This window comes from Triticum aestivum, chromosome 5A (genome assembly GCF_018294505.1).
Source record: "Triticum aestivum cultivar Chinese Spring chromosome 5A, IWGSC CS RefSeq v2.1, whole genome shotgun sequence".
Classification (NCBI taxonomy): Eukaryota; Viridiplantae; Streptophyta; class Magnoliopsida; order Poales; family Poaceae; genus Triticum; species Triticum aestivum.
Genome location: NC_057806.1, coordinates 620,105,302 through 620,177,390, shown reverse-complemented (window position 1 = coordinate 620,177,390; position 72,089 = coordinate 620,105,302). Strand labels below are relative to the sequence as shown.

Below are 72,089 nucleotides of genomic sequence, written 5' to 3'. Positions count from 1 at the left end.
TTATTTCAGATTTTGCGATTTCACGTTTCACTTAATTTGCATCAAAATTTCGGGGTTAAAGATATTTCGCAGCCCACTAAAATATGTGAAATTTCGGAATGGCCCTTACCACCGTTCGGGTAATATCTCACGTCCCAGTCGTGGCCTCCAACATTGAAAGGGGTTGAGATCGTGGGCTCCCCGTTATTGAGTAGTGCCTTGGCTCTTGAGTGTCCATCTACCTTGAGCACATACGACCGTTGCTCAGCTACCATGGCAGCAGAGATCTTGCAGTGCTCTGCCATTGTTGAATAGCTAGCTTGCGAAATAGAGGCCACAATCTGACCTTCCTGATATCTCGCACTAATAAAGAATGACAATAATACAAGGTACATATATATACAAACAAATGCCTACGATCCTAACCATGATAATGGCATGATTGTGTTAACACGAAAGACGTAAATATGGGAAGGAATAACTGAATATGCGAGATATTCGGTCTGCCTAACGCTCCCCTACAGACACAACGGAAGATTATCAAAGGAGATCTTGGGTCAAGTTCACGGATGGGGAGAAATCACTAGTATATATAGACATTTTTTGTGAACAAAATCTACAATAAATAACTTTTTTTAAGTACATCTACAGAAAATATACTCCAATAGAATGCACAGATCACGTGTTGTAGGAAAAATGGGTATTAATTCAGAAGCATCTTGACCATTTGGAACACTAATGGCTGTGTAAATCCAGCTGAATGTAGCGACCACAACACCAATGATAGAGATTTTGGAGAATGTTTCTTTTGGTGTTCAAGCTCATCTATAACGATTTGGGAAAACCATGATGATGGGCTTGATCATGGTGTAAATCATGAGGATGACTTACTTGATAGCGATACAAACAAGACAACAGAAATAATTCGGAAATGATAAATCCCGAACATTCGGATTTAAGCATGGCAATCCGAACGTTCTTTTAGGGCAACTTTAGTTCAGGTGAGGTTGGCAAAAATGGCAATTTTCTGTCAAAAAACGAACTGGGAAAAGTTCCCACATTTTATCAACTAAAGTTGTCATAAAAAAACATTTGGGGTGACATGCTTAAAATCCAAACGTTTAGGATTTATAGGGGTCCAAATATTTTGACGCCAAAAGTGTTATATCCTCATTGGCAAATCAAACGGGTATGTTCCTATGGAGACCACCAACCGGGGCACTCAATTGCTCCTGTACATGCCAATGCCACCCTTCGGTTTTCCTCCTAAGGATTAAGAGAATTTCTAACCAATCCCCTGTAAAGCTATAACTCTATATTTTTCATCCTCTCACTGCACCTAACCGATGTCTCAACTGTTAGTAAATTTTACTAGGAGGCCTCAAAAGTGAGCCCAACTCTCTCAAATATACTCGTCACCTCCCAGAGCAAAAGTTTCAGCACCCTCTCTTCCCGCCCAAAAGCAGCCACCACTTGTAGCCATCATTGACCATTCTCGGTGCTGCCACCGCCGATGCCCCCGATTCCAGCCAGGATGGAGAGGCAAGATCCTTCTGCCACCTCGCTGGCCACTGCTGCCGGAAACGACCCCTGCACTGCCGCCTGCACCGAGGAAGAGGTAGGGCACCAAGAACCTACTTGGGCCACCGCACCGACAACCAACTCCAGCAACAAGGTCGGTGGCAAGGCTGCGGCGTCTCCTACGATGGTAGGTCGCCTCCCACGACTCCAGCAACGCAATAAGAAGTATGAATGGTGGTGATGATGGAGGTGGTCATGATTACTTTGGTGATTATAGTGTTTGAGCTCCTGTTGCATGCCTTCTATTGGGCTCGATCCGCAACATAAGACATGTTGTGTTTTGGTGATTTTGGATCAAACTTGATTGATGTGGTGCCTCTTAGATGAGCTGTATGCATGTTTTAATTTGATTTGCTTGATCGATACAGCTATATGTGTGTTCATGATTTTTTTTGTTGTGCATGTTGAATTTGAATCATTCAAATGATTGAATCTCATTCTTCTTTACCTAATAATAAAGAAAATTGGATTTCTTTCGTCCGTCAATGGCATTTTTCAGAAAAGTCCCTCTATTTCAAAGAATTCAACCGGCAGTTCTGTTTTAAGTTAAAACGAATCGTTATTTTCGTATTTTACACAAAAGTCTCTGTCTTTTCTTGAAATCAACCCGCCTTCTGGATTTAAGTCACACCCGAACCGTTATTTTATATTTTTCGAAAACCCCCTAATGTTTTAGGTAATTCATCCGCGGATCATATTTAAGTCAAACAAATGCTTTTTAAAATCATCCATATCTTTTAAACCGTAAGTCTGATTTAAACATGTTATATATGAAGTTTGATTAGAAAAATATGTAGAATATGAATATGAGATTATTTTACCTGTTAAGTATTTTTAAATATTATTTTGGAATATATTTAAGTCAAACCAAATGACTTTCTAAATTATCTGTATCTTTTAAACCGTAACTTCGATTTTAACATATTATATATGAAATTTTATTAGAAAAATATGTGGAATCTAAATATGATGTTAATTTTACCTGTTAAATATTTTTTAAATATTGTTATGGAAGCAAACTTATAATATATAGCGCAAGATTTGTTTTTTTCATACCAGCGGCGATCCGGACTGCAAATAAACACCCCACTATAACTGTCGTGGAATTGTCACGGCAGATGTCCTTTTGCAAGGACTTAATCGTGGAGCCATCGCAACTAGGAAGCTTAAAGGGGTTAATCGGGACAAGGACACGCGAGGTTTATACTAGTTCAGCCCCTTACGGTAAAGGAAGGCCTACGTCTAGTTGGGTTGGAATTGCTTGAGGTTTCGATGACCAGGGAGCGAGATACGCTATGCCTGGCTCTCGATTAGTTGTTTTCCCACCTAAGCCGCTGGCGGGTCGTCCCCTTATATACACGGGTTGACGCCCTGCGGCCTGAAGAGTCCCGGCTGGCTCATAAACAGTGTCCGGCTCGGCGACTAGTTACTTCTACCTTACAGTACAAGTTATACCATCATGGCGGTTTATCTTTACGGGCCTCAGAGTCGCCTGTGGGCCTTTAAGCCTTTTAGTGAACCGCCATCTTCATGCCTTGGTCTTGGGCTTCTGATGAACCTCTATTTGCGTAACCCGGCCCCTCCTGGACGGCTTACACAAATAGTCATATCCCCAACATTAGGCCCCAGATTGATTTGAACCCGGTTCATGTCAATCTTTGAAAACCTTATGAACTGGCCTTTGGTCTTCTGTCTTGCGTGAAAAATTGTAACCCGCCGTGACGTCATCCTCTGGCTCCAGGTTAAATCATCGTGACGTCATCTTCAATAAAACTTATATTTTAATTCATCATATCTTCAACGGATCTTTCCCTTTACTGACCCTCCCGAAAATCGAGGCGTCGGGGCCGCTGGATAATGATGTCTTGGTCTCCTCGTTTCTCGCGCCGTCTCAGTTGGTCCTCCTTATAAATAGGCGCGACCTAGATCTTTTTCATTTCCTCCGGTCGTCTTCTTCCTCGCACTCCCTCTTCTGCCGCTCGAGCTCCGCCGCCGCCACCATCGGAAACCTCGTCTTCACCGACTCAGGCCGCTGCATCACCCTGTTTTTTGACTAGAGAACAACGGCAACCCTCCGCAGTTCTTCCACATCGGTGAGTTCTCTTTCCCCCTTTCTCAGATTTGTATTAGTACTGCCTTGAGTTCGTCGACATTCATCGTCGCCCGACGTAACCTCCATTAGTCCTTACCTCTAATACCTTGTTCAGATCGTAAAAACCACATAGAACTGCTGCGGAGGATGTTGTGTGCTTATTCTGTATGAAAACGGATCTCATTTCCTTGTTTTGGAAGCCCTCCTTGAGTATATGAACTTCCCTGTATTGTTTTTAGGTCTAGAAATTTTTCCTTTCTAGAGCATCGTTTGATCCAAAATAATATTTGCAATTTGTGAAACCTATTTGCTCCACACTTAGCCAAAAACTGTGTCTGTTGACTCTGTTTCAGCCATAGTAGTCCGTGTAACCGGTTTAAGATAATACCGACTGTCAGCACCGCTTGCCTCTCACGACTTAAGAAAACCTTAATCATCTTTAATACCTGCAGCTGTTAAACATTATCAGATAGTTACCTGTATGTCATTAGGTCCCTTCTTAAGCCGCCATCTTAAATAACCCAATAATGTTTATTGTCCGGGTTATAATAAACCGGAAAATTTCCTTTATCTTGTTGTAGGCTTCAATTTACCCAATGGCACCCAAAGCTGTTAAACTTCCGGTTACCTGCAACTGGGTCCCATCCATTGTTACAGAGAGCAAACTGTCCGAGTTTGTAAAGTCTGGCCATCTACCCAAGAAGGATGTCATGTCTTATCGTGCTCCTGACCCGTTTGAAGAGAAACCTCAACCCAAGGAAGGGGAGGTGATCATTTTTACCGATCACATGAGCCGGGGATTTGCTCCTCCCGGTTCAAAATTCTTTAGAGACGTTTTGCACTTCTTTGACTTAAGACCTCAAGACATCGGGCCCAATTCTGTGTCAAATATCTGCAACTTCCAAGTTTTCTGTGAGGTCTACCTTGGAGAAGAACCTAGCCTACTTTTGTTCAGGGAATTGTTCTATTTGAACCGGCAGAATGAGCGGGCCAACGGGCCCAGTCTGGAGCTTGGTGGCATATCGATTCAAAGGCGGAGAGACTGCCTGTTCCCTTATGCTGAATTGCCGAGTCATCCAAAGGACTGGAACCAGACATGGTTCTACTGCCAAGATACTTCTCCGGCTGGTGAAAACCCGCTGCTTGGCTTCCGTGCATTGCGCCTTGAACCTACTCACCCGCTGCCAGATAAGTTGACTGCTATTGAACATCTGCCACTCACCCCCAAGATCAAGAAGATTAAAGCTCTTTTAGGGAACGGCTTAGATGGCATTGACCTGGTCCGAGTCTGGGTTGCTTGTTGAATAATTCCGTTAAGCCGCCGCCCCGGCTTAATGTGTAATTATTCAAGCGAGAAAGATGACCCTCAGCGTCATAGTCCTGACGACTTACCAGATGACGTAGTGGAAGCTACAACTCAGTCTTTGTTGAAAGAGGGCACCGTGAATAGTAACGCTTTCGGCTTACTACCTTTTTGCAAGAAGAACCCGGCCCCTGCAGTAAGTTTCCAGCCGTCGGGTTATTTTTATCATGTTATACTATATTCTTACGCATAACCCTTTATAATCTTTTACAGGCAAATGATAACTTCTGGAAAATCCAATATGATCATGAGGCGGCCAAGAAAGCCAGGGCGGCCAAGAGAGCCGAAAGGAAAACCGCCAAGCCCACCACCTCAAGGAAAAGGAAGCCTAGCGCTTCTGAGTTGTTTCAGCTTGATGATTCTGATGATAATGAGGAAGAGGTAACTTTTTAGTTTCCCTTTCTCCTTTATCACTACCTTACTGATATTAACCTTCTTTCAGGAAGACACGGGCAACAGCCAACCCGTCGAGGAAGAGGTAACTATGATCTCCTCCGACTCCGAGCTTCGGCCGCGTCAGAAAATTCGAAGAGTAACCCGGAAAGTAAGATTTTCACACCCTTTGGCTTACCAAGATCCTGACTTTCTTTTGAAGCAACAGCAATTTGAAAACCGGAGGCAGACCCGGACCAACAAGGATGCAGATCTATCCTCCGGCTTGCCTGACACAACCCGGAAGCGTCGGACTGAGGTTATCTCCAACTTATACCCTTTTTACCTTTGGCGGGTCTAATCCGTCAACCTCTCAATTCCTCTGACTCCAATTACCAGGATACCTCTCCTTCATCCGGCGAGTCCATGCAATCAAACATGCCGGCTTTTAAGACTGCCCCTAGATAATATCAATTTATTCACCTTATGTTTTTCTTTCTTCATGTTTCTTTACTTATTTCTCTGCTTTACCCACAGCGTGCAGGTTAAGCCCAGGAAGAAAACCAAGAGGGATAAACCGGCCCAAACCCCTGTGGTGACTGAACCGGAACAGGGTATAGCTGCTCCCGACTCTTCCACACATCAACCGCCGCCTGAGCCGGCTCAAGACATTGCAGCACCAACTTTTGACCCGCCTGCTGAAGATATTCTTGATGGTTCTATTAACCCGGAGGCACCTAGCCCAGTCAAAACGGCTGACCTAGAAGTGGAATTTCTCAAGGCTCAATTCGTTGAGCCGACCAGGCCCACCGTCCTTGCCAAATGCTCGGCTAAAGAGGAGTTGCTAGAACGCCGTAAGGCCAAGATAGATATCACCGACTATACTCATTTGAGTATTGGAGAGATCGTCTCGGGCTATATCAACCAGGTGCAAAGTAGCCGTGACCTGGAAATTGACATGGTGAAGCAAATACAGCAAAAATCCGAGGTATGACTTATGCTTCCTTACTTTCAATTATACTTACTGTACCAGCCCCCAAGTCTATTGCTTATGAATAAATATGCTGTAGACTTAGAAAAATTGTTAGAGCTGCTTGCCTGGCTTAAAGAAAAATATTTAAACCGGATGTAACACAATACCTTTAACTTGCGATACACATTAGCCCCCAAGTGCTAAGTATCTTTGCTTGCAAAGTATTTGGGACTTAATATCCAGGACCGGCTTAATAATTTAGAAAGCTTCGGTATACATTAGCACCCAAGTGTCAAGTATCTTTGCTTGCAAAGTGCTTGGGACTTAATATTATTTACCGTAATCTTGACTACTATCCGGTGCAATGCAGGCCACCATAAGTCAATTTGAATCGGAGATTGCTGACCTGAAGAACTGCCTGGCAGCCCAGGAGATTGAAATTCAAAAGGCTAACTCCAAATTTGAATTCAGCGTCTCTGAACAAGAGAAGCTGAAGAAAAATTTTGAGTCGGAGAAGAAAATTTGGACTGACGAAAAGGCCGGACTGGTGACCCGGGCCGAGACAGCAGAGGCGTCGCTGGCAAATGCAACAGCCGAACTGACCGGCTTACAACGCCAGATATCTCGGATGGTCTCAGCGAACTTTGGTAAGTTATCTTAAGCAAGCATTAAATATTGTAAATATTCCTTCAATTGTTACTTGAGGTTTACCTTATACTTACTAATACAGGCCCCAGGAGCACAAACCTCAAGCAGAATACGCTGATCAAATTGAAGGCGGTGTATACTCTAGTAGAGCAACTTTACATCGGGTCACAACGTGCCTTGGCCATCGTAGCCTTATCAAATGATGTGCCCCACCTCTTGCAAGATGTGTTAAACGGCTTGCTGTACATCCTCAGCGGATTCAAGAGTTGACACGGGCCCAAGCAAGAGCCAGAGCAATAGCCGCTTTGAGTCGGGCCAAAGCCTGGTTACCAGAGCTAGACCCGGCCGACATCGCTCTTGAGTATCCAAGTTTAAAGGAGGATGGCACTCCATTTGATGAAAAGGATTTCACCACCTGCGTGAGGGATATACGCCCTGTGGCCACTCAAATTGGAAACGACACTGACCTCACCAAGTATCAGCTGGGTTATGACAAGGAGAATCGGAGAATCCCCACGCCGCATTATGACGATGTCAGCTTGATCCCTCCAATCCGTAAGCACACCTTTGCCCCTGAAGTCGACCCAACCGGTTTAATAGATGATGAAGCTGAGTTTGAGGCCTTGAGTGGCATTGACTGGGCCTCATCATCCTTCCAGGACAAAGCAGCCGGCGGAGAGGTGGAGAAGGATAACCCGGAGGCTTCAAGTCAACCCCAAGAGTAGATTGCCAGGCGCCACCTGCTTATGTCATTGTAGAAAAACAATGCCGCATCATTCAGACTCGGGGAGTCTTGTAACAGAGTAGAAAATACTTTGAGTTTTGCTATGCCTTTGCGCATGCTTATGGCCCTTAATACTTGCATAAGCTGTCGTCACTATGCACTTGTAGTTTATATGAATCTGTTATGTCCTTTGCAGAAATGTCTTGCACTGCCCTGTGATGCTTACGGCTGCTTTTCCGGCTTATATAAGCCAACCCCTGAGGGTAAGTTTAACTCCTGAAAATTGGCACATAAAAGTTCACCTGGTACTTAACAACCTGATGTAACCAATTTTAATCCTGGAGGATTGCAATGTACTCCATTGTATTTTCAAGAGGGTCGCAAGATATCCAATGTTGATACTTGTAAAATATGATGAACAAAAGGGTTTCTGATTCGAATACGATAAGTGAACCGTTCCAAAGGGGTTGAGCTAAGATTCGGATACGATCTGTTAGCCCCTAGTGGCTATGGCGATGCCGATCAAGTGGGTATCGACAGCTATGTTCTCTTTGGTTCGAATACGACCTATGTTTGAACAGGAAGCCCCCAAGTGACCATAAGAGTTGTTTAATGACGCTGATTCGAATACGATCCACGTCAGACCCAAAGGGGTTAAGCTATGATTCAAATATGATCAAGAAGCCCCCAAGTGGGTTTGGCAGTATGCCGATCAAGTGGGTATCGACAGCTATGTTCTCTTTGGTTCGAATACGACCTATGTTTGAACAGGAAGCCCCCAAGTGATCACGGCTAGATTCAGATATGATCATAAGCCGGACCAAAGGAAAGCCGGATTCAGATATGATCCGCTTCTCCTTAGTTATCTCCACCACCTGACAAAGAAAACACATAAACCTTTTTTGGGAGTGGAAAAAAGGACAGAGGTCCTGCTTTATTGCTTTATGTAATATACATAGTATAAATATATACACATTAGAGCCGATGGCTCAAGTATAATAAGGCCGAAGATGAGCGATATTCCACGGCCGACGGGTCTCCTCCTCCGACTTACGTGAGTCTTTGTGCTCCCGAACGTCGATAAGGTAGTATGATCCGTTGTTCAGATTCTTGCTGACCACAAAGGGTCCTTCCCAAGGAGGGGATAGCTTGTGCATGTCAGATTGATCCTGGATGAGTCGGAGCACTAAGTCGCCTTCCTGAAAGGTTCTGGACCTAACCCGGCGGCTGTGGTAGCGGCGCAGGTCTTGCTGGTAAATCGCCGAGCGGGCTATTGCCAAGTCTCGCTCTTCATCCAACAGGTCAAGTGCGTCTTGCCGAGCTTTTTCGTTGTCTTCCTCAACATAAGCCGCCACACGGGGTGAGTCATGACGGATGTCACTTGGCAGGACCGCCTCTGCTCCATACACCATAAAGAAAGGCGTGTAACCCGTAGATCTGTTAGGTGTAGTATTGATGCTCCAAAGTACAGAAGGTAACTCCTCCACCCAACAACCCGGCGTCCGCTGCAAGGGGACCAAGAGCCGGGGCTTGATACCCCTCAAGATTTCTTGATTAGCTCGTTCTGCTTGACCATTGGATTGAGGGTGAGCCACAGCTGAAACGTCAAGCCGGATATGCTCTCGTTGACAGAACTCTTCCATAGCTCCTTTGGAGAGGTTAGTGCCATTATCAGTTATGATGCTGTGTGGAAAACCAAAGCGAAAAATCACCTTTTTCATAAACTGGACCGCCGTGGCTGCATCACACTTACTGACTGGCTCCGCCTCCACCCACTTTGTGAACTTGTCAACCGCCACCAAGAGGTGCGTCTTTTTATCCTTAGACCTTTTGAAAGGCCCGACCATATCAAGCCCCCAGACTGCAAACGGCCAAGTAATTGGAATCATCCTCAATTCTTGAGCCGGCACATGGGCTCGTCGTGAGAATTTCTGACATCCGTCACATTTACTGACCAGGTCTTCTGCATCAGCATGAGCCGTCAGCCAATAAAACCCATGACGGAAAGCTTTGGCCACAAGAGATTTTGAGCCGGCGTGATGACCACAATCGCCTTCATGAATCTCACGAAGGATCTCCTGACCCTCTGTAGGTGACACGCAATGTTGAAACGCTCTAGTGACGCTGCAATGATGTAACTCACCATTGACAATTGTCATGGATTTGGACCACCGGGCGATTTGTCTTGCCAAGGTCTCATCTTCAGGCAACTCTCCCCGGGTCATGTAAGCCAAATAAGGCACTGTCCAATCCGGGATAACGTGGAGAGCCGCCACCAGCTGTGCCTCTGAGTCTGGTATTGCCAGATCTTCCTCTGTAGGTAACTTAACAGAAGGATTATTCAAAACATCAAGAAAGGTGTTAGGCGGCACCGGCTTACGCTGAGATCCCAGCCGGCTTAAGGCATCAGCCGCCTCATTCTTCCTTCGATCAATGTGTTCCACCACATAACCCTTGAAATGTCCAGCCACAGCATCGACTTCACGATGGTAAGCCGCCATAAGGGGATCTTTAGAGTCCCACTTGCCTGACACCTGTTGAGCCACAAGGTCTGAGTCTCCCAAGCATCTTACCCGGCTCAAGTTCATCTCTTTGGCCATCCGGAGACCATGGAGTAGGGCCTCGTACTCAGCTGCATTGTTAGTACAAGGAAACATAAGCCGGAGCACATAACAAAATTTGTCACCTCGAGGGGAAGTTAACACGACTCCAGCCCCCGAGCCTTCCAACTGTCTGGACCCATCAAAGTGAATAGTCCAATAAGTGTTATCGGGCTTCTCCTCAGGTGCCTGTAGCTCTGTCCAGTCGTTGATGAAATCCACCAAAGCTTGAGACTTAATGGCAGTGCGTGGTACGTACTTCAGACCATGAGGCCCGAGCTCGATGGCCCACTTGGCGACTCGTCCTGTAGCCTCTCTGTTCTGAATAATGTCTCCCAAGGGGGCAGAACTTACCACAGTGATAGGGTGACCTTGGAAGTATTGCTTCAGCTTCCGGCTTGCCATGAACACCCCGTAAACAAGTTTCTGCCAATGAGGATATCTTTGTTTTGACTCGATGAGTACCTCACTGACATAATAAACCGGCCGTTGAACCGGATGTTCCTTACCAGCCTCCTTGCGCTCTACCACAATTGCCACACTGACGGCTCGTGAATTAGCAGCCACATATAACAGCAAAGGCTCTTTGTCAATGGGAGCTGCAAGAACTGGCGGCTCAGATAACTGCCTCTTCAAATCCTCAAAAGCAGCATTAGCAGCATTACTCCAGACAAAGGTGTCTGCCTTCTTCATCAGTTGGTACAGCGGTAGGGCCTTCTCACCTAACCGGCTTATGAACCGGCTTAAAGCGGCAACACGACCCGCCAGTCGCTGAACATCATTGATACATGCCGGTTTAGCCAAAGAAGTGATTGCCTTAATCTTCTCCGGATTAGCCTCGATGCCCCTGTTTGAGACCAAGAATCCCAAAAGCTTGCCTGCAGGCACACCAAATACACACTTCTCCGGGTTAAGCATCATTTTGTAAACCCGGAGATTGTCAAAGGTTTCTCTGAGATCAGATATCAAGGTTTCCACCTCTCTGGATTTCACCACTATGTCATCCACATAAGCATGAACATTGCGCCCAATCTGATTGTGGAGACAATTCTGTACACACCGTTGATAAGTCGCCTGGGCACTCTTGAGCCCAAAAGGCATAGACATATAGCAGAAGGCTCCAAACGGAGTGATGAAAGCCGTCTTCTCCTGGTCCTTAACTGCCATCTTGATCTGATGATAATCATAGTAAGCATCCAAAAAGCTCAAACGCGCACAACCCGCCGTAGCATCGATGATTTGATCAATACGGGGGAGAGCGAAAGGATCAGCTGGACAAGCCTTATTTAAGTCCGTGTAATCCACACACATCCGCCAGGTGCCGTTTTTCTTGAGCATGAGCACCGGGTTAGCCAACCACTCTGGGTGAAACACTTCGACAATGAACCCACCCGCCAAGAGCTGGGTGACCTCTTCTCCTATAGCTTTTCGTCGTTCCTCATTGAATCGCCGCAGAAACTGCCTGACCGGCTTATACTTCGGATCAATATTAAGAGTGTGCTCAGCGAGTCCTCTCGGTACACCCGGCATGTCAGAAGGCTTCCATGCAAAGATGTCCCGGTTTCTCACGGATGAACTCGATGAGCGCGCTTTCCTATTTAGGATCCAAGTTGGCACTGATGCTGAATTGCTCAGATGAATCGCCCGGAGTAAAATCAACAAGCTTAGTCTCTACAGCCGATTTAAACTTCATGGCCGGGTCATACTCCGTAGTCGGCTTCTTGAGGGAGGTCATATCCGTCGGGTCAACGTTATCTTGATAAAATTTGAGCTCCTCTGCTGCACAGACAGACTCGGCATAAGCCGCATCGCCTTCTTCGCATTCCAGGGCCACCTTTCGGCTTCCATGCACAGTGATGGTACCCTTGTAACCCGGCATCTTGAGCTGTAAATAAACATAACACGGCCGCGCCATGAACTTGGCATAAGCCGGCCGCCCGAACAAAGCGTGATATGGACTCTTGATTTTTACCACTTCAAAAGTTAACTTTTCCGCCCTAGAATCATGCTCGTCTCCAAAGGCCACCTCTAGCTCAATCTTACCCACAGGATACGCCGACTTACAAGGCACCACTCCATGGAAGACGGTGTTGGAAGTCTTTAAATTCTTGTCAGTTAAGCCCATGCGCCGAAAGGTCTCGTAATAGAGGATGTTGATGCTGCTACCTCCATCCATGAGCACCTTAGTAAATTTATAACCACCAACCTGCGGTGCCACTACCAGGGCCAGTTGACCCGGATTATCAACCCGGGGAGGGTGATCCTCCCTGCTCCAGACAATAGGCTGTTCCGACCACCTCAAGTAACGAGGGACTGCCGGCTCAACAGAATTCACCGCCCTCCTATGAACTTTCTGATCACGTTTACACAAACTTGTGGTGAACACGTGATACTGCCCACTGTTTAGCTGTTTTGGATGGCTCTGATAACCCGACTGCTGCTGCTGACCTCCTTGACCAGACTGCTGTTGATTATAACCACCCTGGCTTCCCTGAAAACCGGATCCTGAACCGCCGCCCGGGCCATGAAAGCCGCCAGCTCCTGAGCCGCCGCCTGGGCCTTGATTGCCATCAAATGTATTAGAATTCTTGAAAGCCTTCATGATTGCGCAATCCTTCCATAAATGAGTCGCTGGTCATTCCCGGGTGCCGTGTTTCGGGCAGGGCTCATTGAGTAGTTGCTCAAGAGATGGACCTGACCCGCCAAACCGAGGGGGTGGCTTTCCTTTGCGCTTCTGATTGTTACCCTATGCATTGGCCACAAATTCCGGGTACCGTCCGCCTTACGCTTATTGCCTCCTTGACTCGCCGGGTTATGCTGCTGACCCTTTCCATTACCGTTCTTCTTTCCCTTCCCTGTCTTTTCCTCATCAGACGCGGGATCCTTGGTACTATCAGAATTGGCATACTTGACTAAAGCCGCCATCAGCGTCCCCATATCGTTGCAATCACGCTTAAGGCACCCCAGTTTCTGTCTCAGAGGCTCAAAGCGGCAATTCTTCTCCAGCATGAGAACTGCTGAGCCGGCATCCATCTTGTCAGACGAATGTATTATATCTTTGACCCGGCGCACCCAATGAGTCGTAGATTCACCTTCCTCCTGCTTACAATTTGTCAGGTCCACAATCGACATAGACTGCTTGCAAGTGTCCTTGAAGTTCTGGATGAAACGGGCCTTTAGCTCCGCCCATGAACTAATGGAATTGGGTGGCAAACCCTTTAACCAAGAACGGGCCGTTCCGTCCAACATCATGGTGAAGTATTTAGCCATCGCTTCATCACTAACCTCCAGCAGCTCCATGGCCATCTCGTAACTTTCAATCCACGCCCCAGGCTGTAAATCGGCCGTATAATTCGGCACCTTTCGAGGTCCCTTGAAATCCTTGGGCAGACGTACATTACGTAGAGCCGGTACCAGACAAGGAACTCCTCCGGTTCTAGTAGCAACACCCGCCTCAACGGAAGTCGTCGGGTAAGCCGGTGAGTCCTGTTGGGCTGCTAGCTGAGCCGCTAGCTGAGCCGCCCGCTCGTCCTCCTGACGTATCCGATCCTGAACCGGGTTATACCCGCCGGGCTGGTTCCGGCGCTGAGCGCTACTTGACAAGGCCTCTGACTCCATGTGTCTACTGTAACTCGGGCTCCGGTTTTGATGAGGCGGAGCTAACCAGGGCGGAGGAGTTGAGTGAATCCTGTCCCGGCTGTAGGAGTAGGTCTCTTGCTGAGCCAGGGCTGTTTGGACAAGTTCCCTGATCCTCCGGGTTTCCACCGCTGTCGGATCATCACCATCTACTGGGAGAGCCGCCAAACGTGCTGATGCTGCGATTAAGTTCTCCATGGGGTTGGAGAAGTGACCCTGTGGTATTGGTACGTAATGGGGCGGTGCCATATTGCCGTGAAGAGGCGCCGTCACCGGAGGCTGGACTGGGCCTCCCGCTCCGGATGTCATAAACTGATTTGCACCTGGCGGGTTACTTGGGCCGGCCCCGGGTGTAGCAAAGAGATTCCGAGGATCATAAATCTGAGGTAAACGGGACTGAGTTTTCTGATGTCTCCTCCTCATTACCTCATTAGATGCGTTCAAGCTCAACGTGAGCTGAAAGGCCTCTGCCTGAAGTTGCTGCGCCCGTACGTCCAAAGCCGCCCGCTCTGTGGCTAATCTAGTATCTTCAGCTGCTAAGGTTTCCTTGGCCCGGGCGATCTCATCGCGAACCTGTGCCACCTCTGCCTCATGCTCAGATTGGTTCGCAGGGACGACTGTAGCAGTTAACAAGGCCGTAAGTTTATCCATGAGATCCATCAGCACCTGAGCCGGTGAGCGCACAGGGCCTCCTGCCCCGGCTGCTCCTAACCCGGACGTTATCGCCGCTGAGGCCGTAGAATTTTGGCCGGGTTGAGTACCAGCCATGAAGACTCCTGCCCAGTTTGGCGACTCTGAGGGGTCCGAATAGTGCTGCCATCGGAACAGCCCCCAAGCACACCATCTTGAACTTGATACAGCGAATCTGTTGAGCCGGCGGACGAATCACCGTCAGAGAGGACGGCCGGCTCACCATCACCTTCAGATCCTTCAGAAAGTTCACCTCCGTGGATGCAACCCACAAAGGCACGCTTCACGACGGGTTGAGCTCGGGCGGGTTTCGCACGCTGAGCCGTCTCGACGAGGTCGGTGCAGCTGTTCGGCTCAGGGCCCGGCTCACCAATTCGGCCGATGAAGACGTGAATTCCGCCAAAGGGGACCCGGTACCCGTACTCAATTGAGCCGGCGTCGGGGCCCCAGCCTTCATCGTCGATGTAGATCTTACCGCGACGACTCTTGGTCATCCGGCCAACTGCGTATCCCTTGAGCCCTTCGAAGCTGCCCTTCAAGAACTCAAATCCACCGTGCGCTGGCCCCACGGTGGGCGCCAACTGTCGTGGAATTGTCACAGCAGATGTCCTTCTGCAAGGACTTAATCGTGGAGCCATCGCAGCTAGGAAGCTTAAAGAGGTTAATCGGGACAAGGACACGCGAGGTTTATACTAGTTCAGCCCCTTACGGTGAAGGAAGGCCTACGTCTAGTTGGGTTGGAATTGCTTGAGGTTTCGATGACCAGGGAGCGAGATACGCTATGCCTGGCTCTCGATTAGTTGTTTTCCCACCTAAGCCGCTGGCGGGTCGTCCCCTTATATACACGGGTTGACGCCCTGCGGCCTCAGAGTCCTGGCCGGCTCATAAATAGTATCCGGCTCGGCGACTAGTTACTTCTACCTTACAGTACAAGTTATACCATCATGGCGGTTTATCTTTACGGGCCTCAGAGTCGCCTGTGGGCCTTTAAGCCTTTTAGTGAACCACCATCTTCATGCCTTGGTCTTGAACTTCTGATGAACCTCTATTTGCGTAACCCGACCCCTCCTGGACGGCTTACACAAATAGTTATATCCCCAACAATAACCATATACGGAAAAGAACACATCGACAACTACACATGCATACCTCTGAAAAATGTCGCAAGGAGAGAGAGAGAGGGAGAGGGAGGAGAGAGAGGGGGAGAGAGAGAGACGCCTTAGGATTCACCATATTCAACACACGTTTTTTGTGAACGCCGAGGCCATCGTCGGCGAGGGTGAGAAGGAGGACAAGCGGCAACACAAATATGACGCCTCACAAAAAATAAAGGAGATGGACCTATTGTGGTCTTGAGTAATGATTGTTGAGTTAAGAGCGTGTGTTATGTTTTCTCTCCCGTTGCAACGCACGGGCTCTTTTGCTATTATAACAAAGTGTGTACATTGTTAAATTTTTCCAACACTTTTTCAAAATAGTGATTCTTTAAAAAAATATGAAATTTGAACATTCTTAAATATTTGGGAACATGTTTTTACTTATGCGAACAATTTTTCAAAAGTTTTAACACTTATTATAGTTCGCGATTTTTTTCAAAAATGTGAACAACAACTGAAAATGCAAAAAAAAACATTTTGAGAACATTTTTTCAAAACATGTTTTTTCTTAAAATGGCAACCTTTTTTTAACAAATTTAAGAGAAATTTCAAAACACACAAAAATTTAGACAGGGACATTTTTCAAAGGTTTGTGAATAATTTTCTAAAGAAATTGAAGAACTGAACATTTTTTCAAGCAAATTCTTTCAACTGCTGAATATTGTTTGAAAACAAAAAAAATCGAACATTTTTCAAATTTGCGAATATTTTTAGAAATGTGAACATCTCGGTTCCCAAAACTGGGTTTTATAGTATAGTCTCTATCTACAAATGGGTCGACACATCTCGATTCGGTCTGTCGGTCGGCTATGCAAAATAGCTACTGTAGAATCTGACATCTACATTTGTTAAGCTGACCGGCAAAAATTAAGCGCACGCATGACATAAGTCTGACCTCAGCTCGGCTCATTCATAAAACACGACGCGACTTCCTACCACCTGGTCATGTTACCCACATGGGCCTTTAGAGATTTTCTGAAATTTTTATATGGGGCCTATAGCCCATACTACATTTCAACAGGGAGGTGATCTTGACTTGTTCTCGAATGGACGATTGGGGTTTTTCACGAAAAGTTGGAAGGGACACAACTTTAGTTAGTCGATCCCCACGGACGATGCCAATGTTTTTGCAGTAGAAAACAACATAGAGAACGGGGCGGGCGTTCTTCAGTGATCAGATTGACATGCTACGATGCTAACGAGGGTCTCAATTGGCAACAACGCAAGGGATCACATACGACGGCCGTTCGACGGGTCAATATATACTTGGGAGTGGGACAAGTGTTTATAACCAGGTTTGACAACACTCTTCTGAGTGAAGCATAACCCCGTTGAGGGACCTCAAGTATTGATGAACACTCAACCAAATGCCAATCCATCGTCGACACGGGGCAAGCTTTCCTTGGGATGTTTCCTTTACGAGCCTGCACCCCGGAGGGAAATTCACTAGGCCTGCAGGATCGTCTCAAAGGGAGTCTAGGTCTCACATTGAGTGAGAGCTCCATTATCCTAACATGAGAGATGGATTACCTGTGACCCACGGGGTACCTTTTATAGGCCTAGGACCTTGTACAAATAACCACCAACACTTAACCCATGGGAAAAGCAAGGGGAAAAGAGTAAACTCTTGGAAAGTCTAAATTACCCTTAAAATTAAAGGAAAGTAAGGCTATTCTAGTCTTCTTGTGTCTACGCACTTGGTTCATGGAGGTGTTGATGTCTGGTCCATGATGGATAGCATGAGTGGGCTTCATCTCTCCTTGGGCCTCTGACTATTGGGTTGTCCCCCTAAAAACTGACTATTGGGTTGCATCTTTTTCAAAAAAGAGCGCTTTATTACTTAAAAGATTTAAGCATTACACCCAGCCTCTGCATAGTTAAGATGCACACAGCCAAACAATATCCTCTCATTCGAAAAAAAGGCAAAATACAAGGAAAACATGTAGTATCCGTATAACACCTAAAGCGGAGGGAGGCCAATCCTAAGATCATGCTGCCACCCATGTTGGGTAAAAGTATCCCTCGCCATAGCCTTCAATCGTGTACACACCTCCATAAACAGGTCTTGATTCTCCACACGTTGTAGAGAGGACCATAAACAAAGAGTCCCGATACATCTGTAGATAACCCGCATAAGAGAAGTACTTTTATCGTTAAAAACCTTATCATTTCTACAGAGCCAAAACGACCAAATAACGGTAAGCGCTCCCACTCTGAGAAGGGTTCTAAACCTGTGATCAATCCAGTTGCCAAATACATTAGCAACACTACAAGGATTTTTCATTTTTATCCTTCGTATTTATTTATTTATTCATCAGGTGTCGTTGCTTGTGTGACCAATGAAAATGGAGCCCTTAGGAGAGAATTCTTGGCCCAAAAAACATTTGATTTTTTTTCATTATGTTGTTCTACAGTTTCCAGCTCAAAAAACAATCAACAACATAATGAGTGGGAACAGCGCATGGTGAGAAATCGTGGTGCACAAATGTACAGGGAAGTTCCTTCGCGCACCCTATGTGGAAATTATTATGAAGACTCAAATTACCTACGAAAGCGAAGATCTTTATCTGGCGCTGCCTACATGGAACAATTCCATGTTTTGCATGCTCACGAACAGGCATATGATGAACTCTGCGTTATGTCATGTCTGCAGAAAGGATGCTGAAGATATTTGACATGTACATTTTACGTGTGGAAGGGCAAACTGTGTTTGGACTTTGCAAGGAACTTGGCATCGAAAAGATGATAAATGGTACCCCTGGGTGACTGGGTCCAGTGTACTTGAATTTCTCCTCTGATCCAAAATGGCAGGAGCAGTACATAGTTACTGTACATTTCAGGATTTTGTCACTACAGCCTGTTGGTGCATATGGTGGGAGAGGTGGCAGAAAAGGAATGGCGAGCGTGTGCAGAACCCTTCCAAATCGATGGTGGCCATCAACACCTTGGCAACAAACCAACACCTCCGAGGCGTAGTGGTCAGAGGAAACCACCCCATGGTATGCTTTTACTGAATGTTTATGCTGGTTACTCCCATGCAGACAGTTCAGGAATAATAAGGATCATGCGGTGCCATCGTCCATGATTTTGGTGCTGCTTCGGTGTCAAGTCCTCTAGCTACTCTGAATATATCAGAGATGATGATGAACGATGAGTGTGGGATTGTTGGACCCAATCCACTGTGGTGTGCGGACTGTGTGCGATGAATGGGTCCAGTGCTTAAACCTGGTGTATACTGCTTGGTTGTTGTTTATCGAAGAAGAATAAAAATGTCTGCATCTCCCTCTCTGTTTCTCTGTCCGCTCTTCTCCTTTCTCTGTTCTTCCTCAATTGAGTTAATTGCACAGAAGTACCACAATTCGGGCATCACATGCAGATTGGTACCACGATTTCTAATTTTTGCGTGTTAGTACCAACATTCGTCCAAATTTTTGCAAATCAGGCTAAAACGCGTATTTATACGTATTGACAGTGTATTTGACAGTTGGGGCCCGTCTCTCAGGTGCCGACGTGGCATATTTTTTGCAAAAAACCCCTTTGCTTTATCGAAGAAGAATAAAAATGTCTGCATCTCCCTCTCTGTTTCTCTGTCCGCTCTTCTCCTTTCTCTGTTCTTCCTCAATTGAGTTAATTGCACAGAAGTACCACAATTCGGGCATCACATGTAGATTGGTACCACGATTCCTAATTTTTGCGTGTCAATATCAACATTCGTCCAAATTTTTGCAAATCAGGCTAAAACGCGTATTTATACGTATTGACAGTGTATCTGACAGTTGGGGCCCGTCTCTCAGGTGCCGACGTGGCATATTTTTTGCAAAAAACCCCTTTGCTTTATACGTAATCACATAAATACCCGTTATTTTTGCGGGAAAAATGTTAACGTGAGAGAATTTTTTTTTGCTCGGACTTGTTCGAAAGTTTCCAACGAACTGGACAAATAGATAAAGTGAACCGAAAAATCGCACGCGCCAGGTTTCGAACCTGCGACCTACGGCACGCGGGCGGAGCGCGCTAGCCACCAGGCCACAGCGACGCTTATGTTAAGTTACAGGCGGGTCCTCCTTTATATTATAGTGAGGAAAGTATCGTTTTCCCCCCGAAATCCTCTCTGATGGATCAATTTCCCCCCAAAGTCTAAAACCGGATCAATCAGCCCCTAAACTCTCCAAAACCGGATCAATTCTCCCCCATGGTGGTTTTGCACCAGATTTAGGTGGTTTTGACTAGTCTCCTTGCTGACTGGACATTGCTGACTTGGCAGATGCAACTTTCCCCAATTTATAATTGCAAGCCGCTCCCTCGCCGCGAAGCACTCTGTCGCCCCCTCGCCGCCCCATCGCCGTCCCCTCGCCGCCCCATCGCCGTTCCCTCGCCGCCCCCTCGCCGTCCCCTCGCCGCCCCATCGCCGTCCCCTCGCCGCCCCCTCGCCGTCCCCTCGCCACCCCATCGCCGTCCCCCATCGCCCGTCCCTCGCCGCCCCTCGCCGCCCCATCGCCGTCCCCTCGCCGTCCCTGCTCGCCGCAGTCCATGGCGTCTGCTAGCTCGTCAAGCAGTCATCGGTCGCCGCGGTCCATGGCCTTCTCAGGGCAGTCGCCGGTGCCATATCGGGAGCCACCGATGGCGTACTCGCCTGAGAAGGTGTGCCACTGCAAAGTCAAGGCTCCGAGGTGGATTTCGTGGAGCATTGCCAACCCCGGTCGTCGATACTACAACTGCAGCCAGTCTCTGGTAAGCAAAACTGCAGCCACTGCAAAGTCAAGGATCTGTGCCCGCCGTTTCTGTTTGTTGTTTCGTTGAGCAGCAAGTCTTTGCGTGATTCTTTTGACAAAATTGCACAATTTTTTGAATAGGGATATGACTGTGGCTACTTCAAGTGGCATGATGATCCCCTGGATAAGTTTGTCAGTACGCTACTAGGTGACCTGCGAGATGTTGTGAATCGGCTGAAGACAGAGGTTAGGAAGCTCAAGACCGAGAAATCACAGCTGGAGCATGCTCTCATGGATGCCAAGTGCAGCATTGGTGATGCTGATGTTTATGTGCTGGATTTGAAAGCGCAGCATGCTCAACAAATGGATGTTCTTGCCAAGGAATTTCAGAGAAGCAAAAAGATGTACAAATTTGCCATCTTTTTCTGCATTGTGTCTGCTGTTATCATGGCTTTGAAGATGTGATGTAGTATCTTAGTGAACCACCTATGTAAGCTCGAGTGAACAAATGTACTTGAGTTTAAAATTTCAAAAGTCTGAACTTGTGTCTGAAGATAACTGAACTTTTGGTTGTCTGAATTTTTCTGAAGCGTTGTCTGAAGTTAACTGAACCCACCGCTTTGACAGCCACCCATTTAAGGCCACGCTCGCCCAGACAGCACTAGCCCACCCACTCTCATCCACTCGCCGTTCCCCATTCTCATCCACTCCCTTCGCCTCTCGCCCACCCACTCCCATCGCTTCTCGATGCCGGCGATGGCGCCCAAGAAGAAGACTGCAAGAGATGTTCGCCGTGCTCAAGATCGGTGGGAGGAAACTGTGAGCAGGTTCTGCAAGGGGGATTCAGAGAAAAGGGCCGATGTGGAGGAGATCTGCAACAGATTTTCGAGCTTGCAGATGTGCGTGGACCACGCTAGGGGCCTCATCGTTGTGGCAACTGATGATGAGAAGAAGACAATGTTCCCCGACGGCCGTCCCATTCCAGCTATCTCTGTTTTCCTTTGGGCTATGAATGAGGCGGAGAAGTCACCAGATCCGCGTCAGCGTGCCAGGTGGTACGAGTACCGCTCCCGTCGTCGCCCCCCTCCACCTCCAGTTGAAGGTCTCGTCGGCGTCGTGGTCGCTGTACCAGCTGCAGTGAAGCAGGTTATTGTGCACTCTGACAGCGACGGAGAGTGCAGTGAAGATGTGTTGGAGGACAGCGAGCAGGAGCAGGATGTGGAGGACAGCGAGAAGGAGCAGGTGGTGGTGGATGTGGAGGACGACAGCGAGGGGGAGGTGGCGCCTGCCGACGACGACGTGTACGTGGTGGCGCCGGTGATCCCGCAGCTCGGCGACAGGAGCATGCCAATCGAGGCGGAGACTTACATCCGCGTCGGCATTCGCCACTCCGACCGCATCAAGAAGATGAAGGACATGCAGAAGTGAAGATAGAGAAGTTAAGTTTCTAGTTCAGTGTCTAGTTCATTATGCACTGAGAAATGCAGTTAAGTTTCTATGTTAAGTTTGTATGTTAGGTACTGGACAAATGCAGTTATGTATGCACTGTCAGAGTTTCTAGTTAAGTACTGAACAAATGCAGTGATCAAATGTACTGAAGATGTTCAAGCATAAATGTTTTCAACTCTGTTGTCCTCTTTGTTTTAATCCAAAAAATTATAGTAGCAGAAATTGTGCCTCAAATTAACAGAAGCAGAAATTTAGGACAAGTGTGGCACAAATTTAGCACAGTATCACAAATTTTGTAATCAAATGGATGGCCCTTTCTTAGCATTTAGTGCCTCCTTGTATGCAGCAAGGTTGAACACACAATGTTGTGGAACTCTAGGTTGAGAGCTTGGTTGTGAGCTCTGTTGAGAGCTTGGCTGTGAGCTTTGTTGAGATGTAGGTTCATTGATCCTTAGGGTTCCTGGTTTTCTTCTAACTTCCAACTTCTTTGGCCTAGGTTGCACAGCCATTGCCTTGCCTTTTATATCAGCAGCCTGCAAACAAGTTTTTTATTAGTATAAACAAAAAAGCAACCAAGTTTTCATTAGTAGAAACAAAAAGCAACCAATTTTTCATTAGTACTAACAAGTGTCATCTTAACCTGCTTTTCAAGCACAGCTTTCTGTGTCTGAAGAGCATCAAAAGCCTCTTTGTCTTGCTTCTTTTGTTTTGCAGCTTCTCTGACCAAATGAGCATTTCCATGATGTTTAGCTCCATCATTGTTCTTACAGCTTGATCTATTATGTCCTTGCCTTTTGCAAGAACTACAAGTGATCTTGCCACCTACTTTGCTCATCTTAGTACCCTTAGGTTTTTCTCCTTCCTCTCTCCTTCTTTCTGTTTTAGGCCTTCCAGGCAAGCTAATGTGACCAGGTGGTTGTGGCTTTGGATTTGTTGAAATAGGCCAACTCTCCTCTCCCTCCAAAGGTTGTAAGCAATGATCATATATCTTGTTGTACACTTCTATGGAGTAGCAAGGAGCAATATAATCATCAATTTTCTGTCCTGTTTTATAGATAGCACTAATGGCATGGCAGCAGGGTAAACCTGACAGCTGCCAATATCTACACGAGCAAGTCCAGAGCTGCAAGTTAACAGTAAATTTGAATTTCTCATGCTCTTGCACTTCAAATCCATCTTTCCCATTCCACAGCACATGGCAGAAACCTGATCTCCTTATGTTTTGCTTCAGTTTTTTGAAAATGTTGGGACATATAGTTCCTTTCCAGTTAACTGACTTCCCTCTATTTTCTTGTACCCTCACCATAATTTTGCACCTGATCCACTCAAGCATTGAGACAATAGCAAGGTACCTAGCTAACAGGATGTAGTTGTTGAAAGATTCACACATGTTGTTATCAACTGAATCACAATTAGACCCCAGCTTCATGTAGGCCCTACTCCAATGTACTGGATCAGTGTTCATCATATCTTTTGCACCCTCAACAGTAAATTGTGCTAGCCTGGCCCTGTTGTAGTTGAAAATCACTTTGTTTGGTGATTTTGCACATCTCCAAAACCTTTTCTGAAGATCATGGTCTGGGTGTTTTTTCTTCCAATTAGCATATATGTGTCTTGCACACATTCTATGCTCAGCTTTAGGAAAAATGTCCTCCATTGCCCCTATAAGTCCCTTTTGTTGATCTGACATAAATACATATCCATCTCCTTGATTGCTTATTTTCAAGTCCTGGTTTATCTTGGCAAGAAACCAGAACCATGACTCATAATTTTCTTTCTCCACAACAGCCCAAGCAATAGGATACATCTGGTTATTTGCATCTCTTCCTATAGCACACAACATCTGTCCATAGCAAGCACCTTTGAAAAAACAACCATCAAGGCCAATAACTTTTCTACAACCTGCCAAGAAACCTTTCTTCAAGGCATCAAAACACATGTAAAACCTTTGAAATACATATGACCCATCCTTTTCATTATGGTCCAACTTCACTGCAACTGTGCTTCCAGGATTAGTTCTCAGCAGCTCTAACTGATAATTAAATAATTTTGAGTACTCTCCTTCAGTGGAATGCAATAGTTTCTGCATGACCATTCTCTTTGCCTTCTTGCACTGTGCAACTGTCACATCAGCAAATAAGTCCTCAAGTACAGTTTTCCTCAAATCTTCTAACTTCCAATTTGGATTTGCTCTTATAAGCCTGCCATATTTTGTAGCAATAACAGTTGATGTGACCAGTTTGTTATCTCTTCTTGGAATGCAATGGTGCTCATCTACAAAGGTAGACACCTGTAGCCACTTATTTCTAGTAGTTTTAGAAGCATAGATCATCCAGTTGCAGCCAGGCCAAGTACACTTTGCACCTACTTTATGATTTTCATCCTTTGTGAAAGCAATATGCACATGTTTCTTAATGCCATATTTTATTAGAGCTTTCTTCATCTGATGTCTTCCTCTAAAAACCATTCCTATCTCAAATGTAGGAATTTCTGATTTGCTGTCATATTTTCTCCATTCACTTTTCCTTCTCACTAGCTGTGTGGCCCCCTCACCATCACTTTCCTCATCAAAAGAGCAGTCATCATCTGATGACACAACATCATCTTCTATGCCATCCAGCTTCTCATCACCAGACAAACCTTCAATCACATTATTATCTTTGATGACAGGCCCCACAGCATCCCCTAATTTCTTTGCTCTCTTCTGCCTCCTAATTTCCCTTGCTAATTTCCTTAATTTCTCTGCCTCTGATTCTTCAGCAGAACTGTGCTCTGACAAAGGCTGGTAGTCAATGTCACTTTCATCATCACCTTCTTCTCCTTCTTTTACATTTTCATGTAATACTTCATTAGCACTTGTTCCATTTTCAACATGATCTGTAGATGTATACTCAAATTCAGAAGTAGCTGCTGGGTTCTGTCCTTGAGTAAATTGTGGCATTATTCCTCTCTGTGGTGTACCTGCTACTGCTTTGGTCTTTGCAGATTTTGCTTTATTTCCTACTGGAGCTGAAGAAGATGCACCTGGACATGAATAAGATGCACCTTGGGCTGCACCTGGAGTTGGAGGAGGAGCACATGCACCTTGAGCTGCACCTGAAGATGTAGTTGCTGAAACTGGAGCTGCAAGAGGTACTTTTCTTCTTTTAACTGCAACTCTACTTGCTCTACTTTTCTTAATCTTCACTGGACTCTCAAATGTAGTAAGAAAGTCATTAGCCTCACTTATTATCCTCAAATTTTCTTCCTCAGCAGCTGTCCTTTTCACACCTACAACAACTTCTGGCTCTGCTCTGTGTTCTGCTGAAGCTGCTACATTTGATAAAAACATCTCATCGACCATGTTTGTCTCCACAGCATCCACATTTACCAATGCAAATCTGCTACCTTTATGCTTGGAATATGTTTCTGAAACTACCACAGGCACATCATCTACCACAGGCACATCATCTACTCTGTTTTGCAACTGCTTTACTGCTTCTTCACACAACTGCACTTCCTCCACATAGATCTCTGCACATGACCCAATAGGTGTTGCATTCCCCATCTTCTCCACACTTGAATCATCAAAAATAAATTGCAAACCCTCACTCAGTTTTTTCCCTGGAACAAGCCAGTGCATCTTGTAACTATAATCCCCCCTACAATGTCCTCTTTCTACATGATACATGTCCTCAGCATAAGACAACAAAAGCTCAAACTTTAGGCTTTTCCTATTGAACGGAAAAGTAATCATCAGACCTCCGTTGTATACAAGCAATCCATCCACTGTCTCAAATTTGCCAAAATAATGTAGTGACACAAAACTTATTTCTTCTTCATCTGCTGCCTCATCGACAAGACCTGCCCAAAAAAACAATCTTTACCTCATTACGTAGCTCAGGACCTACCCATAAAAACAATCTTCCTATGATCTACCCTACACCTCCACCATCTGCCTGCCATGGCAGCAAAATTGGGTGCAGTAGATGACTTCTAAGCGCAGCTCTGATTTCTCCTAAACTAAGATCATGCAGTAGATGACTTCGACGGGAAAGAAAGGGGGGCGGTTGACTCACCATCGGGCGGCGTGGAGGCCGGCTGCAGGGCGGACGCCATGGCGGCGTCGGCGGACGCCGCCGGCGTGCTTGACGCCGTCGCCGCAAGGTTGGGCGTGCTTGACGCCGTCGCGGCACAGGGAGGTTGGACCGAAATCACCTGAATTGGGGGCTGATTGGTCGACCGGCTCCCCCAATCGATGAAAACACCTGAAATCTGCCAAGTCAGCAATGTCCAGTCAGCAAGGAGACTAGTCAAAACCACCTAAATCTGGTGCAAAACCACCATGGGGGAGAATTGATCCGGTTTTGGAGAGTTTAGGGGCTGATTGATCCGGTTTTAGACTTTGGGGGGAAATCGGTCCATCAGACAGGATTTGAGGGGGAAAACGATACTTTCCTCTATTATAGTAGCCACGCTGGGCCGGCCGCCGAGCCCAGCACTGCGATTACATATTTTTTAATCATAATATTTTTCGTGCCGCCGGGTGGCTAGCGCGCTACGCCCCGCGTGCCGCAGGTCGCAGGTTCGAAACCTGGCGCGCGCGATTTTTCGTTTACTTTATTTATTTGTCCAGCTCGTTGAAAACTTTCGAACAAGTCCGAGCAAAAAAAATTCTCTCACGTTAACATTTTTCCCGCAAAAATAACGGGTATTTATGTGATTACGTATAAAGCAAGGGGTTTTTTTGCAAAAAAAAATGCCACGTCGGCACCTGACAGACGGGCCCCAACTGTTAGGTACACTGTCAATACGTATAAATACGTGTTTTAGCCTAATTTGCAAAAATTTGGACGAATGTTGGTACTGACACGCAAAAATTAGGAATTGTGGTACCAATCTGCATGTGATGCCTGAATTGTGGTATTTCTGTGCAATTAACTCTCCTCAATTTCCCCAATCCTACCTCAGTTCTCCTGTGCAACCTATCAGGGGCCTCACATTCTAATTGCCCCCTGAATCAGGTTCTTGATGCCAATACAGCTGAAGCTATCACACTCCGTCAGTCTGCCTTGGAGTGGTTCAGGAGCTGACAATCAATGAAAAGCCATGCAACCACTGCAGCAACTATTCTCTGCTAATATCCGGACAGAATGAAGCAACACAAGCATCTAATGTTATAATGTATCAAGGACATGTGCAAACTACCGTTGTAGTCGGTCGATACAAAACAGGGCGGCGCCGTGGCGGTGACGATACAAAGCAAGAACGGCATGCATGAAGTAATCGACTCATCAATAAGTAAACTAATACACAATGTGTAAAATTGGCAGAAGCGTCTCGCCATCGTACAGGGCCACATGATTGTAGTTATATTGCGGGGCTTATCCCGGCTGCATACATTGGGGTTGTTACAAAAGATCACTTGCACGAGAAGAATAGAGGAAGATAACAGCAATCAGACTTAATGATTAAATAAATACACAATGGATAAGTCTCAATAATGCTTTCTTTTATCTAGCAAGAAAGGAAAATGATAGCCATTCTACTCACATGAGTAGATTGAATACGATTGATAAGTAGCATTTTTGTTTCGAAACATACATGCAGCCATACATGGAGTACTACTAAAATTAGGATGTCTACATGATGATAGTACTGTAGGCATTACCTCCACATTGCCATGATGATATCCTTTGCCGCTTTCAGTTCAGCCGGCAGGATTCTTGCTATGGGCTCCTTGAGAACAGACGGGCAGCTGGACTTAAGATGCTCGTAACCCTCACTTGCAATCATTGCCTCCAAATTGGATGGGGAGGCAAGGAATTGCAAACAAGCTTCTTTGAGATGACAGAAACCATGCTGCTCTGCTAGAGCCAAATTAGTTGCCACCATGTTGGAATCAATGTGATTGCACAGTTTCTCCTCGCATATCTGCTTTAGCCTGACAATATTGTACCTGTCGGCCGCCACTAGAAGATGGCCAGCCATCACCACATCAAGCATCGGAGGGACTGAATCGGTGTATATGTAGTGGAGCAAGGAATTGAATACATCTGGTTCCATGTCACAGATTTCAATAGGAGTAGCTGTAGAACTCTCCTTCATGGCACCGAGGAGCTCCGCTCTGAAGACGGATGAGCGAGCAGCGAGGACACACCTGTGAGCAGAGAATGTCTGTCCGTTGACTTGAAAGATGAGGTCCGCTGCATCCTTGTTCTTGAGCAGATCGCCGAGATGCCAGTGCAGGTCGCTTGGAGGAACCCTTGTCTCTTTGTCATGGATGACGGTGACATCACACTTGATGGTGAGACAGTCGTCTCTTAGATGCACCGATGCCTCCAGATCAGCCTTCTTGATCAGGACTGGGTAGCTCCAGGGTGAACCTTTTGAGAAGGTACGCATAGGGCTGGCATGGCTGTATGAAGGCACTGGTTCTCCATTCTTGTCAAGTACACTGAGCGTGAATTTCGCCTTCACATCTTCGGCACCAGCAGATTGAAGAAGAAGATAAAGAGATATGGAATCAGCACAATTCGTAGCGAAACCATTTGGGCAGTATTCCACGGCCCAGTCGTGGCCTCCAACACTGAAAGGTGGAGAAGTCATCCACTCGCCGTTCTTGATTAGGGCTTTGGTTCTTGAGTATCCATCCACCTTGAGCACACACGACTTCTCCTCAACTACAATGGCAGCAGAGATCTTGCACTGCTCTGCCATTCTAGAGGCGGGATTGGTGGATTGGAGTAGGATGGAAGACTGATGAGATAAGAACTTCGCTCCATCAATATATATAGAAAGGACTTGGGAAGTTGGATCCCTTCATTTCACATTCAGCCAAACGAAAACAGTGGCCTGTTCGCATCTCCATTTAGATTTGAGCGCCTGCGCACATTTGCTGCCTGCCATTTACTACTACTCGTTTACCTTCCACTGCACTGCAAATGACTAGGGAACCTTTTCACCTGCCGATGCAATGCATGCAGCACTAATGATTTTCCATGTGACCCTGAATCGAGAATTAAGCCTTTCAATGAACAAATACTCCCTCCTTTCCGGTTTATAGGGTTTATCTCAAAATCTGAGTTTTTCCATTTTATAAGGCTCAATTTGGTTGTTCCCCATCACAAGTTCAGATTTCAAGGTGCATTAAATAATTGCATGCAAGTATTAAAAAAAATTGATCAATGCATGTACTTTATGCATGCATGCATTACAATTAATACATTGATAAACATAAATTTTTGAGAAAAACAAGAGCATTAATTAGGTATTTTTGTAAATTATAAAAACTATTCCACCACTCACCATCTACCTTGGTTGGTGAGATTTTTGAATTGAGCCTTATAAACCGGAAAAAAGGGAGTAAAACTTTTCACCTCCAGAGGCTACACCTTTCAACGACAAATGGCACGGCCCTTCTTGTGTGAACAAAATCAGCAACAAAGAACCAATTAGCCAGGTTCGCGTTCGCGTGACCAGAAAGTATGTGCAATCGATTAGGACACCAATGATAGTACAATCCAGCTGAACGTAACGACCTGAACGCCGATTATACCGACCGCAACAAGAGATTTGAAGATAGTTTTTACTGTACTCAGATTGTTCGCCCTACATTTTCTCAAGACAACAACCACTCTGTATTTAGCAGACAACAGAACTGCCCTAGTCGTGCTGAACAGAAAACTACAATAACCTTTTTCTTTTCTCCTTTAAAATCGAGTTTCCTAAAACTGAACCCAAACAACCCGGCCCCAAGAGCATAACAAGTGCACAGCAACACTACCAGCACTGTTCAGAGGGAAATAATAACCAATGCCCGTCAAAACTAGTATATTAGCTAACAGAGGATAACAATATTAAAATGCTTGAGGATTACGGCTTAGTGCTTTTTTTAAATACCAATATTTCATTTTGAAAAACTGTTAAGACTTCGGCTTAGTGCTTTCAACTGAATTACAACACAAGATCCCATCGTCCACAGACATGGCATCCATATTTCACATTCAGTTTTTCAGTGCGAAAGTAGACATGAGTGCTAAACTGCTAATAACCGAACAAAGAAAGAAACACCATCATCTAATAGTGCTACTTGAAGGACCCACACAACCTAGCATTGTAGTCAGTCACTACAAAACAGGGCAACGGTGACGAGAAGAACCATTCTACTCACCTGAACATAGATTAGACTGAATGATTAATACTAACAATTTTGTTCAGAAATACACTGGCAACCATACATGGAAATGTAGCATAACCATTACTACCAAAATATGGATGACATATATGATAATAGTTCTGTAGGCATTACTTCCACATTGTCATGATAATATCCTTTGCTGCTTTCAGTTCAGCCGGGAGGATTCCAGCTACGAGGTCCTTGAAAACAGATGGGCAACTAGATTTCAGATGCTCATACCCATCACTCACCATCATCGCCTCCAAATTGGACGGAGAAGCAAGGTACTTTAAACAAGCTTTTTTGAGAGCATGGAAACCATGCTGCTCGGCCAATGCCAAACTAGTTGCCACCATGCCGGAATCAATGTGACTGCACAATTTCTTCTCGCATATCATCTTCAGCCTGCCGATGTTGTATCTGTCAGCCGCAACAAGTAGATGGCCAGCCATCACCACATCAAGCACAGGAGGAACTGTGTCGGTGTATATGAAGTGGAGCAAGGACTTGAACACATCAGCTTCCATGTCACGGATTTCAATAGGACTAGCTGCATAACTCTCCTCCATGGTGCCGAGGAGCTCCGCCTTGAAGACTGATGACCGAGCAGCGAGGACACACCTATGGGCCGAGAAACTCTGTCCACCAACCTGAAAGGTTAGGTCTGCTGCATCCTTGTTGTTTAGGAGGTCACCAAGATGCTGGTGCAGGTCGGTTAGAGGAACAGTTGTTTCTTCGCCGTGGATGACGGTGACATCGCACCTGATGGTGAGACAGTCGTCTCTTATATGCACCGATGCCTCCAGATCAGCCTTCTTGACGAAGTTAGGGTAACCCCAGTTATCACCTTTGCTTGAGAAGGTATGTATAGGGTGCGTACAGCTGTATGAGGGCACCGGTTCTCCATCCTCGTCAAGTACACTGAACGTGAATTTCGCCTTCACATCTTCAGCATCGGCAGATTTAGGCTCGAGATAAAGAGAGATGAAATCGGTAGAATCATCATCGTTGCCGTATGGGTAGTAGCGCACGGCCCAGTCGTGGCCGCCAACACTGAAAGGGGTAGAGGCCACGTCCTCGCCGTTCTTGAGTAGCGCCTTGGCTCTTGAGTATCCATCTACCTTGAGCACATATGACCGCGCATAAGACCTTTCCTCAGATACCATGGCAGCAGAAATCTTGCATTCCTCTGCCATTCTGGAGGTGGGTTTGGACTTTGGAGTAGGATGCAAGTTTCGCCAGAGGGAGGACTAGTTTTGTTCCCTCTATCTGTATCTATTCATTCTCGCCGCTGTCCAGTGATGTCGCTGGAAGCACGGCCGCCGCCGCCGGCGCTAGGGATTGGAGGTGGTGGCAGAGACGCGCGGGGGGAAGGGTGGCGGCGGAAGCAGTAGAGCGGACAGCGAGTTAGGTTTTCTGCCGGATGGTTTTTACCAGACGCTGTTAGAAAAACGGACGGCCGAGATGGGCTCAGGCAGGAGGCAGGACGGCTGAGACTGCATTCGCCCTGATCAGGTAATGGTGCAATTTATTAGAAGCATCCTGACCATTTTGGGAAGAACGGGCAAGAGGAACATTAGAACACCAACGACAGCAACACAACATCTTTTCTGTCGTGGTCACGTTTAACATCTTAACAAAATATTGATATTTTAAACTAGGATCGCCTTTGGAGTTGGAGCAGGACTGGTCGATTGTGCAATTGCGTTGAATCAAACTTTTGGGGCCTAGGCTACGGACGCCGCTGATCATGGAGGAGTGACTTCGATAGAGCACTTGATGAAGGATCATGGGAGAGATGATGGGATCTGACATCATGCTCTAGTTTTTTTTTTTTTGAGTCGGATCATCATGCTCTAGTTGAAACAATCTCTCATTATCTTTAGTTTTTTCTTTATTTCAAGAGGTAAATACATCAATGGTGCTTGAACTTGCCATGGATGTGCACTTTAGTGCCTGAACTTGCAAAGTACATTGAACTGGTTCAATAACTTGGCATGGACGTGCATATACAGTTTAAATGGCGTTTGTATACGTCCACGAAGCTGAGAAGGCACACCAACATGCCATGGGGCCCACTGTCATTGACAAGGGCGCGTGGCCTGTTTTTTGTGGGAAAACCCCAGAATTATTTTCTTACCAAAAAGGCCCTCACGACAAAACTAACAAATTATAAAATAAAAGCTGGGAGTATAACTATAAGATAAAAATTAAAACTGGTGTGCTGGATCGAACCAACGACGTACCAGTCAAGTGCACGCGGCTAGCCACTCGACAACTTCACATTTGCTGATATTTAATGATTCTTAACCTTTATAAATATTTGGCTGAACAAAATAAATAGAATTTAATAATCCAGCAAAAACAACACCGGATCTGTGACCCGAACATCAGAACAAAGCTTGTAGACCAAGCACGGATGCCACTCCAACCAATGAGTTGTCATATATCAAAAGTACAAGTACTCTTTATGACTGTATAACAAACATAATTTTTCAAAATAATGCAAAAATCTTCGTGCCATTTGAAAAACAATTCATGTGTTATTTTAAACCATATTCATTAAATTGAAAATATTTATGAATGATTAAAATGTTTATATGATTCAGGTATTATTCATGTAGGGATTCGCAGTCTAATGGCACCTAGGCTTGTATTTTTTTAGAAACACACACAAACTTATATACTATGTAAACTTTTTAAAACAACACATTTCTTTGTTAAAGGATGAACACATTGATATACTGCATAAGTAGTTTATTAAAAATGTGAAAAATTAAAACTATATGATTTTTTTAATATATGAATGTTTCGAAAGTTACAAACATTTTTTCAAATTATAAATTTTATTCTAATTCATAATTTTATTATGTGTATTTCTATTAAATTACTGCGTGGGTATTCTAAGAAATTATATGAACGCTTTAACATAATTTGTTTTACATACATGTATATTGTTTGTAGGTGATAATAATTAACTTATTTCTAAAAAATGAAATGAAAAAGAACAAACCCATTGAAACTTGATCCACACTGTGGTCCATTTTAGCCATACGGGCTCGTTATGTTATAAACCTAAATTAATCATTTTACCATTCGACGTCATTGGTTATAGTGGTACATGCAGCCACTATATAGCCTCTGGTTGCAGGTTCAAAGCAGTGGCACTATATTGCTGGAATAATTTTTTAATTACATTGTTTAGCTTTATGTTTATAAAGTGTATGAACCCTTTCCTGACACTAAATTTGAACAGGTAGATTGGCTAGGCACGCGCAGGTTTCAAACCCCGGACCAGTTCATTTATTAATAGATTAATACTTTGTTTTTGCAATTTATCAGTTTTTCTCTGAGGGCTTTTTGTAAGATTTTTTTATTCTAGAGGGTTTTCTGCAAAAAAAAAAACAGGCTACACGCCTTGTCCCTTACATCCTAGAGTGCCTCGTCGGCGTCATGGAGGTACAAAAACAAGAGTTGAACCGTATATGCACGTCCATGCCAAGTTACGAAACCAGTTCAATGTATTTTGCAAGTTCAGGCATCAAAGTGCACATTCGTGGCAAGTTCAAGCACCAGTGATGCATTTACCTCTTATTTCAACTTCTTTGTAAAGAGACTTGCTTTCCCTCTAAAACCGAGTTTGTTTTCTTTATTTCAAAAGCTCTAGTTAAACTTGAGGTCCACCAGCAGCACTCGATAGTGGTACATGCCTGATAATTTGCCAGGACGGTCGATGGTGGCACATACCTAATTGTTGGTGCATATAGCCCTTCTTTCTTCCCTCCACTTCCAATCACATTCTATGCACTCATATAATGCCTCCACCTCACTGATGACACGACCAACAATGTTCCAATTATGATGAAGATTTGGCATGGGCGTCGCACCGATCGCCTGCGTGATGGTAGCATCGTAGTTAGGAGCGTATTTGATTATGAATTGACCATAAACTTTAGCATAATAACTTGGACGAATATGCTCAAGCAATTTGAGAAGTAACCCTGGTACTATGACAACATTCAAAAGAAATTCCTTAATGTAGCTGATGAGGATTGTTTTGCCATGATGTTAGGTAAACACATGTCAATGAGGACTATGATGTTGGTTCATATTGTTATCTGCGAGACCAGGCAAGACTGCATCGTTAATGGGGAATCGACATCCTCTGCTGAAGGTTGAGAGAAGGTGATCAAGCACGAAGGGGACTCCAGTGCATCAACATCCCCTGCTGAAAGAACTCAACCTAGATAAGCTTCTCATTGAGGGTCAATAGGAGGAAAGTGATTTAGAAGATGTGTTTTGATGATTTATGACAAAACAGTTGAGAGGACTAAGTGATTAATTATCAAGTTTATTTTAGAAAATTAGTCATCGTGGATTTACGGATATCTATGGTATTCTCATTTATGAATTTCTCCTGAGCAATTTTACCCGGTACATCTCAGTTGTGACTTTTGCATTTTTGCATTTGAGAACTGCTCTATTTATTGTAGTATCAAGAAATTAGTTTTACCTGGTAATTCTGAGTCATAGTCCTCATCGAGTAAAAGCCTCAACTTATCCACGTAATTCCAACTATTGTGCTTTTCCTTGTTTTTTAGAACATGCCTTGGATGATTGGATGATTGATAAGTACTCCCACTATAAACGGATATAAGACTTTTATATCTTTAAAATGTCTTATATTAGTTTACATGTGAATAACATTTTTCTTCTTAAACATACACGCAACCATACCAGTAAGAAAATATATTCTTTTAGATAAGGCGAGCACTAGGCGTCGGTGCGTCGGCCTAACAGTTTGGCCGGTCGCGCCCCAGCCGCCGATCTGATTATTTTAATCCGTTCGATTAAACTGGTGGAATAAAAGCGGCGCATGTCGTTTCTTTTTTTTTTTCTGTGTACGCACGCTGGTCCACTTGCACTATTAGGAAGTCGCTTTTTCATATGCATCAGGGCCAGGGCCATGCGGTGGAGGTTGCATGTTGTCAGGTGGGTGAAGCCCATCAAAATGATGATGTGACTTCGCTCTGCTATCTACACTCAATAGTTTCAATCGAAAATGTACACAGAAAATCTGCACTTGTTATTAAAATGTATTGTGTATGTAGCATTGCAGTAAAACTTCACAACAAAAATCAAAAATCAAAACAAAAAAATAGTTGAATGTTTGTAGCACAAATTTCGTTCCCTTTACAATGAAAAAAACATATGTTGCATTGTGCAAAAAAGCTCACAACAAAAACGGAAAAACTATGGAAGCAAAATAGTTATATGTTTCTAGCATATTTTTTAGTTTATAGTTACAACTAAAAAAGCACTCATGTAGCAGTTCATTGGGCTGTTGTGGCTTTCGTGAAAACCCGAGCCTCCATGAAGCTTTTTTCCATCGCCGGTTGAAGCTATTTGCATCTACAGTTAAAGTTTCTTTGTTAGTGGTTGCAGCTTTTTTTGTTGCACAATGTCCTAGTTGAAACTTTTGCATCTACGGTTGAAGATTTTTTAGTCAACGGTTGTAGCTTTTTCCTTTTCACGGTGCCTGGTTGATGCTTTTCTCATCTACGGTTGAAGCTTTTTCTGTCAACGGTTGCAGCACTGGCCGGCCCCAGATTATCTCTGGTTGAAACTTTTTCATGGTTGGTTGTAGCTTTCTCGGGTGTCGGTTGCAGCTTTGTGGATTACACAAAACTAGTTGTATCACCCATGCAGCAAAAAGTCAACACTGTTTCTAGCAAAATTTACCATCGATTCCAGCAAAATATCTGTTCGGTTGTAGCATCTGTGGGAGAGCTGTTTGAGATGCAGGAGGTAAGGCGAGAGGAAAAAGTGACAAGACGAGACGAAGAATAAGCCCAGAAAAAAAGAAAAAAAAGTGCAGCGGGGAAGAGATAAGCTGCAGGCCCACCCGAAGCATGTGCTAGTCTATTCCTACATGACAGAGCGAGCGAGCGAGGAGCGACCGGCCGAGCGCTCGGCCGGTCGTCCGGAGGTAAACGTTTCCGTTTAGATAACCCCTGGGTTGCCCCGCTTGGGTCACCGCGGGGGCGATCCAGTCGCACCGCCACATGTCTCCCACCAACCTCTTCCTTGTCTCGCCGTCGCCTGAGGCCCTGCCGGCAAAGCCTGCATGGGTCCGGGACGAAGACGGCGGGGCGTTCTTTGAGTGGACCTCTCCTTCCCAGCTTGGATCCCATCGGAGCGGCCCACGGGATGCCTCGGGAGGATCTATGGGGTGACGGCAGCAGGGCTTCCACACTCTCCAGCGAGCGGCCGCATGGTGTCGGATGCGCTGGGAGGCCCACATGCATGGTCCGGTTGTGCGTGCTCGAGGCAATGGTGCTCCGGTTCAGGTGTTCATCATTCTCCGGGCGTCGTAGTCCTGGACGCGGTCCCTGCCGAGGGCGGCGGATGTGGCAACCACCCTCGTGATTGGCTGGGGCGAGACAGCGGGGTGAGTGCGCGCAGCGACCAGGACAACGTTCCTGGCCATGCAGCGGTGGCGCTCGCCTCCATGCCCGCATGAGCTCGCACACTTCCCTGGCTATGGTGGGCGGCCGTGTGCCGTGGATCTGGCCTCCACCCAGATCCGTCGTTAATGGGGCCCGTGGCCAGACGGCAATAGATAAAGGGTCGAAGAGGGATGCTAGATCCCTGCCGGCGTTCCGGCTACTATGCGCGCAGTCACAGCGCGGTTCCGGGCAGCTACTAGTTCAGTGTGGCACAACTTCCGGTGAAACCCATGTCGAGCTCGGTCATGGAGGACGACGACGGGGCCGTGGGCGTCGTCTCCTTGCCGAAGGCATCGTCGATTGCAATCGTCGTCACCGCGTTTCAACTGCTCCAAGGAAAACCTAGTTTTGTGTCTCTCGGGTCGGACTATGACAGTGCCTTCGAGGCCGTCTCCGTCTTGGGGGCACTGTTTGGAGCGGTGCTGCCTCGAGGGGACAAGAGAAGAAGCGGTGTTGCATGTATCGCATTGATGACGGCGGGTATCAGCTGCATGGTACAACGGAGTCTGGGCGACGGACGCGTGTTGAGGGGCACGCACGGGAGGGTGGCACTGTCTGACATCATGGTGGCGTCAACGGCAGAAGGGACTCATAAGGTCAATGTACTAACCACTCCTGAAGATGAGACGACGAAAGATGGTGGCAGCGGATTACAGAGCATGCGTATGAAATGCGCATTGAGGGTTTGCTAGACCGGTGAGTGCTCCCGGCTCACCGGCGGGCGGCTTGGCGAGGCCATCGGATTACATGATGTGTGTTTGATGCAAAGGTCAAGTCACATCGTCAAAGCTTGCAGGTATCACAATAACTTTTGTCAGGAAGGTGGTTTTTAGTTGATTCGTGTATTTATTTTATAAGGCTTTATTGAATAATTTGCTAAAAATGATTGTATGCATCGATCGATGCAGAGACCGGGGATTATTCTCTTTTTGAAAAGAAAATACGTGGAGAGCATAATCATTTTTTACTATAAAAAATTGGATGACATTAATAATACTACTACGGAAGCATTACTTCCGGAATGTCATGATAATATCCTTTTCTGAATTCAGCCGGCTACTTCTATCTCTCAGCTCCTCAAAAGCAGACCAGCCGCAGCTGGATAGCAGATGCTTAAAGCCATCACTTGCTATCGTAGCATTCAAATTGGAGGGAGAAGCAAGGAACTGCAAACAAGCTTGTTTGAGACGACGGAAACCATGCTGCTTGGCCAAAGCCAAGCTGGTCGCCACCATGTTGGAATCAATATGACTGCACAATTTGTCCTCGCATATCACCTTCAGCCTACCGATGTCGTACCTGTCAGCCGCTTCGAGTAGATGCCCGGCCATCACCACATCAAGTAGAGGAACCGAGTCGGTGTATATGAAATGGAGCAAGTACTCAAACACATCAGGTTCCATGTCACGAATTTCAATAGTACTAGAGGAACTCTCCGCCATGGCGCCGAGGAGCCCCGCCTTGAACACGGATGACCGAGCTGCGAGGACACACCTGTGAGCCGGGAATGTCCGTCCGCCGACTTGAAAAGTCAGGTCCGCTCCATCCTTGCTCTGTAGGAGATCGCCGAGATGCCGGTGGAGGTCGCTTGGAGGAATCCTTGCTTCTTGGTCGATGTCCTTGACGACGGTGACATCGCACCTGATGGTGAGACAATCGTCTCTAAGGTGCGGCGATACCTCAATGCCAGCCTTGTGGATGAAGTCATGGTAGCCACGGTCTGGAGCCCTCCTTGAGAAGGTGTGTAGAGGGATGGTACGGCTGTACGAAGGCACCGGATTTGCATTCTTGTCGAGTACGCTGAGCTTCAATTTGGCCTTCGCCTTCACGTCCTCGGCATCGGCAGCTTCAAGCTGTACATAGAGAGAGATATAATTGTCACAGTGCCTAGGATAGCCGTTGGGGTAATATCTCACGACCCAGTTGTGGCCTCCAACGCTGAATGGGGCGGAAGTCATGCACTCCCCGTTCTTGAGCAGCGCGTTGGCCATCGAGTATCCGTCTATCTTGAGCACGTACGACCTTTTCTCGGATTCAGCGATCATGGCGGCAGGGATCTCGTAGGGCTCTGCCATTATGGAGGCGGGCTTGGTCTTGGACTCGGAGTAAGATGGAGGGCTGGCGGGAGGAAAGATTTTGCTGCGCCTATCTGTGGCGAGAGGTGCACTTGGGAACTCCGGTTCATCAGTCCAACTCATCATAGCCCCAGCGCCGAGTGGTGTCTGGACGACGGACACAAGGAAGTTCCTTTCCTCTAATCGGCCGAGTATATATATAGCTAGCTTATGTATGTAGAGACCACAAGGCACGTACGTAGGAGTAGTACACAAGCAGCGTGACTCGATTGATTCTTGCCGCCGGCCGGAACGGAACACAAGCGTACGCACGTGAAACAGTCGAACCGATTGGAATCGGTCCTGTTTCTTTTGATTTAGTGATTGATATTTGAACTCAACTCACGGGATTTCTCCTACAATCCCTGGCGTATGTAAATGCCTGATGTACGTTCTGGAGGAATACTCGGTGACCGACCCTAATATTCTAATATTAACCGACTCGGTATGGAGTACTGAACATACCAGGACACATGCATGCACGCTCTGTGTAAGTGTGTGTTTATGTCTAACACGGGACATCTCGATCTACTATATGTTTGCGTCCTGTCCTGTCCTGCCTGCGATATATTTATCTCGCTCGTTTACCTTACCGAAAAAGGCTTTCGCCCCGCTTTATATTATAAAGCACATGCCCAAGCCAACAATCCACAGAGGTTCAAACACACACACACACCAAGTTCAACCAGCACACAGGATCCATAAGAGTTAATGCTAAGGGCACAGCTCAACAAGCCCCAGAACAGAAATAAACGACTGCAACTAGTCGGGCTCCGGGGGGGGGGGGGGGGGGGGGGAGCGGTGGCGCCAGGCGGAAGGCGAGCGATTGAAGGTCGGCGAGGAGGGTGTTGATGACGTCCCGATCCTGAGGGCGGCTAAGCGGCCGCCAAAGCTGCAGGTACCCACACATTTTAAAAATGGCGTCAGTAGCACGTCTGAGAGTAACCTTTTGGATGACAAGCTTATTGCGGACAGTCCACAGCGTCCAGGCGAGGACCCCTACGCAGAGCCAACGGATATGTCGGTAGTGAGGGGGGAAGGCATGGATCTCTGCGAGAAGGTCGGGGAAATTGGAATTGCACCACTGTCCACCAACCGTCTCGCGGAAACTGGACCAAAAAAACTGGGCCGTGGAGCACGCGAAGAAGATGTGGTTAGCATCCTCCACCGTGCCGCACAGGGGGCAAAGCCCATCTCCAGGTCTGTTACGCTTGAGGACTTCGACTCCGGAGGGGAGGCGTCGACGGATCCATTGCCAAAGGAAGATCCTAATCTTCAGTGGCAGGAGGATATCCCAGATCAAACTGAAGGGCTCGGGGGCGGGCGAAGGCGCGATGGCCGCGTGTAGGGACTTAGTAGAGAAGCGTCCGGAAGATTCTAGGCGCCAAGAGATGGCGTCCGGGGTGTCAGTGACGTTCATCGGGAGAAGGGCGATGTCCTCGAGGAGGGCATCCCAGGTGGCCACTTCGGGCGGGCCAAAAGGGCGGCGAAACGCGAGGCGCCCTAAGTCAATAAGGGCCGTCTCAACAGAGACCCGCGGGTCAACAACAATGGCGAAGAGCTCGGGAAAGCGGGCGGCCAGAGGGGTGTCGCCGATCCACCGATCAAACCAGACACAGGGTCGCGGACCCAGACCCAACCGAGATGGACGTGCCAATGCGAAGCACAGGGAGCATCTGAATGACGGCCTGCCAAAACTGGGATCCGCCCAAACGCTGACAGAAAGCCAGAGGCTGTCCACGGAGGTACTAGTTCCAGATGATGGTGAACCAAAGCCCTTCGTCACCATTAGCAATACGCCATAGCCACCGGGTCAGGAGGGCGATGTTCATGCGTCGGGAGGACAAAATCCCCAGACCCCCCTGGTCCTTGGGTTTACATATGTCCGGCCAACTGACCATATGGTACTTCTGTCTGTCATCCTCGCCAGCCCAGTAGAACCTGGATTGGTACTTGGCAATTTCCATGTGCAGCGTTTCATGGAGGCTATAAAAGGTCATGAGGTACCAAAGAAGGCTGGCGAGAGAGGAGTTGATGAGAATCACACGCGCAACCTTCGATAGCCAGCGCCCTTTCCAAGGCTCGACGCGATGTTGCATACGGGTAACCGTGGGACGGAGGTCCGCCACGGTGAGGTGCGAATCACTAATGGGGATCCCCAGGTAGGTCGTGGGGAAAGAACCCAGCCGACAGTTAAGTCGGTCAGCGATAGCCTGAGCTTCCACCGGAGGATAACCAAGAACCATCACTTCGCTCTTATCGAAGTTGATCATTAGGCCCGACATCTGCTGGAAGCCCAGGAGGAGGAACTTCAGGTTAGCCACGTCCTGAGTAGAACCTTCAACCATTATTATGGTGTCATCCGCGTATTGAAGGAGGGAGACCCCTCCCCCTCCGACTAGGTGGGGGACAATGCCGTGAATATGACCGACACCCTTGGCTTTGTCCAGGATGGCGGCCAGAGCATCGACCACCATGTTGAACAGGAACGGCGAGAACGGGTCCCCCTGACGCACCCCATAGAGAGTGGGGAAGTATGGCCCAATCTTGCCGTTGATGTTCACCGCGGTCCGCCCACAGGAGACTAATTGCATCACGCGAGTCACCCAGCGGTCGTCAAAGCCCTTACGCAGCAGCACTTCCCGAAGGAAAGGCCAATGCATAGTATCATAAGCTTTATGAAAGTCCAGCTTTAGGAAGACAGCGCGATGTTGTTTCACCCGAACTTCATGAAGGACTTCATGGAAGACAAACACACCATCTAAAATAAACCGGCCTTGGATGAAGGCCGATTGGTTCGGGTGAGTGATCGAGTTAGCAAGCAGGGTCACCCTATTGGCGTACCCTTTGGCCAGGATCCGTAATATCACGTTAATCACGGTGATGGGACGAAACTGGCGAATATCAGAGGCGCCCGGAACCTTTGGGATGAGGGTAATGATCCCATAATTGAGGCGACCAAGGTCCATAGATCCCGAATAGAACTCCTCGAAGAGGGCCATGACCTCAGGTTTGACTGTCTGCCAGAATGTAACGGGCAAGTGTAGGATCGAAAGTATGTCTAGAGGGGAGGTGATTAGACTAGTTGACCAAATAAAAACTTAACCTTTTCCCAATTTTAGTTCTTGGCAGATTTTAGCTATTGTAGGACAAGTCAAGCAATCATCACACAATTCAAGCAAGCATGCAAAGAGTATATTGGCAGCGGAAAGTAAAGCATGCAACTTGCAAGAATGTAAAGGGAAGGGTTTGGAGAAATCAAACGCAATTGGAGACACGGATGTTTTTCCCGTGGTTCGGATAGGTGGTGCTATCCTACATCCACGTTGATGGAGACTTCAACCCACAAAGGGTAACGGTTGCGCGAGTCCACAAAGGGCTCCACCCACAAAGGATGACGGTTGCGCGAGTCCACAAAGGGCTCCACCCACGAAGGGTCCACGAAGAAGCAACCACCCACAAAGGGTCCACGAAGAAGCAACCTTGTCTATCCCACCATGGCCATCGCCCACACAGGACTTGCCTCACTAGCGGTAGATCTTCACGAAGTAGGTGATCTCCTTGCCCTTACAAACTCCTTGGTTCAACTCCACAATCTTGTCAGAGGCTCCCAAGTGACACCTAGCCAATCTAGGAGACACCACTCTCCAAGAAGTAACAAATGGTGTGTAGGTAATGAACTCCTTGCTCTTGTGCTTTAAATGATAGTCTCCCCAACACTCAACTCTCTCTCATAGGATTTGGATTTGGTGGAAAGAAGATTTGAGTGGAAAGCAACTTGGGAAGGCTAGAGATCAAGATTCATATGGTAGGAATGGAATATCTTGGTCTCAACACATGAGTAGGTGGTTCTCTCTCAGAACATATGAGTAGGAATTGTCTATGTGTTCTGATGGCTCTCTCCACGAATGAAGAGAAGGTGGAGGGGTATATATAGCCTCCACACAAAATCCAACCGTTACACACAGTTTTCCAATCTCGGTGGGACCGAATCAACAAACTCGGTCGGACCGAAAATGTAAACCTAGTGACCGTTAGAGATTTTCGGTGGGACTGACATGCAACTCGGTAGGACCGATATGGTTAGGGTTTGGGCATAACGTAATCTCGGTGAGACCGATTACACAAACTCGGTGAGACCGAATTTGGTAATTAGCTAACCAGAGAGTTGGTCAGGCAAACTCGGTGGGACCGATTTGCTCTTTCGGTGAGACCGAAAAGTTACAAAAAGGAAACACTGAATTTACATTGCAATCTCGGTGGGACCGATTCGCTCTTTCGGTGAGACCGAAAAGTTACGAAAGGGAAACAGAGAGTTTGCAATCCCATCTCGGTGAGACCGAGATCCCTATCGGTAGAACCGAATTGCTAGGGTTTGGCAGTGGCTTATGACAAGTGAAACTCGGTGGCGCCGGATAGGAAGAATCGGTAGGACCGAGTTTGGCTTAGGGTTTAGGTCATATGTGGATATGGGAAAGTAGTTGAGGGTTTTGGAGCATATCACTAAGCACATGAAGCAAGAGGCTCATTAAGCAACACCTCATCCCTCCTTGATAGTATTGGCTTTTCCTAAAGACTCAATGTGATCTTGGATCACTAAAATATAAAATGAAGAGTCTTGAGCTTTTGAGCTTGAGCCAATCCTTTGTCCTTAGCATTTTGAGGGTTCCACTTTCACATCCATGCCATGCCAATCATTGAGCTTTCCTGAAATAATCATCTTGGAATAGCATTAGCTCAATGAGCTATATGTTGTTATGAATTACCAAAACCACCTAGGGATAGTTGCACTTTCAATCTCCCCCTTTTTGGTAATTGATGACAACATATAGATCAAAGCTTCGACAAATGATAATAAGCATGAAATATATCGTCGCTTTGAGAAGTATGTGATAAGTAAGAGCTCCCCCTAAATTTGTGCATATTTAAAATTTGCTTTGGACTGCAAATGCACAAAGAGTTAGAGTCATGGGTTACTCTTCCATGTCACATACATCTTGGTGGAGCGCTTAAAATGATAAGAATGAAATACATGCACTCATCACCAAGAATAGTGAATGATCACATAAGATAGATAAGATAATAGCATTAAGCAAACATTAAGTGTAGCTTATGATCAAACACATGATCATCAATGTCTCACAGATAATGACGTAGTATCTCAAGCACTCAAAAGCAAACAAAGTTCGAAAAACCACCAAATAAAACAAGAGAGAAAAAGCAACACTCTCTCTCTCGAAGCCTATGATCTATACATTTTTCTCCCCCTTTGGCAACAAGTTACCAAAAAGTTCCTAGAAAATGCATAGTGCTAGATCGACACTCAGGCTTGATCTTCAGGTGGTGGTGGAGTCCGGATCACTCCAAGGACGAAGGCTTCTGTAGACGCTGAAGTAGACGCTGGAGTTGGAGCTGAAGTAGATGCTGGAGCTGGTGGAACTGAGGCTGTAGCTGGTGCTGAAGTGGTGGCTCTGGTGTCAGCAACTGGCACGGCAGACGACCTCGGACCTCGTGGCACTCTGGCAAAGGCATGAGTGGTAGTCCTGCCTCTCCTCTCCTGCATGTCATCCTGGAGCTGCTCCACTGCAGTCTGAATCTCTGTCACCTTGACATCCAAGTCATAGAACTTTTGTTCCATGATTCTCTCTAGGCTTGCCTGGTTTTGAGTTAGGGTGGCTAGTCCTTTCTCAATCCGCAGGGTGGATGCAATCAGGTAACCAAGCTGCTCTTGTTTGGTCTTCAAGAAATACTCAGATGCCTCCTCTTGAGTTGGCATCTTGGCAGCTTTCTCCTTCCTTGCCTTCTCCTTCTTTGCTTGTGCTTGGGCAGACGATGGTTCATTTTCAGTCATCACAACTTGATTGTCCTCAAAATCTGGACGGATGGGCAAGTGTTCCTTGTCCAACAAGTATATGCCCATGCCCATCTTGGAGTTAATGAGCTCCTGAATTTGTGGGGCATACCCACAACTCCTCTTCTGGTCTGCTGCAGTCCTCTTGATAGTCTCTACTATGAGGCTCATGACTTTGAATTTCTGAGGTACATCAAATACATGAAGCAAATTGATTGCATGGCCTCGGATCATCTTGTGATCTCCAGATTTGGGCAAGAGAGTGTGCCTCAATATCCAATTTATAGTAGGCAGCCCTGACAGAAGATAATGCACAGACCCAAACTTGAAAGTATCAAGAGCTTCATTGGGAATTTCCTTGTACATGTTGGACATTGAGTTGTGGTCCATCTTCTTCTTGGCATAAATGTCCAAATCATCTGCTTGCTCCTCTGGGGCATTGATCAACTTTGCCCATTCCTCAATAGTTGATTGGTACCTCGTACCTTCAGACATCCATGTGATCCTTCCATCTGGGTAGAAGTGTGCTGTGGAGTAGAACTGCATGATTAGCTCCTCGTTCCACTTTGCGAGCTTCTGCCCAACAAAGTCTGCAACTCCACACGCACTAAAGCTGTCATATACTCCAGGGTAGCGTTCCTCATTTTCCTTCATGTAGGTCCAGTCGACCCATCTCATGTCACAAACAATTGGCTTCTTATCAAGCAGCACTGTCTCATAGAAATCTTGCTGTTCCTTGGTATGAAATCTATAGTCCACAGCAGTCCTTCTCCTTGAAGCATACGGATCTGCTTCTCTCCACTTCCTGAGCCCTGAGTCTCTCCTGAGCTTCATATCCTCAGCCATAGGATGAGCATCGTTGTGGTCTTGGATCTTGGGCTTGAGCTTTCTAAGAACTTGCTCTTCATCCTCTTCTTCAACAGCTTCAGGCACTGGGGCCTTGTTCTTCTCAGTAGCAGGTATGCTCCTTGTATTTCTCTTTGGTGCTGTCTTGACCTTTGATGCAGCCTTGGGCTTAGATGCAGTAGCCCCTGATTTTATAGCATCACCCATTAGCTTGGGTGCCTTAGGTGCTGGTGCAGCAACCTCTTCTTCCTCTTCCTCTTCCATGATGGAAGCCTTTCCAAGCACTCTGGCTACGGTCTTCTTGACCCTTTCCTTCCTCTTCTTGCCTTCAGCAGCAACTGGCTCTTTGGGTGCAGGCTTTTCAGTTGAAGCTCTAGCCTTTGACATAGGCTGCCTGCCTGCTGGCCTTTTGATCTTCAGTCCTGGCTTTGTGCCTTGAGCTGGCTCAACTCTCTTTGATGTGGCCTCTTCCTCTGCCACATAATCTTCATCTTCAGAATCTGAAGTTCTCTTCTTCCTCTGTCGAGTGGCAGCTTTTGGCAGATTGCTTGGGGTACTTCTGCTGCCATCATCTGAAGAGCCGGAGGGACTAGTGCCCTCACTCATCACCACTTGTTGTTCTGACACATTCTGGCTGTCACTCTGATCTGACATGTTGAACAAGCTGACTGCTGACCCTGTGAACAGTTTATAGATGAGGTAGAGTGGATGAGCATCACAAAATGCAGAGATTTTTGCAAAAGAATGATCCAAAAACTTAGTTTTAGTTTCCCACTGAAATCATCTCGGATCTACCGATTATTCAAACTCGGTGATACCGAAGCAGTTTTGGAACCTAAACTAGTGAACTCGGTTGGACCGAGTCACAGTTCGGTGGCACCGAGACTGCTAGGGTTTCACAGAGTTCCAAAATCGGTCACATCGATAAGTAATTCTCGGTCAGACCGAGTCTCACTTGTGTAATGGCGTAAGCCAAATCGGTGGGACCGATCCGAGATGGTTTCGGCGGAAACCTAACCCTAAAATTTTCGAATCAAACCTAATCTACGAATGCATTGACTGGACAGGAGTGTTTCAATCGTGGCAAGAATCATGATGATCACAATGTGCTAAGAATCGGATTGGAGAATAGCACAAAGATCGAGTCCATACCCTAGTTCGGCGGAGACTCGCTACGGCGGCAACGGTGGGGTAGAATTCCCGTTGACGGCGACGGAGACCAGCGACTGGAGGCGGCTGGCGGCGAGGAGACGATCCGGAGACCACGTTGGTAGAGCAGGCTATCGCGCGGGCGAATGGGTTCAGAGAAATTTCCAAAATTTTGCCCGTGACTATATATAGCCCGACCCTATCGGTGTGACCGAGTGGAACAACTCGGTGGCACTGAGATTCATAACTGCAAGCAGTTACTGAAACTCGGTGTGACCGAAATGTTCAAATCGGTTGCACCGAGATCGAAAACCTAGATCAACTTAATGATCTCGGTAGGACCGAAAGTGGGGTATCGGTCAGACCGAGAATCATAAAGAGGTTTTGGAAGTTTAAGTCTATGACGAATCGGGGACTCCGAGCGCTCCTCACACAGAGTGGTTCGAATCTGACTTGATCAAATTTTGTGATGCAGCATGAATAGAGTTTGAGACGAGAAAAGCATAGATAGCTAGAGGAGGTTCTTAGGCATTCTTGTCCATCCACTTGGCAAAAGGAAATAAAACCAAACAATCAAAACAACAAGTGGATGTCCTCGAATGAGTAAAATATGCAACCAGCATGCTCACACAATAAGATGGCAAATGAAATATGTGACAAGGCATGCACAACCAATTCTAGCATCTATCAAGCAATTTGCGATGACTAGGTCATCTATATATGAGTATATTGACTTAGGAGTCAAGTGAGAACACTTGATCATAGGTCATACTCATCGTTTAAGCTCAAGTGGGGTTACCACTTTTACATAAAGCATTGTTGTGTTCACATCTTTAGAGTTGCTTTAGCTCAAGTCTTAGAGTAAAGCTCCCCCTAGATGTGATATCCCCCCTTAGAGGGATGAACTAACCTCGGGTTTTGTCGATGATGACTTCATGTAGATGTTGAAGATGTGGATGCTCAATGTTGATGTAGATCACTTGGAGCTATCCATTTGAGTGAATTGCACTTTCAATACCTACATGGGTTAGTCCCACAAGGAACAAACAAGGATATCCATAGACATAGAGTGATGCACACACAAGATGATGTCCATGAAAACTTTTAGGTTACCTTGTCCCTAGTCTTACCAACAAGAGGGTTTGTGACTCCTTGAACTAGTGCAAGATGTGGAAGTTGATTGCACTTGTTCTTGCCAAATGATAAGAGTGAAGTATGTTGGCGGAGTCACCCTCAAGAACTCTCTAGTTCTTCTTCTTTTGGATCCACACCATCTTGATGGGAATCCTTGGAGTTGTAGTCGTACTTGATGAAGTGGAACTTGAAGTAGTCTTGGGAATCCACTTGACTAAGGTCTTAGGAGCTTCTTCAAATGCATCAATTTCCTCTTGAAGCTTGTCCTTGCCTTTTTGCTTGTAGTCTTGTGGTGGAAGATCATCTTGAGCTTGTGTCCCCTTGAAGGAAGTATCATACTTCTCTTGTTGAGGAACAAACTTTGTCTTGGGGTATTGATCTTCTTCCCACTCAACTCCATTGGCATTGAACTTTCGTTCAAAACCAACACCTTGATTCTTACGATGCATTCCTTGCTTGCGCACAATTTCCTCGAATTGCTTACTCCCGGCAAGGCTTTTGTACACTCCTTTCTCTATAATTCCCTTCAATAAGCTATTTTCTTGCTCAAGTGTAACTTGGCTAAGAGAATCATTAGTGGAATCAAGAGAACTACTAGAAGCAACAATATTGGATTTAGCATGATCATTGTTACTACTAGAGGAAGAATCTTTCTTGTTCTTGTTATTAGACTTGACTTGAGGCATGTAAGTGGATAAGAGTAAACGCTTGGCAATGTGAGAAGAACTTTTCTTGCGGAGATCATCATTGATTGCTTTTAAGAACTCATGCTCTTGCTCAAGATTGAGATTTTCAAAGCGTAATTTCTCATGAGCTCTTAAAAGTTCTCGATGATCTTCGAAGATAGTTTCATGAGATAACTTAAGAGTGTTTAGTTCTTTAGTTAGAGCCTCAATCTTTTCCTTATCATTGTCATTCGTTTTATCTTGATTAGCATGATTAATTAACGTTTCATCATAGTATTCATCACTAGAGTTGTCAACAAGCAAATCATCACCTAAAAAGTCATCTTCATCACTATTGAAATCAACATACTCAGGGTGTGTTACCTTAGGACCTTTGGCCATGAAGCATATTCCAATTCCTTCATTTGGTGAGTCAAATATGTCGTAGGAGTTGGTTGACACAAGTGCTAGACCGGCAACACCTTCATCTTGAGTATCTTCGGAGTCGGAGTGATAACTTCTCTCGGAGTGGCTGTCGGAGTCGGAGCCGGATACCCATTCACCAACATGAGCTTGATGTCTTCGTCTTGTGTAGCTTCTTGATGATTTTTCCTTCCTTTCCGAATCCTTGCTTCTCCGTGAGTATCTTCGTTCATAGCGATCATCTCTACTCCTTCTCTCTCTTGGTGGTGATTCTTTGCTTCTTCTTTTTGGAGAATCTTCTCTTCTCTTGTAGGGAGCCGTACACTCATTGGAATAGTGTCCGGGTCTTCCACAACTATAGCAGTTTCGCTCTCGCCGTGATGTGGTGCTGACCAATGTATGGGCTAGAGATAGCGATCTCATTGCGGTTCCAAGCAAGAAGGATGCCGTCGCGGGTGTCGGAAGCCGGGAGGAAGAAGTAATCCAGGAAGCATGGGCCGAGCATCTCCACAACAAGGGGCAACGAGAACGAATCGAGTTTCGTTTCTTGAAGGCACACAATGTTCGGCGAAACCGAGGAAATTACAAAGCGGACCGCAGTGCGCTTAGCCTTAGATGAAGGCCACGGACGTTCCAAAACACAGTCTTAAGGGTGCATTCCATAGGGGAAGGATGGAGGCCGAGAGGAGAAGGCACGGCGAAACTAGTTGGCGGCAATGCCGCAAGCCGCCGAGGTGGAGCTGCACTGGACAGGGAGGGAGCCTGGAGGAATGTGCCATCCGTAGTAGTCCGCAAATGCTTGCACAACGTCCTTGGCCAACGGCTGCTCGAAAAGCTTGCTGTAGCGCTCGATAGCCGCGGAGGAGAGGGGCTCGTTCTCGCGGATGATGCCGAGCCGTAGAAGGAGCACACGCTTAGCCTTAGCCTCTGAGTCTAGGCCCCGATCAGCCTTGGCGATGCGGTGGCTGCGTCTGGGAGTGAAGTTTGGAGGCAATTCCTTCCTCCTGCGCTTGGGGCCCAGAGTAGGTAGCACGGGCGCAGATCGCAGCAGGATTCCAGCCACAAAATTTTGAACTTCACGGGCCTGGGCAGCCGAAGCGTCATCATCATGGCCAGGAGATGCCAGGGCGCTGGGGGACTGGCCACGTGGTGAGAAGGGGGTGGCGGAGGCCGAAAGCAGGCTAGGGGATCGTGCTGGGGTCGCCTGGGATGGTGGAGCCGGTGTTGCGGCCCGGGGGGCAGGGGACCGCGGGGCAGAGGCAGGAGATGCCTCGGGATCCGGTCCATCGTGTCACTGTCTCATAGGGGATTGGGCGGCGTCCGTGCGGGGGACGGACGGGGCGCAGGGCGGGACCACCAGAGTAGAACCACCAATGCGGGGCAAGTGCGGGGATCCGGAAGCCTCGGTGGTGGGGTCTGGGGGTGTCACATGTGGCATCTGCTCTTGGTGGGGTCGCCAAGTCAGTAGCAGAGGTGCGGGGGTCAGGCGTAAAGGCGCGGTCGTGGCTGGCGGGCTTGTCTCCATGCGCGGACCGCGGACAAGGCGGCTTTGCCGCGAGACAGGGCGGCTTTTCCCCTGGGCCCGAGCAGGTGCATCAGCGGGCAACGGGTGGGATCCAAGGGTCCCATGCCAGTCGCGGGGGGGGGGGGGGGGGGGGGCGGAGGAGGGCGCCGGTGATGACGGTGCACATTGGCGTCGGAGGTGCCACCACCGCGGCCAGGCGGTGGCCGCGCGTCACCACAGTTCCCGGAGCGACGCGGGAAATCATAGTGACGTGGCCATGGCCCGGGACACAGCGGCGACGGAGGGACGTCAAAGGGGTCGGAGTCGTCCGTAGGAGGCGGGGGGGGGGGCGGGGCCGGGGCCGGCAGGCGGAAGTCGGTGGAGCGGGTAACATGGATCGTCACCGGGTAGCGCAGAACCTCTAAAGCGAACCTCTCCGCAACGTCCGGGTTGGCGCCGGCGATCACGGCGTCGTTCTTCAGGAGGTAGAGGTCGGAGGAGCACGGGATCCCATCCGGGTTGGGAGTCCAGGCCGAAACCCTGAAGACAGACATGACAGAGCCATCGCGAGTCTCAGGGGCGAGCTCGTCGACTTTGCAGAACGGAGCCAGCAGAGTCACGACACAGGAGAGGTGCCAGCCGTGGTCGGGGATGCCGGAGATTTCGAGATCCACTTTGAAACGCAGGGAGACGGCCTGGGCGCCGTCGAAGCGACTCTAGGGGCGCAAGAGAAGGCGGAAACGCGGGCCACGAGCGACGCCCGCTGACACGCGCGCACGGTCCTCCATCCTCTGGAACCAGAGCAAGAACTACGCCAGCCCATGGCGATGCACCGAGAACATGTCCGCGGGGATGTCGAAATGCCTGCTGACGAGTCCCGTAATGTCGGCGCAGGAGACGCCAGTCCGGCGACCAGCCACGGTGGCGATCAGGGCGCGCTGGAGACTGGCCTCCGCGGCCTCAACTTCGGCAGAACGGGGGAGGAAGCAGGTGGCACCGGCCGGCCGGAGCGGAGGGTGTCCAGACATGACAGTGGGCGTGCCCGACGAGGAGGAGGGGGCCGGGCTCGAGGAGGGTGGCGAAGACGGCCGCGGGGAGGGTGCCGGAGATGGCAAGGGGGAAGCCCGCCCGGAGGACGCGGTGGGGCTTGACCCGCCCAAACTCGTCGACAGAGAGGAGGTGCGAGGCCGCTTCGCAAGGCTCTGGGCGGGGAGGCGCTCGCGGGGCGCGGTGCAGACGCGCGCCACATGGCCGTAGAAGCGGCACCTACGGCCCCGGATGTCGTGGCGGCACTCCTCAAGCAGGTGGCTTCGGGACCTTGAGAGGCAGTGGGGGCACTCGTCGCTCGCCGAGGACGGGGAGCGGGGGCGTGCAGGTCCGGCAGGACGGCGCGTACGGGGGCGGCGCTGGCGTTTCCGACGCTGGCGTCCGGCGACGCTCCAGGGGGCCTCCGGCGGGGGGTCAATGTGGTGGATCTCCGACCGTGGCCCGGGAAATCGCGGGACGGTGGAGTCAAGAGGCGTACCACCACCGGAGGGGGGAGCAGGTGGGGAGGCGAGCAGGGCGTCCCGGTACGACGCGGCGGTCGAACCTGATCCAGCCGAGGAGGGGCTGGACTCCAGCCAGCGTGGCGTGGGGTGCAGGCCCCCCGGAGGAGGAGGGGAGACGTCCATGGGACAGGGAGCGGGCCGCCGGGGCCGGAGTGGCAGACGGCGGTGGGGGCGAGGCGTGGCCGCCGGGGCCGGAGTGGCCACCAGCGCAGCAGGGAGCGGGGGAGCGGGGCTAGGAGCGGGGGAGCGCTAACAATCCCTTCTTCAGTGTAGCCGCATGCTTAATTCGATATTAAGCATGTTGTCTTGAGTTTCCCAACCTACTGATATCGTTAACGAGGCTAATGTGCAAGTTACCAATCCTGGTCCGATTGGAGACAACTTGTTTTGAATTGCATGATAATCAACATTCATAGAGAATTATCTAGCAATTAAGTTATCTTTTATTAAAGTCATTAGTTTTATTTTTTTGAACAATCACCTGGGGAGAGCTCCCCACATGAATGCGGTACTCAAAGCGTCAAGAAGGCCAGTTTACAGAGTTGCGCTAGCGCGCAAGGGGAGGTATTGACGACATGAAATTATTAGTAATTTTGATCTTATTGACAATGTAGGGTAAATTATTAACAAATACAAATTTAACTATATTATATGCATTCAAAGTTCGAAGCTACATATAAATATAGTATTAGGTTCTTAATTTTTTTTAAGAAAAAGGGTTTCCCCCGCTTTGTATTCCAAAGCAACCATCCGATACATCCAACGATAGGTGCTGGGGCGGAAGCAGCACAAGCACGCCCAAAAGAAAAGAAAAAGAAACAAATGCCGAAACAGCGGATCGACAAAAACGACGAAGCCTCGCGACCACTGCGTCCACCGGAGATCACCCACCAAGCTCCGAGACTCCGAAGCGCCGGTACCAATCAACACCTCCAAGAATGAACGCGACGATGACGACGCTGCCACCAAGGGTTTCCCCCGGTACGCGACGAGGAGAGAGGTAGGGTAGCCCTGACGCCCTCCAGGAAGGTCTGGCGGCACCCTCAAGCGCCACCGCATTGGTGTCGGCCAAACCAACAGGGATTTCTCCCGATCCCATCCTCTACCTCAGGCACTTCGGAGCTCGCCACCAAACCGACCACCACCCAGCGCCAATACGAACACGAAGCTTCCCACGCCGTCTCACCACAGCACTGCGAAGATGGCCTGCACAACGAAGAAGAGGAGCCGGGACTAATGCAGCAGCACCGTCGGCATACGGGAGGGACCCACCTCCACCGTCCACGACAGTAGCCGACTGGACGCCATAGCAGGAGCCTACCGGGCCCGTGGCCCCACAGGCCCGGCCGGGCCCTCAAAGGCCCAGACAGCTCCCACCTCCGCGCAGCAGCTGGCATGCCGCCGACGTCACTGTCCCAGTCCAAGCCGCTCCCCTGCCTCCCCATACATATGGCGTCGCGGTCGCGCCGGAGACGACCCGCAAGGACCCAAACGGGACCCTACGGCCCAGATCTGGGCCGGGGACATGCTGCCGGCCGACCAGCACCACCGGACCGCCCTGCCGCCAAGAGGCGGCACCACCACGGCGAGTGCCGCCGGACCTCCAACGGCCGAGCAGCACCGACGCGTCCCCTCACCCCATGAAGGAGGAGCGCGCGCAGCGAAGGAACGATCCGCCACCGCCGACACCACCCGGCAAGATCCGGGGGCGCCCGCCAGTGGCGGCGGGGGGGGGGGGGGAGGGACGAAGGTGGGCGGATGAGGAGGGAGGGGGGCGGGCGCCACCCCGGCCGCCTCCCGGGGAGACGGCGAAGGCGGCTGGACGAGAAGGAGGGGAAAGGGGGAAGGGAAGGGACGGAGCGCCCGCGCTCGCGCGGATCGACGGCGGAAACGGGGGAACGGGAGCGGGGCGCCGCGTCGGGTGGGCGGGCGGCGGCGGGGGAACCCTAGCGGGAGCGGGAGCGGGGCTCTAGATCCTCGGTTGTTAATTTTTTTCAACTTTGCTTGCCCCCCCCCCCACAACCCAAATCCTGGTTCCGCCCCTGTGTAACAACCAGATCATCCTCGAGAGCCCTCACCACGCAACACAGGGGTGCGACTATGTATGGCTTACAATGAGTCCTATCGAGCGCTCACGTCTCTCTCACATGGCAAAATTGACAAATTTGACCTATGGACGAAATCAAATCACAGAATAAACTGCCCGTGAAACTATTTCACGCGGCTGACCTTTTTGTGTGACGTCCGACACGAAGACGCCACACTACACTATGCAACGCCTCACAGATAGGCGCTACACGCCTGGCCAGCGTCGCACCCGTGTGATCCGAAAATTACTAAGTCAGTGTGCAGCGCCTGAGAGCTAGGCGCCACACTATACAGTGTAGCGCCTAGCTTCTAGGCGTTGCACTAGTACTGGTTGCTTCATTTTGTTGTACAACCACTAGTGCAGCGCCTGAGAGTTAGGCGCCGCACTATACAGTGCAGCGCCTAGCTCTTAGGCTCTGCACAATGACGTAACAATTTTTAGACAATCTGGGGTGCAATTCTGGCCAAGCATGTAGCGCCTATCTATGAGGCGTTGCACAATATACTGTGGCGCCTTCATGTCGGACATCACACAAAAAGATCAGCCACGTGAAATAGTTTCACGGGTAGTTCATTCTGTGATTTGATTTCGTCCACACATCAAATTGGTCAAATTTTCCCTCTCACACATCTGCTCATCCGGGAGAGGTCCTTTCCAGTGCTTAAGGCTCCAACTGGCCAACCAGCTCCCACGCGCCTCCTCACGTAAGTTGGCCCAATCTCGCTGTAGCGCTCGCTTAGCCTTGCCCTCTCGCTCACTCTGGCCGGCTCTTCACAGGTTTTCTTTCGCCCAAAATTTTCTGTTGTTCATTGATGTCCTATAAAAAATAAGTGTGATTTTTTATGAATTTTTTGAAACGAATTGGGAAATCATACATAGTTTATGGATTTAAATAAAGTTCACAAGTTTTAAAAATGTTCACAAAATTTAACAAAAAAGCTCGTGAATTGTTTTAAAAAATATCATGAATTAAAACAAGTTCATGAAATTTGAAACAATTTCAAGAATTTCTTCAATTTGATTTTACTGAGAGTTTTAAAAATATCAGCAAATTACAAAAAACACAAAATTTAAAAACTTTCACGAATTTACAAAAAATTCATTGAGTGAAAAATTGTTCACAATCTATTTTTTACCACGAAAGCTTAATTTTTTACTGCATCGTTTCTTCTTGGCCTAAAATGAATGCTTTTATTGTCGGTATGTAAATAACAACAACTGGAGAACATCTGGTTATCATGTTCCTTTTGAATATTTTAGAGATTTTTTAATCTGAAATCATCATCTTGGAAACGCAATATAAATTTGAATTTTTAACCCAATTTGCTATAACTGCTTATGCCGACGGCCTCGTCTATGCCGACGGCCCTCATCGGCACAGATGGACATATGCCAACGGCCAAGGACTGGCCGTAGGCGTAGAAAAGCCGTCGGCATACATCCATCCCGTCGGCATAGACGAGGCCGTCGAGACCGCTCGAGATACGCCAACGGGACCCGTCGGCATAGCCCGGGCCCACCTACCAGGTCAGCGCTAACCATTTGACGGTGTTGAAACTACGCCGACGGGAGGTAACGGCGGCCGTCGGCATATCTATGGCAGAGGTATGCCTACGGCATAGCCGTCGGCGTAGACCTGGCCCTCTGCCACGTCATCGATCCGTGTGCGCACCTATGCCGACGGCCTAGCCGTCGGCATATGTTTATTTGCTTTTATTTTTAATTTTGCTTTATGCTATCTATGGCAAAGGTATGCCTATGGCATAGCCGTCGGCATAGGCCCCTTTGCCACGTCATCGATTCGTGTGCCATGCCACGTCATCGATCCGTGAGACTGCACCACCCTATGTGCACAGATATGCCGACGGCCTGGCTGTCGGCATACATTTATTTTACTTTATTTTTAGATTTTTACTTCATTTTCTTATTTTTACTTTATTTTAGTTTTTGTTTTTGCATAAGATAATTATGCCTTATCTAAAAAACATACCCCGATGGTATATCGATTGCCCCCCATTACGAACGTTGCTATCGCCGGGTCATGGAGGGGGGTAACGGTCGACACGGAGGGAATTCTGGTTAGTGGGGGGATTCGGGGTCTAGCTATGTCACCGAAACATCGCACGGGTTCCGATGCATATGTGAGAGTGTTCAGGCATGCGTAGACACCCGTCTTGGGGCTCCGCGGTGTGCCCCCTGCACGCAAGGCAGTGCCGCCGTCACTTGGAGGGGGCCAAACCCTGGAGACGTGTGCCGCCTCTTCGGATATGCCACCACACAGTACGGCATGTATGAGTTCCCGGTGCGACCTCGGGTGGCATTGCTACCCCCCAGGCCCCCCGTCCCGCCTAACCCTGTAGCGTTTGACCACGGGATCTAGCCCTTTGACTTTGCACGGACGGGCTTTGACCAGTGGACCTCTCCACCCGGTTGTGTTAGGTCAGCCCATACGAACACATTGGAGCAACATCCGGGCCAGACCCACAGCAAGATCCCCTCCGTGTAGACCCGACGCGTCCGTTTCCCCCCTCCAGGTGCCGGCGATGGCGCCGTCCGTGAGGAGGCACACCCCGGAGATGCGTGCCGCCTCTTCGGACATGCCACCACACCACCCTGCATGTATGAGGGCCCGGTGCGACGCTCGGGTGGCATTGCTATCCCCCAGGGCCCCCGTCCCGCCTAACCCTATAGCGTTTGACCACGGGATCTAGCCCTTTGACTTTGTACGGACGGGCTTTGAGCAGTGGACCTATCCATCCGGTTGTGTTAGATCAGCCCATAGGAACACTTTGGAGCAACATTCGGGCCAGACCCACAGCAAGATCCCCTCCGTGTAGACCCGACGCATCCGTTTCCCCCCTCCAAGTGCCGGCGGCGGCGCCGTCCGTGAGGGGGGCACACCCCGGAGACGCGTGCCGCCTCTTCGGACATGCCACCACACCATCCCGCATGTATGAGGGCCCGGTGCGATGCTCGACTGGCATTTCTATCCCCCAGGGCCCCCGTCCCGCCTAACCCTGTAGCGTTTGACCATGGGATCTAGCCCTTAGACTTTGCACGGACGGGCTTTGAGTAGTGGACCTATCCTTCCGGATGTGTTAGATCACCCCAAAGGAACACTTTGGAGCAACATCCAGGCCAGACCCACAGCAAGATCCCCTCCGTGTTCGTTTTCCCCCTGCAGGTGCCGGCGGCGGCGCCGTCAGTGAGGGGGGCACAACCCGGAGACGCGTGCCGCCTCTTCGGACATGCCACCACACCACCCCTCATGTATGAGGGCCCGGTGCGATGCTCCGGTGGCATTGCTACACCCAGGGTCCCCGTCCCGCCTAACCCTGTAGCGTTTGACCACGGGATCTAGCCCTTTGACTTTGCACGGACGGGCTTTGACCAGTGGACCTCTCCACCCGGTTGTGTTAGGTCAGCCCATAGGAACACATTGGAGAAACATCCGGGCCAGACCCACAGCAAGATCCCCTCCGTTTACACCCGACGTGTTCGTTCCCCCCCTCCAGGTACTGCTGGCGGTGCCGTCTGTGACGGGGGCACACCCCGGAGATGCGTGCAGCCTCTTCGGACATGCCACCACGCCACCCCGCATGTATGAGGGACCGGTGCGACACTTGGGTGCCATTACTATCCCCCAGGGCCCCCGTCCCGCCTAACCCTGTAGCGTTTGACCACGGGATCTAGCCCTTTAACTTTGCACAGACGGGCTTTGAGCAGTGGACCTATCCACCCGGTTGTGTTAGGTCAGCCCATAGGAACACTTTGGAGCAACATTCGGGCCAGACCCATAGCAAAATCCCCTCCGTGTAGACCCGACGCGTCTGTTTCCCCCCTTTAGGTGCCAGCAACGGCACCGTCCGTGGGGGGAGGGCACACCCTGGTAACGTGCGCCGCCTGTTCGGACATGCCACCACACCACACCGCATGTATGAGGTCCCGGTGCGACGCTCCGGTGGCATTGCTACCCCCGAGGGCCCCCGTCCCGCTTAACCCTATAGCGTTTGACCGTGGGATCTAACTCTTTGACTTTGCACGGACGAGCTTTGACCAGTGGACCTCTCCACCCGGTTGTGTTACTTCAGCCCATAGGAATAATGTGGAGCAACATCCGGGCTAGACCCACAGCAAGATCCCCTCCGTGCAGACCCGACGCGTCCGTTTCCCCCCTCTAGGTGCCGGCGGCGGCGCCGTCCGTGAGGGGGGCACAACCCGAAGACGCGTGCCGCCTCTTCGGACATGCCACCACACCATCCCGCATGTATGAGGGCCCGGTGCGACGCTCGAGTGGCATTGCTATCCCCCCAGGGCCCCCATCCCGCCTAACCCGGTAGCGTTTGACCACGGGATCTAGCCCTTTGACTTTGCATGGACGGGCTTTGAGCAGTGGACCTATCCATCCGGTTGTGTTAGATCAGCCCATAGGAACACTTTGGAGCAACATCCGGGCTAGACCCACAGCAAGATCCCCACCGTGTAGCCCTTACGCGTCCGTTTTCCCCCTCCATGTGCCGGCGGCGGCGCCGTCAGTGAGGGAGGGCACAACCCGGAGACGTGTGCCGCCTCTTGGGACATGCCACCACACCACCCCTCATGTATGAGGGCCCGGTGCGACGCTCCGGCGGCATTACTACCCCTAGGGTCCCCGTCCCGCCTAACCCTGTAGCGTTTGGCCACGGGATCTAGCCCTTTGACTTTGCACGGACGGGCTTTGACCAGTGGACCTTTGCACCCGGTTGTGTTAGGTCAGCCCACAAGAACACATTGGAGCAACATCCGGGCCAGACCCACAGCAAGATCCCCTCCGTGTAGACCCGACGCGTCCGTTTCCCCCTCTAGGTGTCGGCGGTGGCGCCGTTAGTGAGGGGGGCACACCCCGGAGATGCTTGCTGCCTCTTCGGACATGCCACCACACCACACCGCATTGTATGAGGGCCAGATGTGACGCCCCTGAATGAAATATGCCCTAGAGGCAATAATAAAGTTATTATTTATTTCCTTATATCATGATAAAAGTTTATTATTCATGCTAGAATTGTATTAACCGGAAACACAATACATGTGTGAATACATAGACAAACAGAGTGTCACTAGTATGCCTCTACTTGACTAGCTCGTTAATCAAAGATGGTTATGTTTCCTAACCATGGACAAAGAGTTGTCATTTGATTAACGGGATCACATCATTAGTTGAATGATCTGATTGACATGACCATTCCATTAGCTTAGCACCCGATTGTTTAGTATGTTGCTATTGCTTTCTTCATGACTTATACATGTTCCTATGACTATGAGATTATGTAACTCCCGTGTGCCGCAGGAACACTTTGTGTGCCGCCAAACATCACAACGTAACTGGGTGATTATAAAGGTGCTCTACAGATGTCTCCAAAGGTACATGTTGGGTTGACGTATTTCGAGATTAGGATTTGTCACTCCGATCGTCGGAGAGGTATCTCTGCGCCCTCTCGGTAATGCACATCACTTAAGCCTTGCAAGCATTGCAACTAATGAGTTAGTTGCGGGATGATGTATTACGGAACGAGTAAAGAGACTTGCCGGTAACGAGATTGAACTAGGTATTGGATACCGACGATCGAATCTCGGGCAAGTAACATACCGATGACAAAGGGAACAACGTATGTTGTTATGCGGTCTGACCGATAAAAGATCTTCGTAGAATATGTAAGAACCAATATGGGCATCCAGGTCGCGCTATTGGTTATTGACCGGAGACGTGTCTCGGTCATGTCTACATTGTTCTCGAACCCGTAGGGTCCGCACGCTTAAGGTTTCGATGACAGTTATATTATGAGTTTATACGTTTTGATGTACTGAAGGTTGTTCGGAGTCCCGGATGAGATCACGGACATGACGAGGAGTCTCGAAATGGTCGATACATAAAGATTGATATATTGGAAGCCTACATTTGGATATCGGAAGTGTTCCGGGTGAAATTGAGATTTTACCGGAGTACCGGGAGGTTACCGGAACCCCCCGGGAGCTATATGGGCCTTAGTGGAAGAAGAGGAGAGGCAGCCAGGGCTGGGCCGCGCGCCCCTCCCCCCTAGTCCGAATAGGACAAGGAGAGAGGGGGCCGGAGGCCCCCTCCTTCTCTCTCTCTCTCTCTCTCTTTTCCCACCTCGCGAATCCTATTCCAACTAGGAAAAGGGGGGGAGTCCTACTCCCGGAGGGAGTAGGACTCCTCCTGGCACGCCCTATGATGTCCGGCCGGACTCCCCCTCTTGAAGCTTTATATACGGAGGCAGGGGCACCCCATAGAGACACAAGTTGATCCATGTGATCATATTCTTAGCCGTGTGCGGTGCCCCCTTCCACCATAGTCCTCGATAATATTGTAGCGGTGCTTAGGCGAAGCCCTGCGACAGTAGTACATCAAGATCGTCACCACGCCGTCGTGCTGACGGAACTCTTCCCCGACACTTTGCTGGATCGGAGTCCGGGGATCGTCATCGAGCTGAACGTGTGCTAGAACTCGGAGGTGCCATAGTTTCCGTGCTTGATCGGTCGGGCCGTCAAGACGTACGACTACATCAACCGCGTTGTGATAACGCTTCCGCTGTCGATCTACAAGGGTACGTAGATCACACTCTCCCCTCTCGTTGCTATGCATCACCATGATCTTCCGTGTGCGTAGGAATTTTTTTGAAATTACTACGTTCCCCAACAGTGGCATCCGAGCCTAGGTTTTATGTGTTGATGTTATATGCATGAGTAGAACACAAGTGAGTTGTGGGTGATATAAGTCATACTGCTTACCAGCATGTCATACTTTGGTTCAGCGGTATTGTTGGACGAAGCGGCCCGGACCGACATTACGCGTACGCTTACGCGAGATCGGTTCTCCCGACGTGCTTTGCACATAGGTGGCTTGCGGGTGATAGTTTCTCCAACTTTAGTTGAACCGAGTGTGGCTATGCCCGGTCCTTGCGAAGGTTAAAACAGCACCAACTTGACAAACTATCGTTGTGGTTTTGATGCGTAGGTAAGATTGGTTCTTGCTTAAGGCCCGTAGCAGCCACGTAAAACTTGCAACAACAAAGTAGAGGACGTCTAACTTGTTTTTGCAGGGCATGTTGTGATGTGATATGGTCAAGACATGATGCTAAATTTTATTGTATGAGATGATCATGTTTTGTAACCGAGTTATCGGCAACTGGCAGGAGCCATATGGTTGTCGCTTTATTGTATGCAATGCAATCACGCTGTAATGCTTTACTTTATCACTAAGCGGTAGCGATAGTCGTGGAAGCATAAGATTGGCGAGACGACAATGATGCTACGATGGAGATCAAGGTGTCGCGCCGGTGACGATGGTGATCACGATGGTGCTTCGGAGATGGAGATCACAAGCACGAGATGATGATGGCCATATCATATCACTTATATTGATTGCATGTGATGTTTATCTTTTATGCATCTTATCTTGCTTTGATTGACGGTAGCATTATAAGATGATCTCTCACTAAATTATCAAGAACTGTTCTCACTGAGTATGCACCGTTGCGAAAGTTCTTCGTGCCGAGACACCACGTGATGATCGGGTGTGATAGGCTCTACGTTCAAATACAACGGGTGCAAAACAGTTGCACACGCGGAATACTCAGGTTATACTTGACGAGCCAAGCATATACAGATATGGACTCGGAACACGGAGACCGAAAGGTCGAGCGTGAATCATATAGTAGATATGATCAACATAGTGATGTTCACCAATGAAACTACTCCATCTCACGTGATGATCGGACATGGTTTAGTTGATTTGGATCACGCAATCACTTAGAGGATTAGAGGGATGTCTATCTAAGTGGGAGTTCTTAAGTAATATGATTAATTAAGCCTAAAATTATCATGAACTTAGTACCTAATAGTATCTTGCTTATGTATGTTTGATTGTAGATAGATGGCCCGTGCTGTTGTTCCGTTGAATTTTAATGCGTTCCTTGAGAAAGCAAAGTTGAAATATGATGGTAGCAATTACACGGACTGGGTCCGTAACTTGAGGATTATCCTCATTGCTGCACAGAAGAATTACGTCCTGGAAGCACCGCTGGGTGCCAGGCCTGCTGCTGGAGCAACACCAGATGTTATGAACGTCTGGCAGAGCAAAGCTGATGACTACTCGATAGTTCAATGTGCCATGCTTTACGGCTTAGAACCGGGACTTCAACGACGTTTTGAACGTCATGGGGCATATGAGATGTTCCAGGAGTTGAAGTTAATATTTCAAGAAAATGCCCGGATTGAGAGATATGAAGTCTCCAATAAGTTCTATAGCTGCAAGATGGAGGAGAACAGTTCTGTCAGTGAGCATATACTCAAAATGTCTGGGTATAATAATCACTTGATTCAAATGGGAGTTAATCTTCCAGATGATTGCGTCATTGACAGAATTCTCCAATCACTGCCACCAAGCTACAAGAGCTTCGTGATGAACTATAATATGCAAGGGATGAATAAGACTATTCCCGAGCTCTTCGCAATGCTGAAAGCTGCGGAGGTAGAAATCAAGAAGGAGCATCAAGTGTTGATGGTCAACAAGACCACTAGTTTCAAGAAAAGGGCAAAGGGAAGAAGAAGGGGAACTTCAAGAAGAACAGCAAGCAAGTTGCTGCTCAAGAGAAGAAACCCAAGTCTGGACCTAAGCCTGAAACTGAGTGCTTCTACTGCAAGCAGACTGGTCACTGGAAGCAGAACTGCCCCAAGTATTTGGCGGATAAGAAGGATGGCAGGACAAATTATACATGTTATTGATGTGTACCTTACTAATGCTCGCAGTAGCACCTGGGTATTTGATACTGGTTTTGTTGCTAATATTTGCAACTCGAAACAGGGACTACGGATTAAGCGAAGATTAGCTAAGGACGAGGTGACGATGCGCGTGGGAAACGGTTCCAAAGTCGATGTGATCGCGGTCGGCACGCTACCTCTACATCTACCTTCGGGATTAATATTAGACCTAAATAATTGTTATTTGGTGCCAGCGTTAAGCATGAACATTATATCTGGATCTTGTTTGATGCGAGACGGTTATTCATTTAAATCAGAGAATAATGGTTGTTCTATTTATATGAGTAATATCTTTTATGGTCATGCACCCTTGAAGAGTGGTCTATTCTTATTGAATCTCGATAGTAGTGACACACATATTCATAATGTTCAAACCAAAAGAAGCAGAGTTGATAATGATAGTGCAACTTATTTGTGGCACTGCCGTTTAGGTCATATCGGTGTAAAGCGCATGAAGAAACTCCATACTGATGGACTTTTGGAACCACTTGATTATGAATCACTTGGTACTTGCGAACCGTGCCTCATGGGCAAGATGACTAAAACACCGTTCTCCGGTACTATGGAGAGAGCAACAGATTTGTTGGAAATCATACATACAGATGTATGTGGTCCGATGAATATTGAGGCTCGTGGTGGATATCGTTATTTTCTCACCTTCACAGATGACTTAAGCAGATATGGGTATATCTACTTAATGAAACATAAGTCTGAAACATTTGAAAAGTTCAAAGAATTTCAGAGTGAAGTTGAAAATCATCGTAACAAGAAAATAAAGTTTCTACGATCTGATCGTGGAGGAGAATATTTGAGTTACGAGTTTGGTGTACATTTGAAACAATGCGGAATAGTTTCGCAACTCACGCCACCCGGAACACCACAGCGTAATGGTGTGTCCGAACGTCGTAATCGTACTTTACTAGATATGGTGCGATCTATGATGTCTCTTACTGATTTACCGCTATCGTTTTGGGGTTATGCTTTAGAGACGGCCGCATTCACGTTAAATAGGGCACCATCAAAATCCGTTGAGACGACGCCTTATGAACTATGGTTTGGCAAGAAACCAAAGTTGTCGTTTCTGAAAGTTTGGGGCTGCGATGCTTATGTGAAAAAGCTTCAACCTGATAAGCTCGAACCCAAATCGGAGAAATGTGTCTTCATAGGATATCCAAAGGAGACTATTGGATACACCTTCTATCACAGATCCGAAGGCAAGACTTTTGTTGCTAAGTTCGGAAACTTTCTGGAGAAGGAGTTTCTCTCGAAAGATGTGAGTGGGAGGAAAGTAGAACTTGACGAGGTAACTGTACCTGCTCCCTTATTGGAAAGTAGTACATCACAGAAACCTGTTTCTGCGACACCTACACCAATTAGTGAGGAAGCTAATGATAATGATCATGAAACTTCAGGACAAGATACTACTGAACCTCGTAGATCAACCAGAGTGAGATCCGCGCCAGAGTGGTACGGTAATCATGTTCTAGAAGTCATGCTGCTAGATCATGATGAACCTACGAACTATGAAGAAGCGATGGTGAGCCCAGATTCCGCAAAATGGCTTGAAGCCATGAAATCTGAGATGGGATCCATGTATGAGAACAAAGTATGGACTTTGGTTGACTTGCCCGATGATCGGCAATCAATTGAGAATAAATGGATCTTCAAGAAGAAGACTGACGCTGACGGTAATATTACTGTCTACAAAGCTCGACTTGTCGCAAAAGGGTTTCGACAAGTTCAAGGGGTTGACTACGATGAGACCTTCTCACCCGTAGCGATGCTTAAGTCTGTCCGAATCATGTTAGCAATTGCCGCATTTTATGATTATGAAATTTGGCAGATGGATGTCAAAACTGCATTCCTGAATGGATTTCTGGAAGAAGAGTTGTATATGATGCAACCGGAAGGTTTTGTCGATCCAAAGGGAGCTAACAAAGTGTGCAAGCTCCAGCGATCCATTTATGGACTGGTGCAAGCCTCTCGGAGTTGGAATAAACGTTTTGATAGTGTGATCAAAGGATTTAGTTTTATACAGACTTTCGGAGAAGCCTGTATTTACAAGAAAGTGAGTGGGAGCTCTGTAGCATTTCTGATATTATATGTGGATGACATATTACTGATTGGAAATGATATAGAATTTCTGGATAGCATAAAGGGATACTTGAATAAGAGTTTTTCAATGAAAGACCTCGGTGAAGCTGCTTACATATTAGGCATAAAGATCTATAGAGATAGATCAAGACGCTTAATTGGACTTTCACAAAGCACATACCTTGACAAGATTTTGAAGAAGTTCAAAATGGATCAAGCAAAGAAAGGGTTCTTGCCTGTGTTACAAGGTGTGAAGTTGAGTCAGACTCAATGCCCGACCACTGCAGAAGATAGAGAGAAAATGAAAGATATTCCCTATGTTTCAGCCATAGGCTCTATCATGTATGCAATGCTGTGTACCAGACCTGATGTGTGCCTTGCTATAAGTCTAGCAGGGAGGTACCAAAGTAATCCAGGAGTGGATCACTGGACAGCGGTCAAGAACATCCTGAAGTACCTAAAAGGACTAAGGATATGTTTCTCGTATATGGAGGTGACAAAGAGCTCATCGTAAACGGTTACGTTGATGCAAGCTTTGACACTGATCCGGACGATTCTAAATCGCAAACCGGATACATGTTTACATTAAACGGTGGAGCTGTCAGTTGGTGCAGTTCTAAACAAAGCGTCGTGGCGGGATCTACATGTGAAGCGGAGTACATAGCTGCTTCGGAAGCAGCAAACGAAGGAGTCTGGATGAAGGAGTTCATATCCGATCTAGGTATCATACCTAGTGCATCGGGTCCAATGAAAATCTTTTGTGACAATACTGGTGCAATTGCCTTGGCGAAGGAATCCAGATTTCACAAAAGCACCAAGCACATCAAAAGACGCTTCAATTCCATCCGGGATCTAGTCCAGGTGGGAGACATAGAGATTTGCAAGATACATACGGAGCTGAATGTAGCAGACCCGTTGACTAAGCCTCTTCCACGAGCAAAACATGATCAGCACCAAAGCTCCATGGGTGTTAGAATCATTACCGTGTAATCTAGATTATTGGCTCTAGTGCAAGTGGGAGACTGAAGGAAATATGCCCTAGAGGCAATAATAAAGTTATTATTTATTTCCTTATATCATGATAAAAGTTTATTATTCATGCTAGAATTGTATTAACCGGAAACATAATACATGTGTGAATACATAGACAAACAGAGTGTCACTAGTATGCCTCTACTTGACTAGCTCGTTAATCAAAGATGGTTATGTTTCCTAACCATGGACAAAGAGTTGTCATTTGATTAACGGGATCACATCATTAGTTGAATGATCTGATTGACATGACCCATTCCATTAGCTTAGCACCCGATCGTTTAGTATGTTGCTATTGCTTTCTTCATGACTTATACATGTTCCTATGACTATGAGATTATGTAACTCCCGTGTGCCGGAGGAACACTTTGTGTGCTACCAAACGTCACAACGTAACTGGGTGATTATAAAGGTGCTCTACAGGTGTCTCCAAAGGTACATGTTGGGTTGACGTATTTCGAGATTAGGATTTGTCACTCCGATCATCGGAGAGGTATCTCTGGGCCCTCTCGGTAATACACATCACTTAAGCCTTGCAAGCATTGCAACTAATGAGTTAGTTGCGGGATGATGTATTACGGAACGAGTAAAGAGACTTGCCGGTAACGAGATTGAACTAGGTATTGGATACCGACGATCGAATCTCGGGCAAGTAACATACCGATGACAAAGGGAACAATGTATGTTGTTATGCGGTCTGACCGATAAAAGATCTTCGTAGAATATGTAGGAACCAATATGGGCATCCAGGTCCCGCTATTGGTTATTGACCGGAGACGTGTCTCGGTCATGTCTACATTGTTCTCGAACCCGTAGGGTCCGCACGCTTAAGGTTTTGATGACAGTTATATTATGAGTTTATACGTTTTGATGTACCGAAGGTTGTTCGGAGTCCGGGATGAGATCACGGACACGACGAGGAGTCTCGAAATGGTCGAGACATAAAGATTGATATATTGGAAGCCTATGTTTGGATATCGGAAGTGTTCCAGGTGAAATCGGGATTTTACTGGAGTACCGGGAGGTTACCGGAACCCCCCGGGAGCTATATGGGCCTTAGTGGGCCTTAGTGGAAGAAGAGGAGAGGCGGCCAGGGCTGGGCCGCGCGCCCCTCCCCCCTAGTCCGAATAGGACAAGGAGAGAGGGGGCCGGCGCCCCCCTCCTTCTCTCTCTCTCTTTTCCCACCTCGCGAATCCTATTCCAACTAGGAAAAGGGGGGGAGTCCTACTCCCGGAGGGAGTAGGACTCCTCCTGGCGCGCCCTATGATGGCCGGCCGGACTCCCCCTCTTGAACCTTTATATACGGAGGCAGGGGCACCCCATAGAGACACAGGTTGATCCACGTGATCATATTCTTAGCCGTGTGCCGTGCCCCCTTCCACCATAGTCCTCGATAATATTGTAGCGGTGCTTAGGCGAAGCCCTGTGACAGTAGTACATCAAGATCGTCACCACGCCGTCGTGCTGACGGAACTCTTCCCCGACACTTTGCTGGATCGGAGTCCGGGGATCGTCATCGAGCTGAACGTGTGCTAGAACTCGGAGGTGCCGTAGTTTCGGTGCTTGATCGGTCGGGCCGTCAAGACGTACGACTACATCAACCGCGTTGTGCTAACGCTTCCGCTGTCGATCTACAAGGGTACGTAGATCACACTCTCCCCTCTCGTTGCTATGCATCACCATGATCTTGCGTGTGGGTAGGAAATGTTTTGAAATTACTACGTTCCCCAACAGCTCCGGTGGCATTGCTACTCCCCAGGGTTCCCGTCCCGCCTAACCCTGTAGCGTTTGACCACGGGATTTAACCCTTTGACTTTGCACGGACGGGCTTTGACCAGTGGACCTCTCCACTCGGTTGTGTTAGGTCAGCCCATAGGAACACTTTGGATCAACATCCGGGCCAGACCCATAGCAAGATCCCCTCCATGTAGACCCGATGCGTCCGTTTCCCCCCTTCAGGTGCTGGCGGCGGCGCCTTCCGTGAGGGGGGCACACCCCGGAGACACGTGTCGCCTCTTCGGACATGCCACCGAACCAGCCCGCATGTATGAGGGCCCGGTGTGATGCTCAGGTGGCATTGCTATCCCCCCAGGGCCCCCGTCCCACCTAATCCTGTAGCATTTGACCACGGGATCGAGCCCTATGACTTTGCACGGACGGGCTTTGAGCAGTGGACCTCTCCATCCGGTTGTGTTAGATCAGCCCAAAGGAACACTTTGGAGCAACATCCGGACCAGACCCACAGCAAGATCTCCTCCGTGTAGCCCTTATGCGTCCGTTTTACACCTCCAGGTGCCGGCGGCGGCACCGTCAGTGAGGGGGGCACATCCAGGACACGCGTGCCGCCTCTTAGGACATGCCACCACACCACCCCTCATGTATGAGGGCCCGGTGCGATGCTCCGGTGGAATTGCTACACCCAGGGTCCCCGTCCCGCCTAACCCTGTAGCGTTTGACCACGGGATCTAGCCCTTTGACTTTGCACGGACGAGCTTTGACCACTGGACCTCTCCAGCCGGTTGTGTTAGGTCAGCCCATAGGAACACATTGGAGCAACATCCGGGCCAGACCCACGGCAAGATCCCCTCTGTGTAGACCCGACGCGTTCGTTTCCCCCTCCAGGTGCCGGCGGTGGCGCCGTCCGTGAGGAGGCACACCCCGGAGACACGTGCCGCCTCTTCAGACATGCCACCACACCACCCTGCATGTATGAGGGCCCGGTGCGACGCTCGGGTGGCATTGCTATCCCCCAGGGCCCCCGTCCCGCCTAACCCTGTAGCATTTGACCACGGGATCTAGCCCTTTGACTTCGTACGGACGGGCTTTGAGCAGTGGATCTATCCATCCGGTTGTGTTAGGTCAGCCCATAGGAACACTTTGGAGCAACATTCGGGCCAGACCCACAACATGATCCCCTCCGTGTAGACCCGACGCGTCCGTTTCCCCCATCTAGGTGCCGGCGGCGGCACCGTCCGTGAGGAGGGCACACCCCGGAGAGGCATGTCGCCTCTTCGGACATGCTACCACACCACCCCGCATGTATGAGGTCCCGGTGCGACACTCCAGTGGCATTGCTACCCCCGAGGGCCCCCGTCCCGCCTAACCCTGTAACGTTTGACCACGGAATCTAACCCTTTGACTTTGCACAGACGGGCTTTGACCAGTGGACCTCTCCACCCGGTTGTGTTAGGTCAGCCCAAAGGAACACTTTGGAGCAACATCCGGGCCAGACCCACAGCAAGATCCACTCCGTGTAGACCCGACGCGTCCGTTTCCCCCCTCCAGGTGCCGGCGGCGGCGCCGTCCGTGAGGAGGCACACCCCGGAGACGCGTGCCGCCTCTTCGGACATGCCACCACACCACCCCGCATGTATGAGGGCCCGGTGCGACGCCCGGGTGGCATTGCTATCCCCCAAGGGCCCCCGTCCTGCCTAACCCTGTAGCATTTGACCACGGGATCTAGGTCTTTGACTTTGCACGGACGGGCTTTGAGCAGTGGACCTATCCATCCGGTTGTGTTAGATCAGCCCAAAGGAACACTTTGGAGCAACATCCGGGCCAGACCCACAGCAAGATCCCCTATGTGTAGCCCTTACGCGTCCATTTTTCCCCTCCAGGTGCCGGCGGCGGCGCCCTCAGTGAGGGGGGGGCACAACCAAGAGACGCGTGCCGCCTCTTCGGACATGCCACCACACCACCCCTCATGTATGAGGGCCCGGTGCGATGCTCCGGTGGCATTGCTACACCCAGGGTCCCCGTCTTGCCTAACCCTGTTGCGTTTGACCACGGGATCTAGCCCTTTGACTCTGCACGGACGGGCTTTGACCACTGGACCTCTCTAGCCGGTTGTGTTAGGTCAGCCCATAGGAACACATTGGAGCAACATCCGGGCCAGACCCATAGCAAGATCCCCTCCATGTAGACCCGACGCGTTCGTTTCCCCCTCCATGTTCCGGCGGTGGCGCCGCCCGTGAGGAGGCACACCCCGGAGACGCGTGCCGCCTCTTCGGACATGCCACCACACCACCCTGCATGTATGAGGGCCCGGTGCGACGCTCGGGTGGCATTGCTATCCCCCAGGGCCCCCGTCACGCCTAACCCTGTAGCGTTTGACCACGGGATCTAGCCCTTTGACTTTGTACGGACGGGCTTTGAGCAGTGGACCTATCCATCCAGTTGTGTTAGATCAGCCCATAGGAACACATTGGAGCAACATTCGGGCCAGACCCACAGCAAGATCCCCTCCGTCGACACCCGACGCGTCCGTTTCCCCCCTCCAGGTGCCGGCGGCGGCACCGTCCGTGAGGGGGGTCACACCCCGGAGACGCTTGTCGCCTCTTCGGACATGCTACCAAAACACCCCGCATGTATGAGGTCCCGGTGCGACGCTCCGATGGCATTGCTACCCCCGAGGGCCCCCGTCCCGCCTAACCCTGTAGCGTTTGACCACGGGATCTAACCCTTTGACTTTGCACGGACGGGCTTTGACCAATGGATCTCTCCACCCGGTTGTGTTAGGTCGGCCCAAAGGAACACTTTGGAGCAACATCTGGGCCAGACCCACAGCAAGATCCACTCCGTGTAGACCCGACGCGTCCGTTTCCCCCCTCCAGGTGCCGGCGGCGGCGCCATCCGTGAGGGGGCACACCCCGGAGACGCGTGCCGCCTCTTCGGAAATGCCACCACACCACCCCGCATGTATGAGGGCCCGGTGCGACGCTCCGGTGGCATTGCTACACCCAGGGTCCCCATCCCGCCTAACCCTGTAGCGTTTGACCATGGGATCTAGCCCTTTGACTTTGCATGGACGGGCTTTGACGAGTGCACGTCTCCACCCGGTTGTGTTAGGTCAGCCCATAGGAACACATTGGAGCAACATCCGGGCCAGACCCACAGCAAGATCCCCTCCGTGTAGACCCGGCGCGTTCGTTTCCCCCCTCTAGGTGTCGGCGGCGGCACCGTCCGTGAGGGGGGCACACCCCAAAGACGCGTACCACCTCTTCGAACATGCCACCACAGCACCCCGCATGTATGAGGGCCCGGTGTGACGCTCGGGTGGCATTGCTATCCCCTAGGGCCCCCGTCCCGCCTAACCCTGTAGCGTTTGACCACGGGATCTAGCCCTTTGACTTTGCACGGACAGGCTTTGAGCAGTGGACCTATCCATCCGGCTGTGTTAGATCAGCCCATAGGAACATTTTCGAGCAACATCCGGGCCAGACCCACAGCAAGATCCCCTCCGTGTAGACCCGGCGCGTCCGTTTCCCCCCTCCAGGTGCCGGCGGCGGCACCGTCCGTGAGGGAGGGCATACCGCGGAGATGCGTGCCGCCATTTCGGACATGCCACCACACCACCCCGCATGTATGAGGTCCTGGTGCGACGCTCCGGTGGCATTGCTACCCCCAAGGCCCCCCATCCCGCCTAACCCTATAGCGTTTGACCACGGGATCTAACCCTTTGACTTTGCACGGACGGGCTTTGACCAGTGGACCTCTCCACCCAGTTGTGTTATGTCAGCCCAAAGGAACACTTTGGAGCAACATCCGGGCAAGACCCACAGCAAGATCCACTCCGTGTAGACCCGACGCGTCCGTTTCCCCCCTCCAGGTGCCGGCGACGGCGCCGTCCGTGAGGGGGCACACCCCGGAGACACGTGCCGCCTCTTCGGACATGCCACCACACCACCCCGCATGTATGAGGGCTCGGTGCGACGCTCGGGTGGCATTGCTATCCCCCAAGGGCCCCCGTCCCGCCTAACCCTGTAGTGTTTGACCACGGGATCTAGGCCTTTGACTTTGCACGGACGGGCTTTGAGCAGTGGACCTATCCATCCCGTTGTGTTAGATCAGCCCAAAGGAACACTTTGGAGCAATATCCGGGCCAGTCCCACAGCAAGATCCCCTTTGTGTAGCCCTTATGCGTCTGTTTTTCCCCTCCAGGTGCCGGCAGCGGCGCCCTCAGTGACGAGGGGGGGGGGGCACAACCAGGAGATGTGTGCCGCCTGTTCAAACATGCCACCACACCACCCCTCATGTATGAGGGCCCGGTGCGATGCTCCGATGGAATTGCTACACCCAGGGTCCCCGTCTCGCCTAACCCTGTTGCGTTTGACCACGGGATCTAGCCCTTTGACTCTGCACGGACGGGCTTTGACCACTGGGCCTCTCTAGCCGGTTG

The 72,089-nt window shown here is 48.7% G+C and overlaps 3 protein-coding genes and 1 pseudogene across 3 annotated transcripts; all 4 read right to left on the bottom strand.

The window, feature by feature from the left end:
* Window positions 1–284, bottom strand: part of LOC123101650 (BTB/POZ and MATH domain-containing protein 2-like) — a 2,357-nt pseudogene extending 2,073 nt beyond the window's left edge.
* A 27,338-nt stretch (window positions 285–27,622) lies between these two features.
* LOC123108004 (BTB/POZ and MATH domain-containing protein 1-like) lies at window positions 27,623–28,675 on the bottom strand. The gene is made up of 2 exons (XM_044529877.1): window positions 28,116–28,675; window positions 27,623–28,082 (listed from the first exon to the last, which is right to left on the bottom strand). The coding sequence occupies exons 1-2, from the start codon at window positions 28,673–28,675 to the stop codon at window positions 27,623–27,625; spliced, it is 1,020 nt and encodes a 339-aa protein (XP_044385812.1).
* A 1,489-nt stretch (window positions 28,676–30,164) lies between these two features.
* On the bottom strand, window positions 30,165–31,517 carry LOC123108003 (BTB/POZ and MATH domain-containing protein 3-like). The gene has a single exon (XM_044529876.1). The coding sequence runs from the start codon at window positions 31,328–31,330 to the stop codon at window positions 30,263–30,265; it is 1,068 nt and encodes a 355-aa protein (XP_044385811.1). The 5' UTR covers window positions 31,331–31,517; the 3' UTR covers window positions 30,165–30,262.
* A 6,136-nt stretch (window positions 31,518–37,653) lies between these two features.
* On the bottom strand, window positions 37,654–39,089 carry LOC123108002 (BTB/POZ and MATH domain-containing protein 1-like). Its single transcript, XM_044529875.1, has one exon. The coding sequence runs from the start codon at window positions 38,842–38,844 to the stop codon at window positions 37,654–37,656; it is 1,191 nt and encodes a 396-aa protein (XP_044385810.1). The 5' UTR covers window positions 38,845–39,089.
* Window positions 39,090–72,089: the final 33,000 nt, after the last annotated feature.

Coding starts and splice junctions, on each gene's coding strand:
- LOC123108004 (XM_044529877.1), bottom strand. CDS start 28,675: ATGGCAGAGCAGTGCAAGATCTCTGCTGCCATTGTAGTTGAGGAGAAG. Junction 28,083..28,115: donor CAGACATTCTCTGCTCACAG/GTGTGTCCTCGC, acceptor ATCCGTCTTCAG/AGCGGAGCTCCTCGGTGCCA.
- LOC123108003 (XM_044529876.1), bottom strand. CDS start 31,330: ATGGCAGAGGAATGCAAGATTTCTGCTGCCATGGTATCTGAGGAAAGG.
- LOC123108002 (XM_044529875.1), bottom strand. CDS start 38,844: ATGATGAGTTGGACTGATGAACCGGAGTTCCCAAGTGCACCTCTCGCC.